This window comes from Polypterus senegalus, chromosome 4 (genome assembly GCF_016835505.1).
Source record: "Polypterus senegalus isolate Bchr_013 chromosome 4, ASM1683550v1, whole genome shotgun sequence".
Classification (NCBI taxonomy): Eukaryota; Metazoa; Chordata; class Cladistia; order Polypteriformes; family Polypteridae; genus Polypterus; species Polypterus senegalus.
The window spans coordinates 237,627,041-237,697,960 of NC_053157.1; the positions used below are offsets into that span (position 1 = coordinate 237,627,041).

Here is a 70,920-nt window from a genome sequence, read left to right on the forward strand (position 1 = left end):
CACTAGGCTCTCAAGGCTCGGCACCCACTTCTGTGTTGTCCTTAGTGTGTCACCTGAAACAGACAACAGGCTTAATAATCTGGACACCCCAAGTGACTATCATTACCAGGGTTATGTTTAATTCACATTTACATTAGGGTTAGTGTGCTTAAGTTTAAACATATTGAATGAAGGATTGGTTAAGTAATTATTTTTATGTCCACTGTTCTATACAACAGCGTTTCTCAACCTTTAAGTATTTGCGACCCGAGTTTTCATAACAGTTTTAATCGCGCCCCCTAACATTTTTTTTAAATGTAGATGCATATTTTATTATACCTACTTATCTTTTATCGACATTTATCTAACTCTATATTTATTGTTCTTAGTATCAGAATGTAGTTTAAGTTAATTTGTTTTGGTTTCAACAAATGTTTTTTTTTTAATATTTTTGATTCCTGTTTTCTTTTTTTCACATCTTCGCGCCCCCCTAGGGGGCCCGCCCCACAGGCTGAGAACCACAGCGATACAATGAATGGTAGGATACGTACTGACATTTCCATACACTTCGAGTGAATTATTTAAAACTCACTTTAAATCCCCTCACAGATTTTATACTAACAAGTTATAAATTGGGCATCTGCTTTGTGCAGGGAAAAAGCAATTTCTTCCACCACGGCGCCGGGTCATTCATAAACTAGCTTTTCTGACACAGCCTCTCTTTAGAAATACTCGTACTTGTCACGTTTCCTTTCTTTTCTTTTCTTCTCTGATGTTCACTGATTTCCGTCATTAAAGTAACAGTCAGATCGCCCTGCAGAGCGGTTACTTCTACACGGTCTTCGTTTGGACTGTGCAATCAAATGCCGTGACGTGCTGATTGGTCAATAAAGCCGCACGAGCAGATGGAGTGCCGCCGATTTCCCGCACTCCATTCTCGCGCCTTCTCACTAACGAGTCACCTGTGCGCGCCGCCGCTGGCGATTTAAACTCACGAGCGCCCTTTCTCATTTATGTCGTGTTCCTGTTTAGTGCATTCACAGCATGGCGCGTTTGAATTGTTGGTTTCTTTTCTGGCTGGTCGTGTGCGTATCGGGCGCTTTTTCTAAATTTGCTCGATCAGGGGATGTGACTAAGAAATGCGACGACGCCGACAAGACGATGACGCTGTCAATTGCTGGCTCTCCGCTTGTTTTTCTCCAGAGTGAGTGCGGCATGTTCTCGATCACTGAGACTTTTCCGTATCTAGGTTTTCAAGTACTCGTCGTTCACATTTCTTTATTTCTCAGAAACTGTAGGCGGACTGGTACAGGTGACAAAAGATCTCCCTGGAGTCGTTTTCCGTGTAAAGTCTGGCCGCACCACACTAAAGGTGCCTTTGTTTTCATCTTACGGTTATGCCTCTGAGCAGGTGAGTAGCGGTAGCGCATTAGCCGTTTTGGTGGCAGTTTTAATTAAGCTGTGTATCTTGTCCTGCGGTTTAGAGCATCTCCTGTTCTCTTTAGGACTCCCATTATGTCTTGACCATTGCTGTTGGATCGCGATCAAATGTGAAAACCTTCACGTGCCCTAAGCCAGGTAAGCTTATCTTCTGGGTTGTCCCCCTAAGTATCTCTCCCATCTAAATGTGCTTTATGACCATCGCAGCTCGCCGATCTGGGAGTGTTGCTGAGATGTGCAGTCTCAAACAGTGAGAAGCTTCCCTGTGGAGGGTCTTCATCCATCACTCAAGCTGACTGTGAAGCCAACAACTGTTGCTATGATTCAAGTAGCAGTACCAGTCCATGCTACTATGCCAATGATGGTGAGTGGTTGGGTGGGTGTGAGTGAGCAAAGGTGGCTGCAGCTGGATAATCCATGCTTGTTTGCTTTGGCCAGTGACTGTGCAGTGCACCCTGGATGGCCAGTTTGTGGTGGTGGTGTCTGAGAATGTGACCCTTCCTTCCCTGGATCTTGGGTCCATCAAGTTGGTGGACAGCAGTTCCCCCAGCTGCAGCCCTGTGACCAGCCTGTCCAGCTTTGTCATGTACCAGTTTCCAGTCAGTGCCTGTGGTAGCACAGTTCAGGTGAGACTCCGGGAAGAATGTCTAGCAGTAGAGTGGGCTCTCCTGTTTCAGTTTGTATTTAACCAGATAAGATCAGGTGAGTGTCTCAAATGTTAGAGCAGCTATTCTAAATGGGGTGAGGATTGGTTTGTGTGTAGTGTAATTTTTGCATCACCTTAAAGTCTGCAGCAAAATATTGTTCTATCACCCTTGCTTATTTGGTGGCCAGCACTAATTCTAATGTCACTATTTCAGCTGGCTGGAGGCAATGTGACCTACCAGAACACCATGTCTGCTGCCATCACTGTGAGGACTGGTCCAGAGGGCTCCATCACCAGGGACAGTGTCTACAAGTAAGGCTTCTGAACCGGTTTCCTCTAACCCTAAATGTGCTCTACCTGCTATGATGTGGTGCTTCTCTCTTCAGGTTAATGTTCCGGTGCACCTACTCAGGAAGTCAGGATGTGCAAGTGGAGGCTGAGGTGTATACTGTGGCGCCACCTCTTCCCGTAGTAGAGCAAGGGCCATTTGACCTGGAATTGGTCATTGCTACAGGTACTGTAGGAGGGTGGGTCCCTGATGGTTGGATCTGCCGATCATTTTCAGAAAGGCTTCATCACAAAAGCCTTGTGGAATTGTTGCTTGGAGGATCATCTGGTTAAGGTTAGATATTACTTTAATTGCACGCACACTCTCTCATCTGCATGGCCAGATCCCTCCTATGGCTCCTACTATGTGGATGCTGACTACCCTGTGAGCAAAACTCTGCGGGATCCTGTGGCTGTGGAAGTGCACATCGTAAACAGGACTGACCCTAACCTTGTTCTGACTCTTGGGGACTGCTGGGTCACCCCAGGACCTTCTGCTTCCAGCCAGCCCCAGTGGAGCCTTCTGGTGAATGGGTAGGTGACCACCGTGTGGGGTGTAGGGGATGTCTGTTCAGTGCTAACTGGATGTTTTGCTTTGCCCAGATGTCCAAACATGGGGGATAACTATTTGACCAGTTTGGTGACTGTGGACAGCACATCTGGAGTGGCCTACCCAAGTCATTACAAGAGATTTGTGTTTGAGATGTTTGCTTTTGTGGATCCTGTCGCTCGGCAAGCTTTGGCTGAAAAGGTGGGCTTTGTGGGCGAGGGGGGGACCTGCATCTGTTTGGTCTTGAGGTGTGTTTGGCTTGTGCTGGGGGTTTTGGGTTTTTGACTTGTCGGACCATGGACATGCAATACACAACTGTGGGCAAGTGGGATTCTTGCTAGCAACCAAGTATGGTTTTGCCAATGGTGACTTTCCTCCTACACTCTCTGTAGATCTTCATCTACTGTATTGCTGCTGCCTGCTATCCCTCTGCCACAGACCCCTGTATTCGGAGCTGCCCTACAAGAAGTGAGTAGGCTGTGATCACTTTGTTCTAATAAGGCATTTCAAACCATACCCACTACATTTATTTAAATGCAATACATGTTTGAATAAGACCAGCCAAGCTGGAGGTGTCAAAGTACTTTGGTTTTCCCATTTGTAGTCGCTGTTAATGTATGGACATTCTGGCTACTTTGTGGGTGGTTTTGATTTTAATCCTACCTCTTCTGCTTTCAGGATCTGGCAGAGCTGCTGACAAGGTGGCAAAAATGGCTCCCTCCAGGAAAAATGTGCTCCTTCACAGTGGTCCTGTAATCTTGGAGGCTGACCAGGTGCAGAAATACAGGCTGGAGCAGGAAGGTAACGATCGTGCTCTATCCTGAATTGGGCTACATGACTCGTGTCCACAACCTGCTCAATGTGGAGAGTAAATATCCTTTTGCTTGTCTTCTCCTCCCACAGCCTCTCTCCCCACTGGATACCTGGTGCTAGGAGCCGCAGCTACCCTTGTAATGGTGATGCTCATTTTGGCTGTACTTGCTGTAAAAAGGATGAACTGGCAAAAGTGTATTTGAAATGTTAATAAAATTTTGATTACAAGACTGGTGTTGACTATTTTGGGCAATTGGCTCTAATAGAACCCAACCTAGAGTGAGCTGCCTTTTTTGACTTGTAGTTTTGGGTCTCCTGACCAACTCCAAAAAAGGTGGTGTGGATGGATGAGACCCTATCCTTCCTAGGAAATGTGCCAGTCTCAATAGAAAAATCAGTGGGGCGTTTTCCAAAAAAAAAAAAACTGATCTCATCCTAATATTGAAATTCTCTAATCTTTTTGGTGCAAGATTCTGTTGGGTAATTCTGAGGGTGGCTTTTGTAGATCTACCATAGCTAACATTTTTGACGTGTGGTGTTTATATATATATATATATATATATATATATATATAATCTCCAGACCCTTTCACTTCTGTCACGTGCTTGGGGTGAACCTGCTCTCCTCTGTAAAAAGCACAGGGCACCAGTGGTGCATCTGGTATTCTATGGCGAATGCCAATCGAGCTGCATGCTGCTGGGCAGTGAGCTCAGGGCCCATTGGAGGACATGGGGCCCTTGGGTCACCCTCATGAAGTCTTTCTGGTTGTTTGGTCAGAGACATTCACCCCAGTCACCTGCTGGATGTCATTTTGTAGGGCTCTGGCAGTGCTCATCCTGTTCCTCCTTGCCCAAAGGAGCAGATACCGGTCCTGCTGATTTGGTTATGGACCTTCTATGGCCCTCTCCAGCTCTCCTAGAGTAACTGCTTGTCTCCTAGAATCTCCTCCATGCCCTTGAGACTGTGCAGGGAGATACCACAAACCTCCTGGCAATGACACGTATTGATGTGCCATCCTGGAGAAGTTGGACTACCTGTGCAACCTCAGTAGGGTCCAGGTATCGCCTCCTGGTACCAGTAGTGACACTGACTGTAGCTAAATGCAAAACTAGTGAAGAAACAGTCAGAAAAGATGAGGAGGTAAAAATGTCAGTGGCCTCCACCTGTTAAACCCTTCATTCCTGTTTTGGGGGTCATCTCATTGTTGCCCCTCTAGTGCATCTGTTGTTAATTTCATGAACACCACAGCAGCTGAAACTGATTAACAACCCCCTCTGCGACTTAACTGACCAGATTAATATCCCATACGTTTCATTGACTTTATGCTATACTCTGATTAAAGTGTTTCTTTAATTCTTTTGAGCTATATATATATATATATATATATATATATGGCAGTTTGGTACTATTCAATCAACTTCTACCGTTTTTCCCTGTAATGGAGTAAAGCTTTCCTTTACATGTCCTGCTTGGTTTTTGAATTAGAATTTGTTCCTTGCTCTTTGGTTCCATTAACCCAAGGTTCAATCCTAGTGAAGTTCCATGGGAGCATCTGGTCTCTATGGTTTAATAGTTTGTTTGTTTTTTTGTTTGTTTTATTAACCCCATTGCCTTCTCTACCTCCACCCTTTTTCCAAATTTGTATTTTCCCACTAATCTTTTTGGATGTTAGCATAATGTGTGGCCATTCTTAGGTTTTTAATTTTATTTTAAACCCCTCCCCAGGTATGTATTGAATTTCATGCAGTTCCTGCTACTGTGGGGTGTGTGTGTGTGGTTGATTTATTTATTTTTCCTTTCGGGGGACGTTGTCCCATTGGTTGTGATTAGTTAATCACTGCACTTGGCTGGGTGTTTACACTGCCTGGCCAAAAAAAGTTGCCACCTGGATTTAACTGGGTGTGTTTGTGTGTGTCCTGCGGTGGGTTGGCACCCTGCCCAGGATTGGTTCCTGCCTTGTGCCCTGTGTTGGCTGGGATTGGCTCCAGCAGACCCCCGTGACTCTGTATTCGGTTTCAGCGGGTTAGAACATGGATGGATGAAATGGGTACGAGCCTCCTATTGGATAATTACTGCATGGGTGATTATCTTTCAGCTGGCGACCAGTTATTAAGCACCAACTGGTGTAATGAGTTGCTTCTCATTTCTTCAACTATGTCGAAAGACACATCTCGTTGTCATGGAAAAGTGTCTGTTTGAGAAGGGTCAAATCATTGGCATGCATCAAGTAGAGACAACATCCAAGGAGATTGCAGAAACTACTAAAATTGGGTTAAGAACTGTCCAATGCATTATTAAAAACTGGAAGGATAGTGGGGGACCCATCGTCTTCGAGGATGAAATATGGCCGTTAAACAAAATCCTGAATGATCAGTTATCACTTAAACGTTTGGTGAAATCAAATCGATGAAAAACCACAGAACTCTGGTCTATGTTTAATGGTGAAAGTAAGAGTATTTCCACAAGCACAATGCGAAGGGAACTCAAGGGATTGAGACTGAACAGCTGTGTAGCCGTAAGAAAACCACTAATCGGTGAGGCAAACTGGGGGTTGGGGGGGATGCTTTAATAAGATTGGACTCTGGAGCTCGGGAAGAAGGTCATGTGGTCTGAGTCCAGGTTTACCCTGTTCTAGAGTGATGGGTGCATCGGAGTAAGAAGAGGCAGATGAAGTGATGCACCCATCATGCTTAGTGCCTACTGTACAAGCCTGTGGAGGCAGTGCTATGATCTGGGGTTGCTGCAGTTGGTCATGTCTAGGTTCAGCAACAGTATGTGCTCCAAGAATGACCTACCTGAATATACTGAATGACCAAGTTATTCCATTAATGGATTTTTTTTTTTTTCCTTCCCTGATGGCACAGGCATATTCCAAGAATCCTGTCCTGACAATGCCAGGATTCATCAGGCTCAAATTGTGAAAGAGTGGTTCAGGGAGCATGAGCCATCATTTTCACAGATGGATTGGCCACCACAGAGTCCAGATCTTAACCCCATTGAGAATCTTTGGGATGTGCTGGAGAAGGCTTTGCGCAGTGGTCAGACTCTACCATCAATGCAAGATCTTGGTGAAAAATTAATGCAACACTAGATGGAACTAAATCTTTTTGAAACAATGCCACGGTGAATGCTTGCTGTAATCAAAGTTAAAGGCGGTCCAATGAAATATTAGAGTGGGTGACCTTTTTTTTTTTTTGGTAGCGATATTTTATTGGCTAGGCAGTGCATATGCCCCAAGCACTTGCTTTTGGTGTATGGCTATCTGCAGTAGATTTTAATCTACACTAATAAAAGGCAAAGCACTCACTGACTCATCACTAATTCTCCAAGTTCCCGTGTAGGTAGAAGGCTGAAATTTGGCAGGCTCATTCCTTACAGCTTCCTTACAAAAGTTGGGCAGGTTTCATTTTGAAATTCTACGCGTAATGGTCATAACTGGAAGGTATATTTCTCCATATACTGTAATGGAGTTAAGCTTGAAAGCCGTGGGGGGCAGAGTTTCGTGTGACATCATCACGCCTCCCACGTAATCACGTGAACTGACTGTCAATGCAGTAGGTAGAAAACCAGGAAGAGCTCAAAAAAGCGCTGAAGAAAACATGCATTATATAATTTAGAAGGCAGCCAAACAAGAAGCGAGTGACATATACATCCATATTCAGGAGTGCTGCTACTTCGGAAACAAATCACGGTGTAACCCTAAAGTTTAAATTAAGTTCATAGACAGGCTGCCGCTGGCGTTTGTCATGCCCACGGGTAATGCGGGATACAAGTTTAATGAGAGGACGCAGGATATAAAAGAGAGTTTTGATCACTTTATAACTAAGTTAAAATTGCAGGTGAAGGGCTGTGCTTATGCAAATTCCGAGAGACTGTGTTTGTGGGGGATTGACAGTTAAGGCGGGTTGGAGAGTCACGTCATCATCTCCCCTCCCATTCACCTCATTTTGCTCTGAGCTGAGCTCCGCGGCTAACACAGTGTTACGACTTTGTGACGCTGCCACCAAATTCTCACCGAAAAATCCACAAGTTAATACACACGCTGTCTCTAGAGTTTCTCCACACTGAATCCTCCAGGCACTACTTACAAAAGGTTACATTGACAATCGTGTTACGTTATTTTTAAAATGTTTCCCTTTCTTAGCACAAGCACAGCTGAGAAGCTTCGATGCATATGCTCCATAACGCGTTAAAAAATCACGCATTTAATCACACTTTGAAATACTAGCAAAGGGGAACTTCTCTCAATGCATGATTTCCTGGTACACCGATTACATTGATCAGCACTTCCCGATTCATTTCACCCTCGCACCCAATGGGTTTGAGAAGAAGTATGAAAAAATATGAGGTTAACACAGAAAAACAGATCACCAATTGAATCTTTATGAATAATCGATTCGCTATCAATAATTATTTTGGTAAAGCCATACTCAGTGTAATCCTCCTTCCATTTTATAATTTTTCTGCGACTAGCCATGATTAAGAACGGTAAAAAAGTAAGAGCGAAGCGAGGGTGACTTATTCAGGCAGGCAGGCGATGGCTCAATAGCTCGAATTTGGATATAAGTAGGTTCTATTTAGTCGCCAGAAATATCTTTGGTAGGAATGGAAGTTCAATTTAGTCTTTAAATTTCTATGGTAAAGAAAAAGTTATGCAATGATGACTAAATCTAACTAGATTTTATATATTCAAGTTTTGACTTTATATATAGATATGACAACAACACTCATATCAATGACAAAACAATAACATTAACAATCATGTTACGTTATTTTTTAAATTTTTCCTTTTCTTTTTCATAACTTCTTTTACACACTACTTCTCCGCTACAAAGCGCGGGTATTCTGCTAGTGTTTAATAAACCATAAGGTTTTCAGAAGGTGCAAGCTTGATAATGTGTATGTATTTCCAGCTTTGTGTCCATTTAATGTGGGACCTAGTTCAGTTGCTCTGTTTGCAGCATAGGGTTGATGGCATATCAGACACTGGGAACGTTCTGTGGTGTGGCTGACCCCACCCTTGAGGCCCTAACCACATAGTTAATGCAGTCCCGATTCCAGTGGACCCTAATTACTCTCCACTCCTACAATTTTTAAAAACAGGCCTGGAGGTGGAGATCATCTCATGGGGAGAGGCAGCAGGGTGGATGGTGTGTACTCTTCATTGATTTGGGGAGTGCGAGTAATGACCATTTGAGTTCCTCACAGTGCAGGTAATGCAGTTCTGCTCATACTGTGAATTTAATATAGTAGGGCTGAACAGTGGTGGCCTACTGTATACATGTGGGCTTTTGGATGGGATAGGCTGCAGAGCAGTGCAGCATAAGCAAGGAAGGAGAATTGAGGACTTTCGGATAGTCTTCATCCAATGGAGGTGGCCAAGCATGACACGGATGATTGTTCTTTAGTTTTTTTTTTTTTATCCCACTCTTTAGAACATTACAAAACTCAAGACGAGCACAGCCTAACAAAGCTCATAAGTCCTATTCACGTATTTCTTCCAAATAGTCTAGTTTTGAAATTCCTTACTGTCTACCACATGACTTGGTAGCTTATTCCAAGTGTCTATGGTTCTTTGTGTAAAGAAAAACTTCCTAATGTTTGTGCAAATTTTACCCTTAAGTTTCCAACTGTGTCTCCGTGTTCTTGATGAACTCATTTTAAAGTCACCATCTCGATCCACTGGACTATTCCCTTCATAATTTTAAACTTCAGTCATGTCTCCTCTTCATCTTCTTTTGTTTAAACTCTATAGGCTCAGCTCTTTTACTCTTTCCTCATAATTCAACCCCTGGAATCAGCCTAGTCGCTCTTCTCTGGACATTTTCTTGTGCTGCTATGTCCTTTTCGTACCCTGGAGACCAAAACTGCACAAAGAACTCCAGAAGAAGTCTCACCAGTGTGTTATAAAGACTTCAGCAGAACCGTCTGTGACTTGTACTGCACACATCAAGGCGCTATATAACCTGACATTCTGTTAGCTGTCTTAATGACTTCTGAACACTGTCGGGAAGTCGACAGCTTAAATTCCATTACGATTCCTAAATCCTTCTCATGAGGCTCTTCTGGCAGTGTGTGGAAAAAAATCTCACTCTTAATGCAACATTGCATTCTACAAGACTGAGGGGATATTTTTCGTACGTGTTTTATTTGTTTAGCCGGATGTAATTGTTGTCAATTTGGCCTGATCCTGGATCTGTCAGTATTTCTAAACTCTTGTTGGATGTGTTGTCATAGCAGCACATCCAAATCCTCAAACCTGCTCGATGTAAACAAGGATCAGCTCACACACTTAATCAGAGTCCGTGCATGGAATTAATTCAGTCGTGGCTTCACTGTTCATGAATGAGCGACCAATTGACATCGGTGTGCAAATTATACGAAGAGAATTTCATACAGATTGGGTTTGCGCCATTAGCAACATCTTTTATTGCTCCTGGAGGAAATTAATTTTGATAGATGCCGCTTTACCCGAGAGGGGGACGTTGTACCTCAAAGATTTATTAGCACCTCATATTTGAAGTCAAACTAGGCAAAGTCGGGCTGTCACAACCACACAGACAGTATGCATTGCTTTGAGGTTTTTTTGCAAGCGGCACTTTTTTTATATACTGTAGGCGATATGGAAAATCAATCTAAAAGTGCAGTTTGCCAGGCAATTCATAAAGTCAGTTTGGCTCTGAAATATTTCCTTCGGGTTTTCATAGAGTTTCCTGGACACCTGCGTGTTCAGACATTAAAAGAGGCGTTTCATGCCATTGCAGGTACAAAGACAAAAACACCCACAGCTCCGTAAAGAATCTCACAACCAGGCTAACATTCGCATTACCCAGGATTTCAAATGTGATTGGGGCACATGGGACTGATCAGAGTGGATTTTGATCAAACATTATTTGGAAAATGTACATCTCCTCCTGATGAATAATCAGACACAATGTCTTCATCAAATATTTGACCTTCGTCAATATCTCGTTGGTCAGACACAATTTTTAGGAATGTGACATTCACTGCAGTCGACCCAAAAAAAAAGAGGGCGATACGGAACATACCTATGGTACACATCGAGGACAAATATATGCAATGACCACCCTTCACCTGAAATGAAGTGACCACTGCATCCTACCACTGGTTCTGAGGAGGAGCTTCCCCCTGGAATGCCCTCAGAAACCGGACGATGGGCATTTTACTGGAGAGCCAACTCTTCTTCAGGTGTTAGCTCTGGACTGTGTGGACCTCCCCATGTTGTTTACTTGTCTGCCTTCTTATTAGCTTTAAAATTAATGTTTTTTTTTTTATATTATATATGATTCTTTATGTCAACAATTCTTTAAATAGTTATATACCAGTATTTAACAGTTTGAAGTATATTCTTGTACTTCACTTTAACCTGTGCTCACGTTCAATCTGGAATTATGACATATTAAATAATAATTAATCTGACACATAGGAAATGAAACACTGCATTCAGTAAGTACAATGCACACTGCTTGGCGTTTAATTTGTCGGCCACTTTTTGCCAGCCGTCTTTTCTAGTTTGGGCTGCTTTTGCAGTGTTACCCCTTGTGCATATTAAATCTTGAAATTCTTCATATCTTTCGAGTAAAAGGTCCTGCTCCGCGAGTGTGGAAACAATGCACCCGTTCTTTCATCATATTGTTACAGCCATCAAAGACTTGCAGATCCTGTTGTCTAGACTCAATATATATGGACTTTTCAATCAGTGCGGGTGTGCGCATTCATCTCAGATGATTAGATCCAGCTCAACTACTCTACTACATGGCTGCGTTTGAAAAACCAACTTATCCCGGATGAGCTTCACCGGCATCAACTCATCCAAGATGAGGCATCTGATCTCGGGTGATTTAAGCAACGAACAGAAAATACCCCCAGAATCTAATGATTATTTGTAGCAGCACTACTTAAAATGCCCTACATCTCCCAGTGGTATAACTCTATTGGATAGCTTTGGAAGGGGCAGGGGCAGCTGGGAAGAAGATTCAGCAGGCAGGGCATTTTACAAAGGAATGTAAAGCGTGGCTGGGGAACCGTGATCATCCATCTGTTTTAATATGCCTTATACACACAATTGGATCCCGACCCGACCCTGCTTGACCATCTGAGTTTGTACTCATTAGATATTCCTTCATCTGGGGTGTAGTGCTCCGAGTCACCTCAAACCCTATACCGTCTCCAGAACCTGGTAGGACAAAACTTTACATTGATTTCAGAAAAGGGGTTTTCATTGACACATCCATCATCAAATGCCCTTGCTTTATTAGACTGTCGTGGATCTTGTTGTTAGTGTTTGGTGTTGGGGACATGGGGTGGGTCATTGTGTGTGTGGTTTATGTGATATTGTGAATTCTTTTCCATTATTAACCTATTTCATCATTTATCTGTTCATTGTGCCATTTCTCAGTGTCTCTATGACAGGGTGTGCACTCCTGGGGTCCCCCACAATAAAATAAACAAATAGATAGATAGATAGATAGATAGATAGATAGATAGATAGATAGATAGATAGATAGATAGATAGATAGATAGATAGATAGATAGATAGATAGATAGGAACGATCTCTTTAGTCTGTCAGTGGAGCAGGACAGTGACAAAAGTCTGTCACTGAAGTTACTCCTCTGTCTGGAGATGACACAGTTCAGTGGATTCTTCATGATTGACAGGAGTTTGCTTAGTGCCCGTCGCTCTGCCACAGATGTTAAACTGTCCAACTTTACTCCTACAATGGAGCCTGCCTTCTTAACAAGTTTGTCCAGGCGTGAGGCGTCTTTCATCTTTATTCTGCCACCCCAGCACACCACCGCATAGAAGAGGGCACTCGCCACAACCGTCTGGTAGAACATCTGCAGCATCTTACTGCAGATGTTGAAGGATGCCAACCTTCTCAGAAAGTATATGACCATCTTCCAACATTGTGAATCTTCACATTCCCACAACTGCTACAAACTTCTGCCAGATTCTTACTTATTGTACCATGACACTTAAAGCTCTTTTTTGTTAATAAACGCTTACAGCAACTGTTTCACACATTGATAGGCATGTCTGCCTCCTCCCTTGCAACTGGTCTATCTTGATCATGAACTGCCTGATCTCTCATTAGGATTTGGTGACCATGGATGGGGGCAGAAGGCTATTAATTTTTCAAACCCCCCACCACCCAATATCTTTACATGCTGTTAACATGACCAGTATGTTTAAAACTGCTCTGTACGCTCTGACTGTTCTTTTGTTCCACAGAAATCCGACCCTGTCCATCATACTTTCTTGACTTTTTCTCACTGCATTCACAAACACAGCAGTGCAACTTTTCTCCTCTCTTTTTGCTTTTTCTTTCATTCCTTTTTACTCCTTTGCACTTCTACTGCCAGAAATTAGACAACTGCTTTTACTATTGCAGCACTTAAAATGAGTGGTTTTGGATTCCCGTACACAAGTAGTGAGCCCCAGTGGTTGGGATATGTTGGACCCATGAAACTGTAACAGGCCAGGAGTAGTTGGGCACTGGCCTACATTGGCAAAGGTGACTTCTGTGAACAAGAACCAGGAGAATCTGGGGGTTCCTCAGGACTCACGTGGGGACCTCTGGTCTAGAAAACAGGAACAAAAATAATAATAATAATAATAATAATAATAATAATAATAATGTAAATGTTAGCTTCAGGCTTAACTTTGTTCTTGCACAGCACATCCACACAAGTTAAAGTAGTTTGCTGTCTGCTATAGAGAACTGGAAAACAGTAAGAACTCAAAAAATGACATCAGTTGGCAATGACAAAGGGGAAAGAATACACTAAATTAAGTCAAGTTAGTGAACTTCAGTGCTGCACCTGAACAATACTAGTAATCTCAAGAAAACAAAAGACATTCTCTCTTTATTTCGAAATTGAAAAGTGTTAATTTTAAAGATTTAGAGCGGATGATGAGTTTCTTGTCGCTATTCTTTGCTGTATACAGTATCAATGCTTTTGACGGTCAGCCTTTACTTCCATCCACATGTTGACTCCAGTCAAGTCCATCTCTGGAACTCTTAACACGAAGAATGAAAGCTCTTAAGTTCCTGGAAACGGGATACCTAACACGGCAGTGCGACATCCCTCAGTCTGCATAGAGCGTCATTTGTCCATTGTTTTTCAATCGCCACATCACGTTAATCTTTATGATGTAGTGGCTATAAAACTACGTATGCAAAATTAAAACCATTTTGAATTTAAAACTTAGCCTCATAATCCCCCAATAACGTTGAAATAAAAAGAAACAAACCAGGGAGTCTTCCTTCTTCCAAACACCAGTAAAATAACTCTGTATAAATTTACAAGATTTTCAAAAGAATTACAAAGCCCCTCTTTGGAAATACTCGTAGTTCTCACATCTCTCATCTCTTTTCTTCCTTAATGTTTACCGAATTCCCTCATTAAATTATCAGACAGATCTCCCCGCATAGCGGTCACTTCTACACGGTCTTCCTTTTGACGTATCAGTCTGATGTTGTGACGTGCTGATTGATCAATAAAGCCGCACGAGCAGAAGGAGTGCCTCCGATTTCCCGCGCTCCATTCTCGCGCCTTCTCACTAACGAGTCATCTGAGCGCGCCGCCAACGATGATTTAAACCCGCGCGCGCTCTCTACTTTATGTCTTGTTCCTATTTGGCGCATTTTCATCATGGCGCGGTTGGATTGCTGGTGTCTTTTCTGCCTGGTCGTTTGGATGCAGGGTGCTCGTTTTGCCTTTGCTCGGTCAGAGGACGTGACTAAGAAATGCGACGACAACACGATGACTTTGTTATTTGCTGGTTCTCCACTTGTTTTTCTCCAGAGTGAGTGCGGAGATCCCTCGACCACTGGGACTTCAAACGTAACTTTGTGCAAATGTTGTCTTCTGACTTAAACTTTTGTATTTTTCAGAGACAAGAGGTGGACTTGTTAAGGTGACCAAAGATCTCCCAGGAATTCTCCTCCATGTAATGTCTGGCCGCACCACGCTAAAGATCCCCTTTTCTTCATCGTACGCTCACATGTCTGAACAGGTGAGTAGCACCGGCGCTTTAGCCGTTGGTAGCAATTTTAAATTGAGCTGTGTATCTTGTGGTGGTGTCTGACCCTCTCCTGTTCTCTATAGGGCTCCCAGTATGTTGTGACAATTGCTGTTGGATCTCGATCAAATGTGAAAACCTTCACCTGTCCTAAGCCAGGTATGATTTCTTTTCTGGGTTGGCACCCTGAGTGTCTACTCCAATCTTCTCAATGGGCTATTTGACCATCGCAGCTCGCCGATCTGGGAGTGTTGTGGAGAGATGCACAGTGGCAGATAGTGAGAAACTCCCTTGTGGAGGGTCTTCATCCATCACTCAAGCAGACTGTGAAGCCAACAACTGTTGCTATGATTTGAGCAGCAGCACCAGTCCATGCTACTATGCTAATGATGGTGAGTGGTTGGGGTTGGAGTGCGTGAACAAAGGTGGCTGCTACTGGATATTCATGCTTGTGTTTGCTTTGGTCAGTGACTGTGCAGTGCACCCTGGATGGCCAGTTTGTGGTGGTTGTGTCTATGAATGTGACCCTTCCTCCCCTGGATCTGGGGTCCCTCCAGCTGGTGGACAGCAGTTCTGTTGGCTGCAGCCCTGTGACCAGCCTGTCCAGCTTTGTCATGTACCAATTTCCAGTCCGTGCCTGTGGTAGCACAGTTCAGGTGAGACTCCATCTGGAGGTGTAGCAATGTTGGCTAGAAGATGAACCTTAAGCCACTAGTTGAAAATTGGGTTGCATTTAGCATTTTCCTTTGGCTTAAGATGTAACGGGTAAAGGTTTTTAATGGGGTTGATTCCTGGTCGAGAATCCACTCCTTGTAATATCACCAAAATGGAGTGCTAGTAGTGTGGAAAGCTGATGTCCCGCCCCTATAAACAATGTAGTTGTTGGCTGTGATTTTTATATTGTTGCTTTTTCAGCTGGCTGGTGGCAATGTGACCTACCAGAACACCATGTCTGCTGCCATCACTGTGCGGAGTGGTCCTGAGGGCTCCATCACCAGGGACAGTGTCTACAAGTAAGGCTTCTGAACCTGCTTCCTCTAACCCTAAATGTGCTGTACATGCTATAATGTGGTGTTTCTCTCCTCAGGTTATTCTTCCAGTGCACCTACTCGGGAAGCCAGGATGTGCAAGTGGAGGCTGAGGTGTATACTGTGGCGCCACCTCTTCCAGTAGTAGAGCAAGGGCCATTTGACCTGGAATTGGTTATTGCAACAGGTACTGCTGGGGTCCCCTTTGTGTGGTGTCTCCATGTCTTTGAAACTATGAAGTGCCTCTTAATTGAATCTGTAGCTTAGTTGGAAATCTCCTGACCATGATGTTCATGCCACCTCCTTTTCCATGGCCAGATGCCTCCTATGGCTCTTGGAATTGGTCATTGCTACAGGTACTGTAGGAGGGGTGGGTCCCTGATGGTTGGATCTGCTGATCATTTTCAGAAAGGCTTTATCACAAAAGCCTTGTGGAATTGGGGGCTTGGAGGAATCCATGTGGTTCAGGTTCAATATTACTTTTAATGCGCTCTCTCTCCTCTGCATGGCCAGATCCCTCCTATGGCTCCTACTATGTGGATGCTGACTACCCAGTGACCAAAACTCTGAGGGACCCTGTGGCTGTGGAAGTGCACATCATGAACAGGACTGACCCTAACCTTGTTCTGACTCTTGGGGACTGCTGGGTCACCCCAGGACCTTCTGCTACCAGCCAGCCCCAGTGGAGCCTTCTGGTGAATGGGTAGGTGCCCCTTGTGTGAGGGTGTGAAGGAGATGTTGGCTGTTCAGTGCTAACTGTGGAGGTCTGCTTGTCCCAGGTGTCCAAACACAGGAGACAACTATTTGACCAGCTTGGTGACTGTGGACAGCACATCTGGATTATCCTACCCAAGTCATTACAAGAGATTTGTGTTTGAGATGTTTGCTTTTGTGGATCCTGTCACTCAGCAAGCCTTGGCAGAAAAGGTGGGTTTCCTTGCTAAGTGGGAAATTAGTTTTGTGCTTCCTTGAGGTTAATATGGTTTTGTCTGAAATATATTCTCTGGTTTGGAGTATCTCAGAATCCAGTCATGAGAAAATAACTAGATGTTTGGGATTCCTAGATTTGTTTGAGTTCACCACTGTGTCCTTGCTGTCTATGTAGATCTTCATCTACTGTGTTGCTGCTGCCTGCTACCCCTCTGCAGCAGACCCCTGTACCCAGTCTTGTTCTGCTAGAAGTGAGTAGCTTTTGGCCTCTTTCGGTGGGTACTGGGGTGTCTTCCTATTTTAATACCTGTTAGTCTTCTTTAAAGCATTCAAGCATTGCTGGAGGTGTCCAGGCAGTTTACCATATTTGTGGTAACCATTGGTGTAGCCAGATTGCCCATACTTGTGGATGGTTAATGGATTTGATTTAATCCTACCCCTTCTGCTTTCAGGATCTGGCAGAGCTGCAGACAAGGTGGCACAGATTGCTCTTGCCAGGAAGAATGTGCTCATTCACAGTGGTCCTGTGATCTTTGAGGCTGACCAGGTGGAAACTTCCAGACTGGAGCAGGAAGGTAAAGATCCATCTTCCTCCTGGATGAGGCCGGGTTAGTACTTGTGTCAATGTTCTTTGGTGTTAAAACCTGATCTGGAGAATTTAGGAGTAAATGTCCTTTGCTTGCCTTCTCCTCCCACAGCCTCTCTTCCCACTGGATACCTGGTGCTAGGAGCTGCAGCTACGCTCGTGATGGTGATGCTCATTTTGGCTGTAATTGCTGTAAGAAGGATAAACTGGCAGAAAGTGAATCTGAAATGTTAATAAAAACTTGTTTTGATTACATGACTGGTTCTTGTAACTCATTTGGCTCTACTGGAACCTGATTTACATTGTGCTTTTACATACTGTAATTCTAGGTTTCCGATCCAGCCTTACTAAGATTCCCACATGTTGTAGGAATTAAAATAATCCACTCCCTCACCTATACATTTTAATGGTTTTGACCAAATTGAATTTTTCTCAAGGTAATGATTTGTGCAAGATGGTTTTGGATAATTCTGTGGAGATGGGTGGTTTTTGCAGATCTACAACAACATTCATTTTATTTATACAGGGCCAGTTTTGAGGTACTGGTCAACTTAACCTGAATTTCTTTGATTTGGGAGAGAAACTGAAGTATTTGGTGAAAACCTTGCCCTATATGAGGGCAATGTTTAACTGAGTGCTTGGTCAGTGATTTGAATCAGTGAGACTGAAAATAGATTCTGTAATCTAGGAGAGTTCATAGTTTACACAATGTTGCTCATAAGTGTACCATGTTCCAGACAATCTTAAAATCGTTTAACCAGTTTCTCAAATCACATTGTAATTAAAGTAGCACGTTAAATGCTTTGTTTTGTATTTGATCTTCTATGTGTGTGAATCACTACTTGCTTCTTAAACCGGCTCTCTTCCTCCAACTGGAGACAGAGTCCATTACATTCGTGATATTACAGCTCTCTGAATAACTAAAATACTGAGATGTATACGTGATGTCATTTTTATAATGATAGGAGTTAAAGCACGTTATTAAACATGTGTTTCACTTCGATGAAATAATTTATTGCAGCAGTACTCGGGGCGGCTCTAGGCTTGTGGTGGCACTGGGCAGAGGAAGAATCGGTGGCTCCTTCGCCCGCCCGTCAGTAAGGTAGCTTATCACGGTGGATGGCCACGTATGTTGCGGACACTGCACAGCAGCCTCGTGCTCATGACAAGCATTTAACTTTTGCTGAAATTTGTCGCTGTATTTTTAGCTGTGTTTTCTCTTTCTGTTTTATATTCAATATATTGTAATGAACCGGCAGTCAGCACTAACAGCATGGTGCATTATGGGTATTTCTTCAGAGTTTTTACTTTTTGTGTTATTTAAGCAAGGCAGTCGATTTATTTTGCATTAGAGATGTTATATGTGTTTATTAGTTTGGGTGAGTTTGGTTCATTTTCAGCCCAGTTATATGAAAGTGTAACAGTTACCATTATGGAGAAAGATGTGTTGATGAATGACTTTGGCTATGGCGTTACATGTATTAAGCTTTGTTTTTGACACTCTGCTCTATTAAAGGGGTTATAAAGGACAGAGCTGTGTCTTGCTAGATATTCCATCTATGCAATTATTTACGGAGACACTCAGGGTCGTGCGGTGTATGGGACACGAGTGTTCGCCTACTTAATTAGCTAGGTGTAGGTGCTAGCACTCCAATAGCTTAGGGGAAGTTAGTAGCAAAGTTCAGCTCCGGGAAGTTTTAATAACTCAACTACCAGTTATTACAATATATTGGCGTAGCCGCCACTGCAATTCTTGCTTTTCTTTCCCCAAGTAACCGATCGCCATACAATCAGCTCTGTAATAGACGTTAAGCCATCTGTAAGCTTAGCGCCGATTCTTCAAAACGTTTAAAGAACATTGAAATATCTTCTTAGCACATGTTTGTTTATTCTCTCCTTAACGACACTCCCAGTGAAGAATATAGATTATTTAAAAGAAGTTAAAGTTTTATGTGTATAATTTAACAAACATATTTTGCTGAATTTCACCTTAAAAATGATATTGTCATCATATGTAAATACGCGCTTAATAAAGTGGCTCAGGTTGTGAGATATTATAACTGTAGTGCAAGTTTACAGTGAGTTGATTGTACTTATAAGTCCTAACAGTTCTACAAGGAGCAATTGATGGAGTGCATTTAAAGTTCTTGGGATTAAACTGTTTTGAACTGCGAGGTCTGTACAGGAAAGGCTTTAAGACGTTTGGGCAGCATGTCCATGAAACTGTATACCGATAATTCTCTTTCCGATCAGCTGCTGCTGTGATTCACACTCGGATACAGTGATATAAATACTCCGAGTCGTGCAGTGAGAGAAATATGGAAAAAGATGATCCGCTGTGGCAACTCCTAACGGGAGCAGCTGAAAGAAGAAGGTGCAGTGAGTAACAACGCTAAAGCAGTTATGGCATTTAGAATACTATGGCTGTTCCCTCTACCATTATATTGTTAGAAGTTAATTACAATCAGATGCGTTACACTAATAAAAATATGCGGTTAGTTTCAGTGTATTTATAAAGCCGCGTCAGGAAAATAAGGAGTAATCACACAAGAACAGTAGCACTGCTTTGACGCTGGGTGCCGCCAGTCTGTAAAACCGAGTGGAGAACTTGCGTACGACAAGGTATGAGATGCGTGGCTTTATGCCAAGTGTAGGTTTTAAACATCGCGATTTGAACGTGGAAAAGTTCTTACGTAACATTTCTGTGTATACGCACTGTTTATACATGAGGCCCCAGGCTAATACCATCCCTACAGTGAAGCATGGTGGTGGCCACATCATGCTGTGGGGATGAAACTGGGGGACTAGTCAGGATAAAGGCAAAGATGACTGCAGCAATGGACAGAGACATCCTGGATGAAAACCTGCTCCAGAGCCCTCTTGACCTCAGACTGGGGCGACGGTTCATCTTTCAGCCGGACAACGACCCTAAGCACACAGCCAAGAAATCAAAGGAGTGGCTTCAGGACAACTCTGTGAATGTCCTTGAGTGGCCCAGACTTGAATCCGATTGAACATCTCTGGAGAAATCTTAAAATGGCTGTGCACCGATGCTTCCCATCCAACCTGATGGAGCTTGAGAGGTGCTGCCAAGAGGAATGGGCGAAACTGGCCAAGGATAGGTGTGCCAAGCTTGTGGCATCATATTCAAAAAGACTTGAGGCTGGAATTGCTACCAAAGGTGCATCGACAAAGTATTGAGCAAAGGCTGGGAATACTTATGTACATGTGCTTTCTCAGTTATGTTATTTTTTAATAAATTTACAAAAACCTCAATCTTTTTTCACGTTGCCTTTATGGGGCGTTGTGTGTAGAACTGTGAGGAAAAAAATTAATTTAATCCATTTTGAAAATAAGGCTGTAACATAACATGTGGAAAAAGTGATGTGCTGTGAATACTTTCCAGATGCACTGTAAATCAACGAGTTAGTGGACTTTAGCAGTCTATAGAAGCAACACTAGCAATATTCAAAAATAAAAGGGTATTCTCTCTTTTGTAAGTGAAATGAGTTAATCTAAATATTTAGAGAGGAGGATGCAGATTTCTTTTGTCGCTAGGCTTTGTTGTAAAGCATCATTGCTAGTGAAGAGAAAATGAAGTCCCGTGAAGCTTTGAGGTTTTCTTACTGTTTGTGCGGATCAAGATTCGAAGCTTTGAACTCACCGCCCCGGTATGAACAGCGACATCTGGTGGTTATCTGAGGTCAAGAGTGCAAGTGAAGCGAGAATGGCTCATTTCACGTTTACCGACTGAGCGCCCATCTTGCGGCACCGTAGCGCACGCCCCTTTTTTCTGACAGCCAATAGCGTGCCGTCTGACGGAGATGGCACTATGTGAAGGGTTCATAGCTGGGGTGCCTTCAGCCCGAGTCTCTGACCCTTTTTTCCCCTTTTCCATTTGATTGAAGTACATACAAAATGATACGTCAGACAGACCAACTTCTTTATTATCCATGATGTTCAAAACACCCGTGTTCCTTATTCCTCGCCACATTCGATGCATTGCATCTAAACGCTCATTGGTTTTCAACGCTTGCACGCAATGAGCTCCGCCCCTCCGACCAAAGAGACCATCAGAACCGTTTGATTTCATCCTAACCAGTCACACAGTAGTTGGTCTCAGTCACTGGGGATGTCACATTAGATGCTCGACTTCCTTCAACTAGGTAAGATTATGTAAATGAAGGTTACAACTAAAACAGCCGTCTAATATGACATGAGCTGGACGCGCTTTGGGGGCTGAAGAACCATTAAAAACAACACGGGTGCGTTTCACGTATAAATCGTTATCTACTAAGCATGAGGAATGTTTGAGTTTTAGGAGTGATTCTCAAAAAACTTTGCGATGTAAAATTAAACAGAGGACTTCTCTGTTGGCCTCTTCCGCGCAGCACCCAGGGCGGATCTGTTAATGAAACAAATGAAAGTTAAGCTTTGGATTATCAAGCAATTTTAAACAAGAGTCCCCACATTGCTTTATAATTTTGGGTATCTACTATATGAGATTTTTTTTAATTATTAATAAATAATAATAATAATAACAGAGTGTAATTTAGCACTGCGCAGTGGGTAGCGCTGCCTCCTCGCAGTTAGGAGACCGGGGTCCTCCCTGCGTGGAGTTTGCATGTTCTCCCCATGGGTTTCCTCCGGGTACTCCGGTTTCCTCCCACAGCTCCAAACACATGCAGGTTAGGTGCATTGGCGATTCTAAATTGCCCTAGTGTGTGCTTGGTGTGTGTGTGTGTGTGCCCTGCGGTGGGCTGGCCCCCTGCCCGGGGTTTGTTTCCTGCCTTGCGCCCTGTGTTGGCTGGGATTGGCTCTAGCAGACCCCCGTGACCCTGTAGCTAGGATATAGCAGGTTGGATAATGGATGGGTGGATGGATGGATGTAATTCAGCACAGCAGTTTTAATCAAAGTCTGAGAAGTAGCGTTTACATAAAAAAAAAAAAAAATCGTAGTAGTCTGTTTTCAAACAAACACAATGAAGATGATATCAACGGTCATTCAGACTTCATTTCTGGTTTCATAGCCCCCCATAACAGTTCAAACATCAGGACCCCAATAATGCAGATCCCCCACTGCCAGCGTCCACGTCACAAAAACATGTCGGTTAAAGAGGCATCGGTCCCACATAATTAGTTTCTCAAATAATAATTATATTATTACACCAAACATGTGCAAATGATGTAAAATAATAAGAAAATGGTATGAGCAGCCGTTTGGTTGAGCTTATTTTTAGACCCGAGATCTAATAATGAAAACTGAGGGGTACTTAACTCATGCTGTTTGGGTCATTTCTACCACTTGGTTTAAATGTGTTACACACCAAGCAGTCACTAGGTGGCAGTGTGAGTTCAAGAAAAGACCCTCGTCAGGCAGCATCTGAACAGAAACTGAAATCTCCGCTGACGTGTGCGGTTATCTTTCCAACGTTTTCAAAGGTAAGTTGATTTTTCTGATATGGTTTGGCGTCAGAGGGTTTACTGAACAAAATTCTTACACTAAGTAGCAAGAAATAAGTATAACGAACTTTCTTTTTAAACATGCTCTACCTCGGCCTACAGACAACGGCTGAAAGAAACAAACCCTATCATTAAGCAAGTTAAACTTTGGACCCCAGAGACTGAGAGCCCCCTGCAGGACTGTTTTGCTCAGAGAGACTGGGAAGTGTTTAGGAGTTGCAGCCCCTCTAGAGGACTCTTCTATCAGCATACAGGACTATACTGAGTATGTGACATTAGCACCTGTATAGACAACATCGTGCCCACAATACCAGTCAGGAAGTTCTCCAACCAGAAGCCCTGGATAAACAGTCAGGTACGCCACATGCTGCGTGCCCGCTCTCTTGCATTTAGATCAGGCACGGAGACGGAGTACAAAGCTGCAAAGTATGGATTAAGAAAAGCCATCACAGCAGCCAAGCGGCAGTACAGAGAGAAGCAGGAGGGCCTACAGCACATCACAGACTACAGGACCACCACCAGCACAATCAGCTCCACTGACAGTCTGCCAGATGATCCCAACACTTTCTACATCCAGCAACAGCACAGAGTGGAGGCACACACACACACCTGGACCACCCAACCCAACGGTCTCTTCAGGTCAGGTACAAAAAGCACTAAGGAAGATCAACTCCCATAAGGCAGCAGGACAGACAACATCCCTGGGTGGGCTCTCAGAGCATGTGCCAACGAGCTGTCTAATGTTCTCTGCTCCATCTTCAATCTTTCCCTCAGTCAGCACATTGTTCCATCCTGCTTTAAGGCTATGATCATGGTCCCCCTTGCTAAAAAAAGCCCACCCACCTGCCTGAATGATTTCAGGCCGGTAGCACTCACTCCAATCATCATGAAGTGTTTTGAGAGAGTGGTGCTGGCTCACATTCAGAGCAGCATACCAGACAATCTGGACCCCTTGCAGTATGCCTACCGGCCCAACAGGTTCACCTCAGATGCCATCTCGGCTGCATTACATTATTCCCTCTCCAATCTGGAGAACAAAGACACCTATATCCGAATGCTATTTGTTGACTCCACTGTTATCCCCCATAAACTCACCCATCATGTACTTGGCCTGCAACCCACCCTCTGTGACTGGCTCGTTGACTTTCTGACTGGCAGGCCCCAGTCTGTCAGGACTGGTAATAGGACTTCAGCCACCATCATCACAAACACGGGCACTCCACAGGGATGCGTCCTCAGCCCCGTCCTCAACACCCTGTTCACCTATGACTGTGTCGCCTCCCCCAAAGACAACGTCATCCTAAAGTTCGCAGATGACACCGCAGTGATTGGACGCATCACTGGTGGGGATGAGGTGGCCTACAGGAAGGAGGTGGACGGTCTGGCGTCATGGTGTGAGGGCAACAACCTCACCCTCAATACAGACAAGACGATGGAGATGATAGTGGACATGAGGAAGGGAAACCTCACTGTCCACTGTTCATCCGAGGGCTTGAAGTTGAGAGAGTGAGCAGCATGAAATACCTGGGTGTCTACATCAGTGAGGACCTCACTTGGACCACCACACCGCTGGTCAAGATGGCTCAACAGCGGCTGTACTTTCCGAGGAGGCTGACGAAGTTTGGTATGTCGATTATGATCCTTGACAACTTTTACAGCTGCATTGTTGCGAGTATCTTGACAAGCTGCATCACTGTACTGCGAAGGACCGCAAACACCTGCAGAGAGTGGTAAAGACTGCGGAGAAGATCACCAGGACCCCACTGCCCTCTCTGCCGAGTCCGCAGGAGAACTGCCTTGATCCTCAGGGACCCTAAACCCAACACAAACTGTTCACACTTCTACCCTCAGGCAGGAGGTATAGGAGTTTGAAATGCAGGACTTCCAGGCTAAAGAACTTTCCCCAAGGCCATTAGCCTTCTTAATAACTGACATGGAGTTTATAACTGTGGTGCACCTCAGTCTATCGACCTCACACAACTGTGTTTGACTTGTCCATCACACACCTACCTGCACAATACACTTTATACTGCCTCTGTTACTTACTATTTATGTTTCTTTATACTTTGGTTTTGTCATTTGGTGTGGACAACAATGAAAGAATTTCATTGTACAGCGAAAAGTGTTTCCTTTCTGTAAAACATGAACTTGAAATGGTTCAGGTGTCAATACACAGTGGAAAAAAAAAATTCACTAACACTGATTTTTTCAAATGTTTGTATTTTCATGAAGAATCCAATGTTTTATAATCATATACTGTAATCCACACGAATACACCATACACGAACCGGCCACTTTATTAGGTACACCTTGCTATTACCCGGTTGGACCCCCTTTTGCCTTCAGAACTGCCGTAATTCTTCATGGCTTTGATCCATCAAGGTGCTGCAAACACTCCTGAGGGATTTTCCTCTATATTGACATCATTTAGTGCTGTGGATTAGTCAGCTGCACAGCCACGATGCGAATCTCACGGTCAAACTCACCCTAAAGGTGGTCTATTGGATTGAGATCTGGCGAGTATGGAGGCCACTTGAGTGCAGTGAACTCGTGGTTATATTCAACAAACCACTTTGAGAGGATTGGAGTGTTGTGACACTGCAGGAAGGAGCCGTCAGTCCTAAAAGGATGGAAAGGGTCTGCAACACTCAGGTAAGCTGTGGCATTTAAAACTGTGTCGTTGGTACCAAGGGGTTCAACGATTACCAAGAAAATATCCCCCCACCCCAAACTGTTGATACAAGTAATGGGTCCCTGCTTTCATGTTGTTTTTGGGTAAGAGGAAGAAAGGAAAACCAAACTGCAAGAACACTGATGTTAAAAATGACTAAGTGTAGAGGGGGCACACCCAAAATAAAAGATATTCTAATCAATAAACCAATACTAACCAGTTACTCCAGTGAAAGTTAACCAGCAGGTTATAATCAACATGCAGCATTATGAGCAGCAGGTGGAAGCACCAAACTGAAGGAGTGAGAACGGGAACAGCAAAGCAAGACAACAAATTGCAGGTCCTACAAGTGATGACAAGCAAAGCTATGGCAATAAATGTAATGTTCATGGATATCAGACTTGCATCAAAGTGTTGATTGGGGGATAGAAGCACAAACCCCCCCTAAACAAGGTTTAAAACTCTTTTCATCTTGCAGAAATCACAGCCTGCGGAAGCCTCTTCTCCTGCAGCTTTGAAAATTAGACATCGTAAAGGGTGACCTGTTGGTTTGAGTAAACGATTATGGCACCAGTCTAGTTAAATGGGTCGTACCAAATGATCAGAAAGATTGGGATGATGGGTAGGAGATGTGCAGATCACCAAGCAAAACCCATTTCATTAAACAGAAAGCCAAAGATGAAAAGTTCCTGCTTGGACACCATGTCCATGCAGGATTCTGTTCATTTAATTGAACAATCTCAAAAAACTGCAAATATTTCTTAACATGCACACATACCGGTCCCGGTACATAACGACGATTGGACGACGTCACAATCATGTCACAGCCATGTGTGAATGCCCCTCTGTCATGCACCTCGACACACTACACATCAAATGAAAATTCAGAGTCTCGTCTTTCCGATGATATAAACCATTTTGACACACAACAACCACAGCACTGACACTAAATCCTTTTTTACAGAGAAGTAAATACTTTTAAGAGTTGACTTTTCCTACCTTTGAAGGCTCTCTGCAAGTCAAACATCAATATTTCCGAGCAGTATTGATCTCATTCTGTCCGTAAGGCTCCAGGGAATATAATCCAATAAAACGATTAGGTCCAAAACACACGATAGATCCTCAAAGGGACAAAAACCTCGAGAAAACGTTTAACTTGAGACTAGCTCAGACATTTTTTTTTCATCTCTACTGGTCATATCAGACGTAATTTGTTTCTGTCGGAAATAACCATGCTAAAGAATGTTACACCGAAGTGTTAGCTTCTGATTGACACCTAAGTTGGCCAATTACGACGGGTCTGGGGGGTGACTGGCACCTCTTATAGCCAATGAGTGTCACAGACAGCTGAACGATGACACACACAACTCCAAACCCTGCTAGAATCTACCAGTTTGATTGGACGGTGTGAGTGACACTCCAAACTTACAGCCAATGAGCAGCTGAGCACGCCGATATGCAACTTGCCATGCTAACTTGTAAACAAAACCGATCGGAGCTGCGCGAAGCTGGCATTTGTGCCAGTCTGCAGACGTGGTGCGTGGTTGTTTATTTTGAATTCACCAAGTTTTTTTGCATTTTAAATATGGATAAAAGTACAGATAAACGTAAATACACTCTCGATTAAATAATAGACGAATGTACGAGGCCTGACAGTGATCAATCGGACCAGGTGACGTCTAATGGCAGAGAGCGACATGTGACATGCCCTTGTGCTTTCTGCCTGCTAACGATTGCTACAATCAGTGGCACGTGGAAAAACGCTGAGCTGTATTGTAACAGTTTGTGTAAAAAAAAAAAAAAATAGTTTGTGTGCATTAAAAAAATATATATTTTTGGCCCATAAGACTTGTATTGACTATTTTTACATAGAAATGTGTATTTTTTATTATGGAACCTGAATTTCCATAACTAATATAGTGACACTGTGTGTAAATATAGATTCCTTTAGGTGTAAGCTTTCAGTAGAGCCCTCATTGATATCTGTGGGTTGAAGCATTCAAAAGTTATGACACTTTTTCCATACGTTCCAAAATGTGGATGATGGTCCCTCTAAAAAGCACCTGGACATGCCCACATAAAAACTGGTGTTAAAATGTCATTTTAACAGGTATTCTTTTCAAATTTGAAACGTGAGTAGTCAACAAGTTATTCTGTTGGTACATAGTGTGTTTCTGTCCCCACCTACCTACTGCAGCTTTATTTTCACAAAAAAAATACTAAGTCGAGAACAAAAAAAAATTCATTTTTTCCTGTGAGTTCTAATGTGCGTAACTTTTGCTCAGTCACACCTACAGTGATTCTGACTTAAGAGCTTTTATTAAAATTTCAGATTCACTTTTTGCCAGTTCATCCTCCTCACAGCAACTAGAGACAACACCAGCAACATGGCAGCTGCAGCTCTCAGCACCAGGTATCCAGTGGGAGGTAGACTGACATTTACTCTCCAAGCCATACATTGAAGGAAGACAAAGGATCAGCCAGACCCAGAAGCAGAACTTCAGCCTACTCCAGTAGGAGAATCAAGATGGTTAACTTTCTGCTGCAGGCTGGATGTTTGCATGTGGTCAGCCTCCAAGATAAAGAAATCCGTGCCAACTTGTCTGCAGCTCTGCCAGATCTTGAAAGCAGAGAAAGAGTGGCATGTTTCAGATCAAATAAGCCATTAGGCTGTCAGTCATGAATTGAGTTGTTTAAATGGCGCACCCCATTTTAGGAAGCCCAGTTTACCCACACTTCAAGCTCAGTGCACGTTTTACAAAGCACTGCATTACCATTATAGACTGTGTCCCATTAGCCACCACAGCTAAGCCAAACCACAGGCTACTCACTTCTTGTAGGGCAGCTTTGAGTACATGGGTCTGAGGCGGAGGGATAGCAGGCAGCAGATGAAGATCTACAGAGAGCAAAGACAAGAAGCTTTCAAGACTATGGATTCTACCACAAACTGAAGATGTCCAAGAATATTTCATGTGTGATTACAAGAACCTCAAAAAGCAGCAGGGGCACAGAACTAAACACTTGGTAAGGAAACCCACCTTTTCAGCTAAGCCTTGCTGTGCTACAGGATCCAGAAAAGCAAACATCTCAAACACAAATCTCTTGTAATGATGACTTGGGTAGGCCACTCCAGAGGTGCTGTCCACAGTGACCAAGCTGGTCAAATAGTTGTCCCCAGTGTATGGGCACTTGGGAAAGCAGACCACCCAGTTAAACACTGACAAGCAATCCTCTACTCCCCCACTCTCAAACAAGTGGCACCTACCCATTCACCAGAAGGCTCCACTGGGGCTGGCTGGAAGCAGAAGGTCCTGGGGTGACCCAGCAGTCCCCAAGAGTCAGAACAAGGTTAGGGTCAGTCTTGTTCTGGCCATGGAAGGTTGGGTGAGAAATAAGAGAAAGGGAGCATTACTTTGCAGCAGTCACACCCCAACTACATTAGCTGATCACCAAAAAGTCCAATCTGCATTTAAGACTCTGCTTTCTAGTCACCCAGTGAATGATAACCACACAAACCCACAGGGACCCCATCCTTAACAGTACCTGTAGCAATGACCAATTCCAGGTCAAATGGCCCTTGCTCTACTACTGGAAGAGGTGGCGCCACAGTATACACCTCAGCCTCCACTTGCACATCCTGGCTTCCCGAGTAGGTGCACTGGAAGAATAACCTGAGGAGAGAAACACCACATCATAGCAGGTAGAGCACATTTAGGGTTAGAGGAAGCAGGTTCAGAAGCCTTACTTGTAGACACTGTCCCTGGTGATGGAGCCCTCTGGACCAGTCCTCACAGTGATGGCAGCAGACGTGGTGTTCTGGCAAGTCACATTGCCACCAGCCAGCTGGAATAGCAACATAAATCATTGTCTGACAATTATATGGAATTCAGTAAACCCCCTCTTACTAGCATCCTTCTCACAGGATAAAAAAAAAAAAAAATAAAACAAAATCCAGACAGAACAGCTTGATTCCTAGATAGTGGTTCCTACTTCTGCCAGCCCTTTGGCTTTTAATGGCATACTGGGCAATAATGGCCAAAGTTGCAGAGCAGTCTTACCTGAACTGTGTTGCCACAGGCAGCAACTGGAAACTGGTACATGACAAAGCTGGACAGGCTGGTCACAGGACTGCAGCTGGGGGAACTGCCGTCCACCAACTGGATGGACCCAAGATCCAGGGGAGGAAGGGTCACCTTCTCAGACACCACCACCACAAACTGGCAATCCAGGGTGCACTGGATGAAGACCCTCCACAAGGGAGCTTCTCACTGGCTGCAACTGCACATCTCTCAGCAACACTCCCAGATCGGCGAGCTGCAATGGTCAAAAAGCCCATTTAGAGGATGGGAGAGACACTCAAGGTGCCAACACAGAGTTAAGCACACCTGGTTTAGGGCATGTGAACATCTTCAAATTAGAGGGACATCCAAAGGCGATGCCCACAACAGCCAATAGGGGGGTGCTGGTACGTGTGGGTCTGATTCTCAACCCAACCCCCCATATGTAGAAGTCAGCTGTGAGAGGACAGAATGAAGGCATTTAATGTGGGTTGAAGGTGAGATGGCATTTACACATTAGGGCCTTTTAAAAATCAAAGGTCTGCTAGATGTGGCAATGTTGGCCAAAAGTGGCAGAAGTGTCACCTGAACTGTGCTGCCACAAGCACTGACTGGAAACCGGTACATGACAAAGCTGGACAGGCTGGTCACAGGGTTGCAACTGTTGTCCACCAACTGGATGGACCCAAGATCCAGGGGAGGAAGGATCACATTCTCAGACACCACCACCACCACAAACAGGCCATCCAGGGTGCAGTGCAGTGTCACTGGTCAAAGCAAACAAGCATGAATATCCAGTAGCAGCCACCTTTGCTCACACACCCCCCAAAAAATGCTCACCATCATTGGCATAGAAACATGGACTGGTGCTGCTGCTCGAATCATAGCAACAGTTGTTGGCTTCACAGTCTGCTTGAGTGATGGACGAAGACCCTCCAGGAGCTTCTCACTGGCTGCAACTGCACATCTCTCAGCAACACTCCCAGATCGGGGAGCTGTGATGGTGGAAAAAAAGCCAATTTAGAAGATGGGAAAGATACTCAGGGTGCCAATGCAGAAGTGAAGCATACCTGTCTTAGGGCACGTCAACATCTTCAAATTAGAGGGACATCCAATGGCAATGACCACAACATACTGGAAATGCTAAAGAGAAAGCAGAGGCTCAAACCTCAGCACAAGATACCACAGCTTGATTATAAACTGCAACGGGAAAGCGCCGGCACTACTCACCTCCTCTGCCACAACCATACTGGGAAGAAAAGTCACCGTTATTGTGGTACGGCCAGACTTCAAAGATCTCCCAGGCATTGTCCTCCGTGTGGTCACCTTCACCAGTCCACCAATCGTCTCTGAAAACCAGAAAGAAAAGTGGACGTCATTAACTGAAAGACACAGGCGCCGACTATGCTCAGTGGTCGAGGACAAGCCGCACTCACTCTGGAGAAAAACGGTCGGAGAGACTTCAAATGACAGCGTCATCGCCTTGTCCTCGTCGAATGTCTTAATCACATCGCCTAACACCGCAAACACAAACTGAGCGCCCGACACGCACAACCAGAAAAGACACCAGCAAAACAAACGCACCATGCTGTGAATGAATCAAACAGGAACACAACATGAATTGGGGAGCGCTCGGGGGTTTAAATTATCGGCGACGGCTCACGTGATTCGTTAGTGAGAAGGCGCGAGAATGGAGCGCGGGAAATCAACGGCACTGCTTCACCGCGTGCGGCTTTATTGAGTAATCAGCACGTCACGGCATCGGTGTGACCCGTTTAAACCAGGGGTCCTCAATCACGGTCCTGGAGAGCCGCAGTGGCTGCAGGTTTTTGCTCCAACCCAATTGCTTAATAAAAAGCACTTATTGCTAAAGTAACACTTCTGCTTCACTTTAGTGATTTTGAGCCCTTATTGCTTAATTTTGTCTTAAACAGCTATTTTAATTGCTCCTTATTATAAATAACATGCAAATGACAAGAAAGAGCAGCATTTCTCCATTTAGCTTATTTACATTTACACCTGTGTGTATTTATCTGCACTATTGGGTTTAATTAAATACTTGGAAGAAAAATGAAGAGAAAAAAATGAAGGACTGAGAATTACTCGTCCATTTTAGCATTCAAATCATTTGCATGAGAGAAAGGGAAAGAAAATCTCGGATATGAGAATGACCTGACATAGCAGAGTTCATTTAATTTCATATCTTGTCAGTGCTTTATTGGCAAGAATTGCTTTCTAATTAAGCAACCAGGTCAGAACAAATACCTGCAGCCACTGCGGCTCTCCAGGACTGGGATTGAGGACCCCTGGTTTAAACTATGGGTGTCAGGTGCAGATTTTCTTTCTAACCCTTTTCCTAATCAGTGTCCAGTTTTCACTGCTAATTAACTTCTTTTCACTCTATTTTAATAGCCCTGTTTTTAAGGATTAAGTCTTCTGGATTGATTCTTTTCTTCATTAAATGACAGCCAAACAGAAATGAGACATGAAACGAGCCAATACATGACCAGCTAAATTGGGGCTTCAACCAGTTGCTTAATGAGAAGCTGATTCTTGGCGTTAATTAAACCCGTTATTCAATTCCATGGCTTGTTGCTGCTCTCTTATTGCCACAGCAGACATTTCCAAAACTGTTGATATTACGTTTTTTTTTTTTTCCTAAGAACTGATCATCCTAAAATGATCCTAAAATGATCAACCTTACTGAGACCTTCATCTTTGTTTTCAGATTTTGTTTGACGGGTACACGTCATGTCCAGCTTGTTTTATGTCTCATTACTGTCCGGATGCTAATTAAGGAAAGAAAAACAACTAAGGGGCCTGAGTCAAGCTAATTAAAGCCTAGGCTAAAGAAGTTAATTAGCATCAAAAACTGGTCACTAATTAAGAAGATGTTTAGGATGAAAACCTGCAGCAACTGTGGCCCTCCAGGACTAGAGTTTGACACCCCGGAATACCACTTAGAAGTGACCGCTCTGTGGGGCGATCGGTCTGTTAATTTATTTAGGTTATCCCAAAGCCGTCTTTTCTTACACAGCCTTTCTTTAGAAATACTCGCAGTTGTCACGTTTCTCGTCTTCCCTGATGTTTACTGATTCCCACATTAAATTAAGAGAAGGTGGGCCAGGATGAGGGTCTTTACAAAAATACGACATGTTTCTTATAGCATTTATATGACCTGCTTTTATTGTTTTTATAATTGAAATTCACCGATGACATAAAGGGGAGAAGAGGTTGTATTGTGTCGTATACTTTTTCAAGAACTTTTATTTATTTATTTATTTTTAATGTCTGCTTGCTGGAAAAAAACAGATTTCTTTCTACACCCGCTGAAACACCATTTAGTCAATATTGCACTGTACATTGCTATTATAATGGTGAAATGTATTTATTTATTTATTTATAAAACAGTTCTGTCTTTTTAGCTTCAGTTTTAAGCACTTGCTCTTGGCACTGATATAGAAGGGGCTCTGAAGCTATAGGGATCTGCATGGCAATCGGAAGTTTGCCGGTTCGAATCCCGTAAATGCCAGTAGGGACTCTGCTCTTGAGCGAGGCCCTTAGCCTGCAATTGCTGAGCGCTTTGAGTAGTGAGAGAAGCGCTCTATAAATACCAAGAATTATTATTATTAAGGGACGTTGGAGTATCAGACTAACTTTGTGTGAATTATCAGCTTTAATCAACATGCAGTTTTCAAGAAGGTTTAGTGTAGGAATCAGATCAGGAATCCCACCTGACAAGGATCGACGGAGCAGACGAGATCAGCTCACAGCGGTAAAACGTGCACTGCTGGTAGTTTCTGGAACACGAGAATCAGCTTTGCATACTCGGAGTTGGTGTTTTAAAAATTAACTTTACGCCGATGTCGCATTACACCATGCTTTGTCGAGGCGTATGTCAGGCGCTAGCGGCTAATCTCATCGCTGCACAATGTCAGATCACACAACTTAAAATCTGAGCCCATTTCACGTTTACCGACTGAGGAGCACCGTGGCGCTCGCTACTTAATTCTGACAACTAATAGCGTGCCACATGACGGAGATGGCGCTGTGTGAAGGGTTCATAGCTGGGGGTGCATTCAGCCCGAGTCTCTGACCCTTTTTCCATTGTATTTTAGTCCATAAAAATAATTCATCAGACAGACCAACTTCTCTGTTGTCCATGATGTTCAAAACACGCGTGTTCATTTTTCCTCGACACATTCAATGCGTTGCATCTCGGCCTCAACGCTCATTGGTTGTCAATTCCTGCATGAAATGAGCCCCGCCCCTCCGACCCAAGGTACCATCAGACCCGTTTGATTCCATCCTTGCCAGTCACACAGTATTGGTTTTAGTCACTGGGGATGTCACATTAGATGCTCGACTTCATTCAAATAGCTAAGAAGGTTCACACTACAGGGGCACGGGGGGTCTGCTGGAGTGAGTCAGCACAGGGTCCAAGGAAGGAACAAATGCCAGGCAAGGTTCAGCAATGCACCAAATGAAGGTTACAACTGAAAAAGCCATCTAATTTGACATGAGCTGTACGTGCTTTGGGGTGAAGAACCTTTAAAAACAACACAGACGTGTTTCGCGGATCATTCATTATCTACTAAGCATGAGGAATGTTTGAGTTTTATGAGTGACATTCAAAGCAATTTTTTATATGACATCAGACCAGGCGACATTTTTCATATCTTCTCTTGTCCAGTTTTGGTGAGCCCCGTGTGTGAATTATAGCCTTAGCTGACAGGAGTGTGACAGGAGCTGCTGTAGCCCACCTTCTTCAAGGTTTGACGTGTTTTGTGTTCAGAGCTGCTCTTCTGCACACCTCAGTTCTAACAAGTGCTTATTCGAGTGCCTGTCGCCTTTCTATCAGCTTTGAACCAGTCTGGCTATTCTCCTCTGGCATCAACAAGGCATTGAACTGCCCACTCACTAGATACTTTCCCCATTTTCGGACCATTCTCTGTAAACCCTACAGATGGTTGTGAGTGAAAATCTCAGCAGATCAGCAGTTTCTGAAGTACTCAGAGCAACAAGCAGGCTACATTCAAAGTCACTTCAGTCACCTTTCTTCTCCAGTCTGATGCTCGGTGTGAACTTCAGCAGGTGGTCTTGACAAGGTCTGAAATGAATTGAGGTGCTGCCATGTGATTGGTTGGTTGATTAGAGATTTGTGTTAAGAAGCAGTTTCACTAGTAAATAAATGTGAGGTGGGCATAACGGACTCTGGGGGCAGCCGAACCACAAAAACAGAACAGGAGTTGCGTTTTTTCAAAATCAATCGTTCTTAGAAGATGATGAATGAGTCCGCTTTACAATCCCATTGTTATCTGACATTTCACAAATGAGTTTAAAGAACTTCTTTGATGGGCTCCTCCCCAGCAGAAAATCAGACAGTGGATAACAGGAGCATCGACCTCATGTGTTTGAATTGTCAAACAGTGCATCCGGAAACTATTCACAGCGCATCCCTTTTTCCACATTTTGTTATGTTACCGCCTTATTCCAAAATGACTTCAATTCATTTTTTTTCCTCAGAATTCTACACACAACACCCCATAATGACAACATAAATAAAGTTTACTTGAGGCTTTTGCAATTTTATTAAAAATAAAAAAAAATTGAGAAAGCACATGTCCATAAGTATCTACAGATTTTGCCATGAGGCTCCAAATTGAGCTCAGTTGCATCCTGTTTCCCCTGATCATCCTTGAGATGTTTCTGCAGCTTCATTGGAGTCCACCTGTGGTAAATTCAGATGATTGGACATGATTTGGAAAGGCACACACCTGTCTATAGAAGGTCCCACAGTTGACAGTTCATGTCAGAGCACAAACCAAGCATGAAGTCAAAGGAATTGTCTGTAGACCTCCGAGACAGGATTGTCTCGATGCACAAATCTGGGGAAGGTTACAGAAAAATGTCTGCTGCTATGAAGGTCCCAATGACTACAGTGGCCTCCATCATCCATAAGTGGAAGAAGTTCGAAACCACCAGGACTCTTCCTAGAGCTGGCCGGCCATCTAAACTGAGCAATCAGGGAGAAGGGCCTTAGTCAGGAAGGTGACCAAGAACAAGATGGTAACTCTGTCAGAGCTCCAGAGGTCCTCTGTGGAGAGAGGAGAACCTTCCAGAAGGACAACCATCTCTGCAGCAATTCGCCAATCAGGCCTGTATGGTAGAGTGGCCAGACGGAAGCCACTCCTTAGTAAAAGGCACATGGCAGCCCGCCTGGAGTTTGCCAAAAGGCACCTGAAGGACTCTCAGACCATGAGAAACAAAATTCTCTGGTCTGATGAGACAAAGATTGAACTCTTTGGTGTGAATGCCAGGCGTCACGTTTGGAAGAAACCAGGCACCGCTCATCACCAGGCCAATACCAACCCTACAGTGAAGCATGGTGGTGGCAGCATCATGCTGTGGGGATGGAACTGGGGGACTAGTCAGGATAAAGGTAAAGATGACTTCAGCAATGGACAGAGACATCCTGGATGAAAACCTGCTCCAGAGCGCTCTTGACCTCAGACTGGGGCGACGGTTCATCTTTCAGCAGGACAACGACCCTAAGCACACAGCCAAGATATCAAAGGAGTGGCTTCAGGACAACTCTGTGAATGTCCTTGAGTGGCCCAGACTTGAATCCAATTGAACATCTCTGGAGAGATCTTAAAATGGCTGTGCACTGACGCTTCCCATCCAGCCTGATGGAGCTTGAGAGGTGCTGCAAAGAGGAATGGGCCAAACTGGCCAAGGATAGGTGTGCCAAGCTTGTGGCATCATATTCAAAAAGACTTGAGGCTGGAATTGCTGCCAAAGGTGCATCGACAAAGTATTGAGCAAAGGTTGTGAATGCTTATGTACATGGGATGTCTCAGTTGTTTTATTTTTAATAAATTTGCAAAAACCTCAAGTAAACTTTTTTCATGTTGTCATTATGGGGTGTTGTGTGTAGAATTCTGAGGAAAAAAATGAATTTAATCAATTTTGGAATAAGGCTGTAACATAACAAAATGTGGAGAAAGTGATGAGCTGTGAATACTTTCCGGATGCACTGTATGTGATGTATTTTCATACCAGACATGTGCAAATGCTGAAAGAAAGACTTGAGCTCCTGGTGTGAGGTGTCCATCCCCTGGTCTTTGATTGACTACTCCTGCTCCCGTGTCATGATCCTCCCTATCCCCTTTGAGAGCCCAGTGCACGTGTCTGCTGTTTCACTTTGTAATACGCATGGATGACTCAACTGAAACTCCAATCTTTGAGTGAACATAACACCGGGGGTACCAGCACCCCCCACCACACACACACTTGACCAGCGGCATTAACAGGGGCACAGGCGTTTTAACTCTTGTGATGGGTCAAACTGGCGCTAAATTTGTGCTTCATTGGACTTGTAAAGTTTGAAAGGATAAAAAAATAAAATGTGAAGATCCACCCACGTGTGTATAGAGGTTTTTGGGACCCTCTTTTTATGAGCCATTGACTGGTGTGTAAGCAATGAATGATTTAAACTTATCTGATGCTAATGGTATGGGCGTCACGGTGGCGCAGTGGTAGCGCTGCTGCCTCGCAGTTAGGAGATCTGGGTTCGCTTCCCGGGTCCTCCCTGCGTGAAGTTTGCATGTTCTCCCCGTGTCTGCGTGGGTTTCCTCTGGGCACTCCGGTTTCCTCCCACAATCCAAAGACATGCAGGTTAGGTGGATTAGCGATTCTAAATTGTGTGCTTGGTGTGTGGGTGTATTTGTGTGTGTCCTGTGGTGGGTTGGCACCCTGCCCAGGATTGGTTCCTGCCTTGTGCCCTGTGTTGGCTGGGATTGGCTCCAGCAGACCCCCGTGACCCTGTATTCGGATTTAGTGGGTTAGAAAATGGATGGATGGATGATGCTAATGGTGGGTGGCACGGCGCAGTGGGTAGCACTTCTGCTTCACAGTTTTGCTTCCCGATTCCTCCCACAGTCAAAAGACATGCAGGTCGGGTGCATTGGCGATCCTAAATTGTCCCTATTGTGTGCTTGGTGTGTGTGTGCCCTGTGGTGGGCTGGCACCCTGCCCGGGGTTTGTTTCCTGCCTTGCACCCTGTGTTGGCTTGGATTGGCTCCAGCAGACCCCCTGTGACCCTGAAGTTAGGATTTATCAGGTTGGATAATGGATGGATGATGGCAAAGGAAACAAATGTATTGTCTTTAAAGTGGTGTGACACCAACCAACTGAGGAGGGCACAACAGCAGGTGTCCCACTCCATTTTGAATCATCTGGACAAGCTGTGTGACCCAGACCGGTACTCACACCAGCAGAGATGTGACCAGACCACAGCTTACACCAGATGTTGTTCTGCACATGGTCAGGTCTGATCTCATTGAGTTAATATGGCACAGAGTGACTCGAAGTCTAAGAGAACTGTGCAACACAGCCACTGAAGGACAGGGAGTCTCATCTGTCACCATCTTAGTGACTTGGCAGGTGTTGGTGACCATGCGCCAAGCTGAAATGAGAAGGTTTGCTGAATAGACTGAAGAGCTGAGAGAAGAAGGTCCATTTGTAACAGCTGCAATGCTGGAGGTCTTTCTCACAGGTTTCCATATAACAGATTTGTATATCATGAGATGTGATCCTCTGGTGGGAACGACAGGTAGAGATGCGCATCAGCAGAGCACTGCTAAGAAAACAAAGTAACTGAAGGATAGGTACCTAGGCAAGCATAGAGTTGGTGTAGTGCTGGACTTAATTCTCTTGACATCTTGCGAACTTCAAAGGCAGCCCAGTGTTTTCATTTAAAGATGGCACACCTCCACTATGCTATGAAAAACTGATGTCCTCTGCAAGGAGTAAAATTGGTCCAGATCAAATTATGCAATTATGAAAAGGTGAACACATCACACATGCAGTTCGACTGGCAACCGTCTCCCCACCGTTTTGGAATGCAGGGCAGGTGCTGCCAAAAAAGAATGTTTTGTGAATTCTCTATGTAATAATTTATAGCGTAATCAAAATTGCATAATTAGATCTGGAACACCCTATACACCTTATGGTGGAATAAATCAGTCCATGATAAGAGCTGTCTAAAGGGATGTGGTGTGATAAATGATACCAAGAAGAGTGGTCAGATATGGGGAAGACCACACTGAAAATGGCAGGAACACTGATGAGAAAAAAAATTACTAATTTAGACACACCCCAACAGGATTCTATTGGATTAACTAATCCAAACCAGTTACTCCAGTGAAATTTAACCAGTGGGTTATCACCAATGTGCAGCATTAAGAGCAGCAGGAGCAACTGAGCAGAAGGTGGAAGCGCCAAATTAAATGAGAAAAAGACTGGAAAGGCAAAGCATGACAGCAAATTTCATATCCTCTAAGTGATTAGGAGCAAAACAACTAAATTAAATGTAACTGTCATGGAATCAGATACAGGAGTTGGGATAAAATGTAGATTGGGGTATAATGGGGTGGAAGCATAAGGGACAAATATGTACAGAGGTTTTTTTTTTTTGACTATAACTCAGCGTTCAACGCAGTTGTCCCGTGGAAACGGTCTAATAAACTTGTCTCCCTCGGACTGACATCATCCCTCTGTAGCTGGGTGCTGAATTTCCTCAGACAGACAGACCCCAGTCAGAGTGGGAAACCAAGCAGCAGACACAAGAACAATCAGCACTGACTGCTCAAATCCCTGTTTACCTAGGACTGTGTGGCATCTCCGGACAGCAGCAGCAGCATCATCAGTACGTTTGCTGCCGACACTACAGTCATAGGGTTTATTACAGGGAGGGACGGACGGCGGCGGAATATAAGACAAATGTGTCAAGAAGACAACCTCTCCCTGAATACAGATAAAACCAAGGAGATGATTATACACCCAAGAGTTAAGACTGCAGCACACTCCCAATTACATCGGTGAGGCGGAGAGAGGAAAAATCTTCAAGTCAGGTGCTCGCTGATGTGGATTCCAAGGAATTTTGATCTTACGATACACCAGCGGTTCTCTAACTTTCGTAACCAACCCCTTTTTCTAGCTGGAATAATTCTGCGCCCCCTACATAATACAAGATAGATGAGAGTAACCCGTGATACAACTAAACAAAAGGGATGATACTCGTGCGGTGTCGCGGTATCCTATTTTTACTTCCATAAGATTTCCATGTGTTCCACTAACTTCGATGAAATGTTTGCAATTTTTGTTTTTAAAGTGCTGCAATTTAAAAGGCATTGTGTGTTTGTGGTAGTAATTCTAATCCCAACAACAAATCGTTTTACATAAAAAAATGTAATAGGTTTTAATTAATAAAAATCTCCTAAACGAGGACACCGATAAAGTCAATCTGCACGAGATGAACATTTTGGTCCGACAATTATACCGCTGTTAGTTGTATCATGAAAATAATCAAATACGTAATCAATTGAACTGAAAATTGGCTACGCTGCCAGTGTGGTGCAGTCGCGCCGCATCATCATCTGATCTGCTGTTACCCGGATGCTCGCGACAGATTCCGCTACGTCTCGAACTTTCCGGATTGAAAATACGCTACTATAAAAGCAGCAGCAGCGCCGCCCGTCATAGAAACAAACTTCAGATAGAAAAGTAGCTCAGAGTGTCTCGATATCTCGAATATCAATTTAAACCTGGACAGGTTGTGTACTTTAAAGCATTCAGGCACCCATCAGTCATTAGACCTGTGCCTTAGAAATGATTTTAATTATAATGCATTTATTGTGATGCTTGCAAATTTAATTTCCAAATTAAAAATGTAAAAAAAATTGAGGTCTTGTTTTAAATTTATTCGACGACCCCATTGTACAGCTTCGGCACCCCCAGTTTGAGAACAGCTGCAATACACAACTCGTTAACCCAGCAAACAAAAGGCTGTTTTCTGAGGAAGTTGAAGAAATTTGGCCTGCCAACCAAGATCCAGTTTCTACAGGGGTACAATAGAGAACTGCTAACTGTAAAAGGTTTAAAAATCAACCTAAAATTACTTCACAAGGTAACAAGCAATTTAATTGATCTTTCAAATTAGAGTTAACCTTTTCAAAAACTTTAAAAGCAAAAATTTAGCTCAAACCAAATTTCTTTAAAAACCTCAAATATTTCATCCATTGTATTGACTGTAGTGTCACTTAAATTCTTATTTGGACTCCACTAAATAAGTGTTCTTCATATGGTGTTGAGTTAGGCTGAAATGGTTTAATAAAACCACAATGGTTTTGCTTTAAGCAATGGAAGCAAAATTTAAAATGTGGTACATTTTGTACAGGGTTTGAAACATTTCCCCAGAACAAAGTTCCAATTGTCACTATAAAGTAAAACCTTTATATGTGAGCAAGAGTTATAATCATTGAAATTACATTTCAAAGAAATAGTTTCAGCACATAAACCTGGACATGCCATGGACATTAAAGCAGTCACTCCCCATAGCTTCAGCACTCCAGTTTGAGAACCATTGCAATACACAACTCATTAACCCAGCTGTTTTCACACACACACACACACACACACACACACACACACAGAGAGAGACTGTTCTATGGTACAGTAACTGCGCCTTGCAGGAGAAGGCATTCCAGTGTGCAATTAAAACTGCACACACATCTCAGGAGCAAGCTTCTCCCAACTACAGGATATCTACACTAGTAGGGTTATCAGACAGCACCCAACAAAGCAATCCTCAACACACCCTTCAGGAGTGTGAAATCACACACCATAAGACTAACAAATTCTCCCCTCCCCCAGTAATCGGACTCAATGCTAAGTTGTCAAACCAAAGCCTGATTAATGGTACTGACTGCTGCAGTAGGTCATCAGGTACTGTGCACCTTATTTTGTAAGTCTTTAACTTCATATAAAGACAAAAGTGTAAACCATTTTAACAAAGAATTACTACATGGTTATAACTGTGTAGATCAAACATCTTGTATCAATGTTAAAACTCATTTAATATTCAAAGATTGCAGCCTATTGAAGCCTTTTACCAAGTAGTCTTGAAAATTAGGCCTCAAAAGAGTGCCCACTATAACCTGTGGGGTCAAGTACAGGATTGTGGCACCAGTCCAGTTAAATGGGTCATGCTAAATGCCCAGAAAGACGGGGTGGGTTGCTGGGTAGAAAGATTTGTAGGTCACCATGCAGAACCCATTTCTTAAAAACCAAAGCCAAAGAGTGCAGCACCTACTTGACCACCACAATAAATGCTGGGATTTTTTTTTTTTTTTTTTAATATATAAATGAACAAAGTCAAAAACTGCAAATAAGTAGAGAGCATTTATTAGGTTTTCAGATTCACATTGTTCCCATTCAACCTCCTCACAGCAACTACAGATATAGCAAGTACAACCATCAAAATGGCAGCTGCAGCTCCCAGCACCAGGTATCCAGTGGGTAAAGGGGCTGTGGGAGGAAAAGGATATTAATTCTTCACTGTATTGCTTGGAGAGTAAAAGACCCAAGGATCAGCCAAACACAAGCAGGACTCTAGACTACTCCAGGAGGAGAATCAAGATGGTTACCTTCCTGCTCCAGATTGGATGTGGTCACCTGGTCAGCCTCAATAACGACAGGACCACTGTGAAGGAGCACATTCTTCCTGGATAAAGAAATGTGTGCCAACTTGTCTGCAGCTCTGCCAGTTCCTGAAAGTGGCAAAGTTCAGAACAAACAAGCCATTAGACAAAGTCCTAATGAGACAGCCTAATGGCCTACCCTATTTTAGGAAGCCCAGTTTACCCACGCCTCTAGCTTGGTGCACATTTGACTGCATTACCAGTATAGACTGTGTCCCATTAGCCACCAGAGCCAAGCTAAAACACAGGCTACTCACTTCTTGCAGGGCAGATCTGAGTACAGGGGTCTGAGGCAGAGGGATAGCAGGCAGCAGCAACACAATAGATGAAGATCTACAGAGAGCAAAGACAAGATGCTTTGTCAGGACTACGGATTCTACCACAGAAACTGAAGTCCAAGAATATTTCATGTGTGACCACAAGAGCTTCAAAAGCAGCAGAGGCACAGAAGAGTTGGCAAGGAAACTCACCTTTTCAGCCAAGGCTTTCTGAGCAACAGGATCCACAAATGCAAACATCTCAAACACAAATCTCTTATAATGACTTGGGTAGGCCACTCCAGATGTGCTGTCCACAGTCACCAAGCTGGTCAAATAGTTGTCCCCTGTGTATGGACACCTGGGGAAAGCAGACCACCAGTTAAAACTGACAAGCCAATTGCAACTCCTCTCCACCCTCACAGGGGGTCACCTACCCATTCACCAGAAGGCTCCACTGGGGCTGGCTGGAAGCAGAAGGACCTGGGGTGACCCAGCAGTCCCCAAGAGTCAGAACAAGGTTAGGGTCAGTCCTGTTCATGATGTGCACTTCCACAGCGACAGGATCCCTCAGAGTTTTGGTCACTGGGTAGTCAGCATCCACATAGTAGGAGCCATAGGAAGAATCTGAACATGGAAAAGAGGGGACCATCGCATCAGTCAGACACTAACTTCATGACCCTCTCACCAAAGACTCCAACCCGAGTTTTAGAGTTTTGCATTCAAGTCACCCTGGGAATGAAGCCACAGAAACCCTCACCCCCTACAGTACCTGTAGCAATGACCAATTCCAGGTCAAATGGCCCTTGCTCCACTACGGGAAGAGGTGGCGCCACAGTATACACCTCAGCCTCCACTTGCACATCCTGGCTTCCCAAGTAGGTGCACTGGAAGAATAACCTGAGGAGAGAAACACCACATCATAGCAGGTAGAGCACATTTAGGGTTAGAGGAAGCAGGTTCAGAAGCCTTACTTGTAGACACTGTCCCTGGTGATGGAGCCCTCTGGACCACTCCTCACAGTGATGGCAGCAGACATGGTGTTCTGGTACATCACATTACCACCAGCCACCTGAAACAGGGACTTACTAATCACTGCCGACTTCTACACATCAGGGTTCAGACCCACATACCTCCTACTAGCACCCCCTATTCACAGGATTCAAAATTCAACTAGATGGAGGACAGCTTGATGGCATTTAATCCGAGTTGAAGGCGAGATGGAGTTTGCTACATCTACCTGACCTTTTGGCCAATGTCACCCTTAGGGTTGCTAAATACCAGAGTGGCAGAAGAGTCTCACCTGAACTGTGCTACCACAGGCACTGACTGGAAACTGGTACATGACAAAGCTGGACAGGCTGGTCACTGGGCTGCAGCTGGGGGAACTGCTGTCCACCAACTTGATGGACCCAAGATCCAGGGGAGGAAGGGTCACCTTCTCAGACACCACCACCACAAACTGGCCATCCAGGGTGCACTGCACAGTCACTGGCCAAAGCAAACACAAGCATGAATATCCAGTAGCAGATACCTTTGCTCACTCACACCCCCAACCACCCACTCACCATCATTGGCATAGTAGCATGGACTGTTGCTGCTGCTTGTATCATAACAACAATTGTTGGCTTCACAGTCTGCTTGAGTGATGGATGAAGACCCTCCACAAGGGAGCTTCTCTCCATCTGTAACTGCACATCTCTCAGCAACACTCACAGATCGGGGAGCTGCGATGATGGAAAATAAGCCCATTTAGAAGATGGAAGACACTCGGGACGAGAACCCAGAAGCGAAGCATACCTATCTTATGGCATGTGAACATCTTCACATTAGAGGACCGCCCAACGGCAATGACCACGACATACTGGGAACGCTAAAGAGAAAGGAGAGGCTCAAACCTCAGAACAAGATACCACAGCTGGATTATAAACTGCAACGGAAAAGCGCCGGCGCTACTCACCTGCTCAGCCACGTAACCATACCGGGAAGAAAAGGGCACCGTTAGTGTGGTGCGGCCAGACTTCACACGGAGGACGATTCCTGGAAGGTCTTTGGTCACCTTTAACTGTCCGCCAATCGTCTCTGAAAACCAGAAAGGAAAGTGGACGTCATTTACTGAAAGACGCAGGCGCCGACTATGCTCAGTGGTCGAGGACAATCCGCACTCACGGAGAAAAACGGTCGGAGAGCCTTCAAATGACAGCGTCATCGCCTTGTCCTCGTCACATGTCTTAATCACATCTCCTGACGCCGCAAACACAAACTGAGCGCCCGACACGCACAACCAGAAAAGACACCAGCAATCCAAACGCGCCATGCTGTGAATGCACCAAACAGGAACACGACATGAAAGCGGGAGCGCGCGGGGGTTTAAATTATCGGCGGCGGCTCACGTGATTCGTTAGTGTGACGGCGCGAAAATGGAGCGCGGGAAAACAACGGCACTCCTTCAGCACGTGCGGCTTTATTGAGCAATCAGCACGTCACGGCATCGGAGTGATCCGTTTAAACGAATACCGCGTTGAAGTGACCGCTCTGTGGGGCTTTCTTTGTGTTAATTTATTTAGGTCATTCCCAAGCCATCTTTTCTTACACAGCCTCTCTTTAGAAATACTCGCAGTTGTCACGTTTCTAGTCTTCTCTTCTTCCTTCAAGTTTAGTGATTCCCGCATTTAATTAAGTGAAGGTGGGCAAAGTTTAGGGATTTTATAAAAAAATCGACTTGTTTCTTGTAACATTTGTGTGAGCTGATTTTTTTTTTTCTTTTAATTAACCGATGAAATGAAGTGGGAAACAAAATTCTTCCATATAGCTTCTGAAGAGTATTTTGTAATGTGCCCGTGAACTTTCTAATGAACTTTAATTCACTTACTTATAAAAATACTGTCTTTTTAGCACTTGGCACATGTTTAGAAGGGAACTGGGGTATCAGATAACTCTGTGTGAATTATCAGCTTTAATCAACATGCAATTTTCAGGAAGGGTTAGTGTAGGAATCAGGTCAGGAAGCCCACCTGACAAGGATCGACGGAGCAGACGAGATCAGCTCACAGCCGTAAAACGTGCACTGCTGTTAGTTTCTGGAACACGAGAATCGGCTTTGCATACTCTGAGTTGGTATTTTAAAAATTAACTTTACGCCGATGTCGCATTATGCGACGCTTTGTCGAGGCGTATGTCAGTCGCTAATCTCGTCGTTGCACAATGTCAGATCACACAACTGAAAATCCCAGCCTGACCGCCGATCCTGCAGCACCGTGGCGCTCGCCCCTTTTTCTGACAGCCAATAGCGTGCCGCCTGACGCTGATGGCGCTATGTGAAGGGTTCATAGGTTGGGTGCGTTCAGCCAGAGTCTCTGACCCTTTTTCCCCTTTTCCATTTGATTTAAGTAAATACAAAATGATACGTCAGACAGACCAACTTCTCTTTTGTCCATGATGTTCAAAACACGCGTGATCCCTATTCCTCGCCACCTTCGATGCGTTGCATCTAAACGCTCATTGGTTTTCAACTCTTGCACGCAATGAGCCCCGCCCTTCCGATCAAAGAGACCATCAGACCTGTTTGATTTCATCCTAGCCAGTCACACAGTAGTTGGTCTCAGTCATTGGGGATGTCACATTAGATGCTCGACTTCCTTAGGATTTCAGGTGGCAGCCTGCATTAACAGATAATTTGTATATAAAGCAGATATATTTCTGAGTTATGTAATTATGTCATTATGGTAAAGTTAAATTCTTTGGCAATCACAAGTAAAATTAGTTTTGTCACGTGTTTACTATTTTTACACAAGCACATTATTCATGCATAATACAGTAAAAATGTTAAATGTATGACAGGTAATCACCAGTAAATATACATTTTTAGCTGCACTTGATGCTGTTCCATGTCTAAAATTACATATTTGCTTTTAATAATTAACTCTGCAATATTTGCTATTCTTGTAGGTGTGAAATGAGGTGTAAATGCTGCAGATCTGCTTAAGCACTATTGACTTCTTCATAGCAGTTCGTGGTTAGGTTTGTGCAGTAGCAGAAGCAAATCACCCAGCATGTTTAAATGAGCCTGGCCCTTAGTCTGGTTATAATGGTTGGCAAACCAGCTTAAAATATAAAATGGCCAATTACAGGACAACATTAAGGTCCCTTGGATGCCCTGAGCTGAATTCATTAACCAAGAAGTAGTAGCAGGAAATATTAAAAAAAAAACCAAGAAGGCTGAAGTGAATTGTCTTCACCGTAATTAACTGAGGAAACAAAACAAAGTCTTGAAAATGAAAGAGAGGGGCTTTTGAGTGCAGGTGAGGAAGAAAGAGCATCGCAGTGTTGCCAGCCAAAAAATGGCCAAAACGTGTTCTCTCCGAAGGATTGAAGATTTCAAAGCAAGATGGCCAGCTCTCTTCAATGCCATTCAGGTACTGAAAAAATGTAAGTAATTTATCTTCTAAATTATTTTGAATTGTTGCATTTGTGTACACTGAAAAAAGTTTAACCTCCATTCAACTTAAAATAATTAAGGTAATGATTCACACTTAATATTTTCAATCTGAACCAATATAATTCTTTGTATCTTATTGAACCCACAATATTTAAGTTGATGCAAATCATTTAGAGTGATTGGTTGCGATTCACTTGTTTTATACTGAAGTAAATCTATTTTTTTAAGATGTTACAATTTAAAATGGTTTATTGGTCGTAACCTGTTTTTATGCTATTAGAAATATTATGAATGTAACACGTTCCAATGTTGTACGTTTTACATTTATTAAAAATCTAGTGCAAATACACAAGCATTTTGCAGTGTAAATCTTAAAAATGCAACAAATAATTATTAAATGTTTCTACATCTTTCTTGAAAGTATGTTTTATTCTGAGTTCTTATACTTAAAATTAACAGGGCTACTTACCAGAAATCCTCCATTATAAAAGTCTGCTGCTGAAAATGACCAGACCTGTACGGCCACGTCCACTCCACTCGGGAAAGTCTTCTTCTTTATTGGCAGTTGGAAAGCCGGCACACTGGAAAGTTCGACTGGAAGAAAATACAAACTCCAAACACACACAACACACAATATTAGGTTAACTGAAATAGGATCTTTATGTTTATTCCCTCCTACAGACCAAAGACATGCAGGTTAGGTGCATTGGCAATGTGTGTGCCCTGTGGTGGGTTGGCGCCTTGCCCGGGGTTTGTTTCCTGCCTTGCGCCCTGTGCTGGCTGGGATTGGCTCCAGCAAACCCCCGTAACCCTGTAGTTAGGATATAGCAGGTTTGATGATTGATGGATGGATGGTTTTTTATTCCCTCCACCATAACTTACTTTGGTACAAACTATTTATTTTTACTTTGTTTGAGATCTGAAACCTAATATTTCAGGCTACAACAGTAAACGACTAATCTTAAGTTGCTTGAAAGAGAAAATTGATGTTGAATGAACAACATCCATGTTATACTTTTTTCAGTGACAGTTTTAGAGCTTGTAAAGAATAAACACGTGTTTGTTATCATTTCAGAATTGTTTGTAATTAGTTCCACAGCAAAGAATTCTGAACAATCCATCTGGTTGGAAAGTTTGATAAATTCACCTCAAGGCTGATAAGCATTTTTCGTAATAAAGGAGGCGCTGTAGAAAAAGAAATCCAGATGATGCTAGATATCTCACTCGGGGTAAGAAAAATAAAATAAGTAAATTCTTGCAGCGATATATACTAAATGACGTGGTTTGCTTGCTTTCTCACAACGCCTCTTAATACTGTTTTTAACAGGAAAATACTCTCCAACAAGTGAAGAGAGCTTGTCCTCTGCTGCTTGATAAAGTGCCTTGGTGAAAATCAGGAGGATCTTCTCAAAGAGGATGTGGTAAGTGGATCCGTTTTCATTTTTTTCCTCTTCTGTTTGCGGACTGCGGTGGGCTGCACCGGGGTTTGTTTCCTGCCTTGCACCCTTGTGTTGGCTCCAGCAGACCCTGTGACCTTATAGGACAGTGGTGGTGAACCTATGGCACGTGTGCCAAACGGGGCACTCAGAGCCCTCTCAGTGGGCACACGCGCCGTCGTCCGAGCACAGAGTTCGTTACTATAAAGCCAGAGGAATGCGGGGCCGGGCTGCTCCTCTCACCGCTCCCCCTCTTCACGCGCGCCGGAGGACTTTTCTCACATCACCCGCCCCTCTGCCCAGCAGCCCAATGGGAGCGCTTCCTTCCTCTCCTGTCTGGGGTAAGGCGGGCGGCACACATGCTGCTTGAGGGTGCGGCACGGACTGCGGCCTTTTGAGCTTGTGATTCTCGTGGTGGGGTTGGAGGGGATGTGGTATAGCGGGTCCACAGCTCAAAATTGAAAAGGCCAGTTTTAACAGATAATTGCCGCACTCACGGCTTAAAGGGGGTTATGGTAGAGTGGCCGGAGCGGTTTTCCGGGAGCTTTGTGATGCGGGCAGTCCTCGCTTAAGCGCACAGGTGAGGAGTCATCCGCATCTGTAATTATTGCCGGAGTTGCTAATCGCCACACCTGATCCACGACCCCGTAATATATAATGGAAGCTTTGGGGGCGGAGCTTAATAGGGAAGACCTGCGTGAAACACTTGAGAGGATCGAAGGGATGACAAAGGACAGCACAGTTAGTTATGAAAATGAAATCCTTAAAGTGTGGAATTCTCTGCCAAATAATCTTAAGTCAATGAAGGCACTTGAGATTGCTTTCCTGACTTTGTTTGGAACATCTTATGCTTGTGCGCAGCTGTTTTCAGCTTTGAATTAAATCAAATTTGACACCAGAAACAGACTAACAGATGACCTGAGTGCTGCATGTGTTGCTCTCAAGCTTACAAAGTATGAGCCAAGGTTCGACAAATGATCAGCATGCACACAACAGCAAAAAGCACATTAATTGTTCAAATGCATACCGAATGCAAACTTTTACCTTTCAACAAAAAGTTGTTTGTATCATTGAAAGCTCCGTTATTATGTTTTTCTTTTAAGACAAAAGATGTTAATGTATGAGTGGCTTTTCTAAACTAAAAGCTCAGTAGATAGATAGACAGACAGAGCATCAGTATTGGCAGTTCAGTCCAATTTATCATCCCGCTCCACTCCCAGGTATTTATAGGTCTGCACCCTCTGCACACACTCACCTCTGATGATCACGGGGTCCATGAGGGGCCTGGGCCTCCTAAAATCCACCACCAGCTCCTTGGTTATGCTGGTGTTCAGTTTTAGGTGGTATTCAGGTTAAATTGCCATGTTGGCACTTTGCGATAAATAAGTGGGTTTTGGATTGCAGTTTGGGCACTTGGTTTCTAAATGGTTCGCCATCACTGTTATAGGATATAGCGGGTTGGTTAATGGATGGACGGATGGATGTTTGCAGAGATACAGCCTGTTTCTCAATATTGTATAGACTGAGTGGAGTTTAAAAAAGGCTCTAATTTATATGATGACAACTCTAAGAAACTAATAAATAAAATACTACATACTACTATACATACTATATATACACTCACCCTGGTTGATGCAGAGAAGCTTGTCCAGGCTGGATTACTGTAATGCGCTCCTCATCGGGATTCCCGGTAAGAGTATCCAGAGACTCCAGTATATTCAGAACAGCGCTGCCAGGATCCTGATGAGGGCGGTCACATCACCCTCATCCTGAAAACTCTTCATTGGCTCCCTGTCGATCTCAGAATAGAGTACAAGGTCTCCCTTCTCACCCATCAGTGCATTTATGGACATGCCCCTCTTGACCCACAGGAAGTTCTCACTCCTTATACTTCCTCACGTAACCTCCGCTCTGTACACATCAACACCCACCAAGTGCCCAGAACTAAGCTGAGCAGCATGGTGACAGGACTTCTTCATCTGTGGCACCGAAGCTTTGGAATGCCCTCCCTGATTACCTAAGAGCTCCACAGTCGACTGATGTCTTTAAACGAAACCTAAAAACTCATCTCTTTAGAAAGACTTTTTGTTATTTTTACAGACTCTTATTTTTGACTCTGTAGCACTTTGAGATATAAAGTGCAATACAAATAAAATGTATTATTATTATTATTAGTAACACAATATTCTTTCACTCAGTAGTTTATATTACTTTAATTTTTCTTTGCTTTGACAGTATTTTGCCCTGTTGCGTGTCAAAAATAATTCATATGGACGCTGATGCATAAAACATTGAAAACCCAAGAAATGGCCAAGGCAAAGCTAGAAAAGCAAATGATCTCATTTGATGGGAGATGCCCTCTACACTGGATGTCATCCATCTTGATTATAAAACATTAGTAATCTGAGATTTTATCATGAACACTTTGATATTGTTTGGTACTATCCAGAATTAAGTTTCTCTTAAATTGTATTATGATTTGCTTTGAAACCTGAGATTAGAATTCTTCTCAGCCAGCTCTACCAGTGTAGGACATAAGGAACAGTTCAAGGGTTTATTTCTCTGTGGAGTAACCCTTTGAAATGTTGATGTATTTGTTATTGTTATTAGTTATGGCTTTTTATTTTCTTTAGGATGTTGAAGCTGATAGTATTCAGTCTGACTGGAGTCAGTATGCTCTCAAACTATTGGTGGCAAAGCATGAAGGAGCTCCTCGTGCAGAACCAGCAGATGTTGGTGTGAGTTTTGAGGGAACTGAAGCTGGAAATAATGGTGGTAGCTTTGCAACAGCATGTGCCATGTTACTAGTGTTATATATTCACTGAATCTGAGTTACCCTAAAGAGCTCAGATATAGTCAGTCAGTCATTTCCTAACCCGCTATACCCTAACTACAGGGTCACTGGGGTCAATGCCAATGTCAATTTATTTATATAGCATACTAGCTTTTATCCGTGACTTCGTCTGCGCGGGACTCTGTTTTAATATACTTTTAATTCGGTTATATATATTGTGAACTTTGACCCGGACACAAACAGACGGACATCTTTGTTTTCACCCAACACACCGTTTATTTACACTACTATTCACAGATAATAAACTCAGTGCACTTCCCAGTGCCTTCTGCACCGATTCCCCCAAATGTCCAGGCCTCACAGTCCTTCGTGCCTTTCTCTCCAGGCCGCCTCCAGTCCTCTCTCCAGCTCTGTCCTCTTCCACCCGACATCCACTGCTCACTGAAGGGTGGCGGCCCCTTATATATGCTTCCCGGACGAGCACCAGGTGTTCCCGGCATTCTTCCCTTGGCCATGCCCCAGCGTGGCGGAAGTGCCTGCTGTCCTCCCGGCAGCTCTCCGGGTGTCCTCCAAAGTCTTCCCCCCGGCACTTCCTGGTGTGGCGGAAGTGCCGGGCTCCCGGGATAATCAGGCACTGGGGCGCTGCCTGGCGGTGGCCACGGGTCCCTAAAGGGCTGGGCTTCCAAGCCCACCTACCCGAGGCCCCCAACATAACCAGGACGGACGCCCCCTCGTGGTCTGGAGGAGGCACAAGCCCTCCTCTGGTCCTCCTGGGCATCCAAGCCGGGCTCCAGCCCTGGCCGGGGACCACAATATATATAATATATATGTAATATATATGTACAGTATATATATATATATATATATATATATATATATATTGTGGTCCCCTGGTTGTATTGGGGGCCACGGGTAGAGGGCTTGGAAGCCCAACTCTGTAGGGGCCCGTGGCCACTGCAAAGCGACGCCCAGGTGCCTGAGGAACCCTGGAGCCCAGCACTTCCGCCACACCAGGAAGTGCTGGGGGGAAGAAAACAGGAGACACACGGACAGCTTCCGGGTGCACAGCTGGCACTTCCGCCACACATTTAATGGGCCGCCTCCCTCCAGTCATCGGCGAATGTCGGGTGGAAGAGGACAGAGCTAGAGAGAGGACTGGAGGCGGCCTGGAGAGAAAGGCACGAAGGACTGTGTGGCCTGGACATTGGGGGAATCGGTGCTGGAGGCACTGGGAAGTGCACTGAGTTAAAATATTGTAAATAAACAATGTGTGGTGGATACAACGATGACCGTCTGTGTGTGTCCGGGTCCTAGTCCACTATATATATATATATATATATATATATATATATATATATATATATATATATATATATATATATATATATATATATATATATATATATATATATATATACGTATATACATATATATATATATATATACATATAAAGTACAGGCCAAAAGTTTGGACACACCTCCTCCTTCAATGTGTTTTCTTGATTTTCATGACCATTTACATTGGTAGATTCTCACTGAAGGCATCAAAACTATGAATGAACACATGTGGAGTTATGTACTTAACAAACAAAGGTGAAATAACTGAAAACATGTTTTATATTCTAGTTTCTTCAAAATAGCCACCCTGTGCTCTGATTACTGCTTTGCACACTCTTGGCATTCTCTCGATGAGCTTCAACAGGTAGTCACCTGAAATGGTTTTCACTTCACAGGTGTGCCTTATCAGGGTTATTTAGTGGAATTTCTTGCTTTATCACTGGGGTTGGGACCAGCAGTTGTGTTGTGCAGAAGTCAGGTTAGTTGGACGATCATTTATTTTACAACAGGACAAGGACCCCAAACACACCTCCAGGCTGTGTAAGGGCTATTTGACCAAGAAGGAGAGTGATGGAGTGCTGGAAATGGTCATGAAAATAAAGAAAGCACATTGAATAAAGAGGTGTGTCCATACTTTTGGCCTGAACTATATATATATATATATATATATATATATATATATATATATGAAGTTATAGTTATTGCCCGTGACTTTCTTCGCGTGGAACTTCTGACACCGTGGGAGTATAAATATTTAATTGTTTTTAGAGGATTTCCTTATAAACAATATTTTTGTTTCTTTATTGGGCGGCACTAATATCACCAGGCTCGTGGCCGAACTTATGCGAGAGCAAGCTACGTAAAAATGACCATGGGAGAAACAATCTTCCCTTAAATCTATGCCATCGTATTTCAAAGTTTGGCCCTGAGACTTACTGTATTTATCGTCATGGCGAAGCATACTTTAAGGGGAAATTGCAGTCTGTAAAAGTCAAGGGGGAGGTCATTGGATATTAGAGGAATGTGCGGCACGAACACTTTTTCTTCTTGAGCACACCCGGTGGAAATAATGGCTTCGATCACATTTTTATGCAGGGCTTTGACTTGCAGTCTAGTGCCGTTACACATGGTTTTAAATTCCGAAGGATCATTACGGGTCTGCCCTTCTGCAGAGTAAGCCTATGGTATGGAAGACCCGGTGGTTTAAGGGAATTTAAAAGCATTACAGACAGTGTCTATCGACTTGTAGACCATTTCTTCTCCGTCATAGGACTTCAGCAACATGTCATTAATGAACGCAGCTTGATCGGCTTTTGGAGTCAAAATGGCCCGTTCACAAAACCATTCTATAGGCTTATTCTGTATTTGAGCAATGCCTGGATAAATGTGATCTATCAGTTACCATTTATAGACCAAAGTGCAGTGCATCAGGTCGCTCTGCCAAATGATGCACGGCGGTCGCTCACTTTACCGTCAGGCAGAAACAAAAACATCCCCTTCCTCATTTCACGCATGCGCGCCGTGTTGTTCGCCCCTCTTCTCAGTGGCAAGAAACGTATTGGAGTGTCCCAATTCACCCCCTTAGGGATGGAATTTCAAAAAATCCTTTCTTAGCGGTTATACATGTCATTATAGGGATGCACTGTCAAAATCTCAGCCCTTTAGGTCCAGCGATTTGGTCTGTGCGTTGTCTGTCAGTCAGTCATGGAACTGTTTTATATACACTGCTTACAAAAATGAAAGGAACACTTTAAAGAAACACATTAGATACCTCAGATCTCAATATGAAGTTGGATATCTATACAAATAACGACAGGGCAATGTCTTAGGAACAAAAGGATGCCAAGTCTTTTAATGGAAATAAAAGTTTTCTGCCTACAGAGGGCTCAATTGTGTAGACACCCTAAAATCAGAGTGAAATGAAGATGTGGCAGGCTAGTCCATTTTTTCAAAAACTTAATTTCTGCTACTCAAAATGCTTTTCAGTATCTTGTGTGGCCCCCACCAGCTTGTATGCATGCTTGACAACGTCGGGGCATGCTCCTAATGAGACGACGGATGGTGTCTTGTGGCATTTCCTCCCAGATCTATATGAGGGCATCCCTGAGCTGTTGTACAGTCTGAGGAGCAACCTGGTGGCACCTAATAGACTGAAACATAATGTCCCACAGATGTTCTATTGGGTTTAAGTCAGGGGATCGTGAAGGCCATTCAATTGTTTCAATTCCTTCATCCTCCAGGTACTGCCTGCATACTCTTGCCACATGAGGCCGGGCATTGCCATGCATTAGGAGGAAACCAGGACCTACTGCACCAGCATAGGGTCTGACAATGGGTCCAAGGATTTCATCCTGATACCTAATGGCAGTCAAAATGCCGTTGTCTAGCCTGTAGAGGTCTGTGAGTCGCTCCATGGATATGCCTCCAAGACCATCACTGACCCACCACCAAACCAGTCATGCTAAACGATGTTACAGGCAGCATAATATTCTCCATGGCTTCTCCTGACCCTTTCACGTCTTTCACATATACTCAGGGTGAACCTGCTCTCATCTGTGAAAAGCACAGGACGCCAGTGGTGGACCTGCCAATTCTGGTATTCTATGGCGAATGCCAATCGAGCTGCATGCTGCTGGGCAGTGAGCTCAGGGTCCATTAGAGGACGTGGGGCCCTTGGGTCACCCTCATGAAGTCTTTCTGATTGTTTGGTCAGAGACATTCACACCAGTGGCCTGCTGGAGGTCATTTTGTAGGGCTCTGGCAGTGCTCATCCTGTTCCTCCTTGCCCAAAGGAGCAGATACTGGTCCTGCTGATGGGTTATGGACCTTCTATGGCCCTCTCCAGCTCTCCTAGAGTAACTGCTTGTCTCCTAGAATCTCCTCCATGCCCTTGAGACTGTGCAGGAGACACAGCAAACCTTCTGGCAATGACACGTATTGATGTGCCATCCTGGAGAAGTTGGACTACCTGTGCAACCTCTGTAGGGTCCAGGTATCGCCTCATGCTACCAGTAGTGACACTGACTCTAGCCAAATGCAAAACTAGTGAAGAAACAGTCAGAAAAGATGAGGAGGGAAAAATGTCAGTGGCCTCCACCTGTTAAACCATTCCTGTTTTGGGGGTCATCTCATTGTTGCCCCTCTAGTGCATCTGTTGTTAATTTCATTAACACCACAGCAGCTGAAACTGATTAACAACCCCTCTGCTACTTAACTGACCAGATTAATATCCCATAAGTTTCATTGACTTTATGCTATACTCTGATTAAAAGTGTTCCTTTAATTCTTTTGAGCAGTATATATATATATATATATATATATATATATATATATATATATATATATATATATATATATATATAGAGAGATAGAGAGAGAGAGAGAGAGAGAGAGAGAGAGAGAGATTTAAAACAACATAGGAATGCTGTGGACAAAGTGCTTTACAATAAGAGAATAATAAAAAAATAAATCACATCCATCCATCCATTATCCAACCCGCTATACACTAACTACAGGGTCATGGGGGTCTACTGGAGCCAATCTCAGCCAACACAGGGCGCAAGGCAGGAAACAAACCCCGGGCAGGGCGCCAGCCCACCGCAGAAAATATAACATAAATAGAAATAAAATATATGAACATAAATAAAATAAATAATAAATAGAAGTAATGTTACATAATCACAATGAGCAAACCATCAGTATAACTGAAGGTCACGAATGCAAGTTTTGAATTGTAGACGACTCCTTCATGTGACGAGGTAAAGAGTTCCACAGGCGAGGAGCAGCAGCTGCCCTCAGTTTGACACTTGGTATGAGGGACAACAAGAGACAACTGACCAGAAGATCTAAGCACTCTGGATGGCTGGTGTAAAGCACACAATTCAGATAGTGAACCAACGTAAAGATTTAAAAACTAGCAGCAAGATTTTCAAATCAATTCGAAAACTGACAGGCATCCAGTGTACAGAAGCTAAAAGAGGAGAAGCAGAATCAGACTTTCTTGCCCCAACCAGACAGCGAGAGGCCGCATTCTGGACCAACTGTAACCTGCATATCAGAGTTTTGCTAATCCCAGAATACAGTGAGTTGCGGTAATCGAGACGAGAGAAGATAAAAGCAGGAGTAGCTTTCTCAAGATTCCTAGAAGATCTACTGGAGCCAATCCCAGCCAACACAGGGCACAAGGCAGGAAACAAACCCGGGCAGGGTGCCAGCCCACCGTAGAGCTCAGTTATATTTTAGAAGTATTGCAAAAGTTGTTTTTGGAATTGAATGGTCTCAAACTTAGCTCAGATGTTCTTTCTTTAGAAATCAGGTTAATGTGCTAATGTTAATGCTTTATTTTTTACATCAACTTTATTTACTGCAATATTAGAAGAGCATATTGTTTGGTATGCATATATATGTGACCATATTTCGGTCAAAAAAAGCATTGTTTGCTGAATTTCCTTTTGCGTTTAGCTATCAATATAGAGGCCCAATTCTACATAAGAATTTGTTATTAAAGTTACAGCTTCACAGTTAAGCTTATTTTGTAAATGTAACATACTGTGACTGGCAAACATTTAGAAGAAAATTAATGAGCCCATAGAACGATTGTAGGCTTTTGTGAATAGAAAATAAAGATACATTATCCAACCTGCTATAGCCTAACTACGGGGTCACGGCGGTCTGCTGGAGCCAATCCTAGCCAACACAGGGTGCAAGGCAGGAAACAAACACTGGGCAGGGTGCCAGCCTACCACAGGGCACACACACTAGGGACAATTTGGGATCACCAATGCACCTAACCTGCATGTCTTTGGACTGTAGAAATGCGCGCAGACACGGGGAGAACATGCAAACTCCACGCAGGGAGGACCCAGGAAGAGAAGTGCGAACTCCTAACTAGCTGCGCCACCGTGCCACCCTTCAAAATGAACATCCATCCATCCATTGTCTAACCCGCTTAATCCGAACACAGGGTCACGGGGGTCTGCTGGAGCCAATCCCAGCCAACACAGGGCACAAGGCAGGAACCAATCCTGGGTAGGGTGCCAACCCACCGCAGAACACAAACACAAACACACCCACACACCAAGCACACATGGGCCAATTTAGAATCGCCAATCCACCTAACCAGCATGTCTTTGGACAGTGGGAGGAAACCAGAGCGCCCGGAGGAAACCCACGCAGACACGGGGAGAACATGCAAACTCCACGCAGGGAGGACCCGGGAAGCAAACCCAGGTCTCCTAACTGCGAAGCAGCAGCGCTACCCACTGCGCCACCGTGCCATCCTTCAAAATGAACAATATTGTAATAATGTTTTTTACATTAAAAATGCAAAAACTGTTCTCGTGAGTTTTTGTGTTTTCTCCACACTTATGACTTATGTTTAAACAGTTAAGAATATTAAGTTAGGATTACTAAAAGAAATTATGGCAATCGATTGCGTAAACCTTTTTAAGTTTGATCAAATTAAAATCTTGTTTTTTTAATACATAAACCCCTTGTGAAAGGTTAAATTATGAACAATAGTTGTTTCAACTTAAAAAAAAGTAAATCTGTTGTAGAAGAAAATGTTAGTTAACCCAAAAAATTTGTATCACATTATAATTTTCACTCAACTCAAAAAGCAACGTTAAATTTACATTAAATACATAATTTAATGTGAATTTCCCCTTGGGATTAATAAAGTATCTATCTATCTATCTATCTATCTATCTATCTATCTATCTATCTATCTATCTATCTATCTATCTATTATATAGTGCCTTTCATCCATCTATCTATCTATCTATCAATCTATCTATCTATCTATCTATCTATCTATCTATCTATCTATCTATCTATCAATACCATTGTAGGATTTACTTAAAAGTAGTGTTAGTTGAAAGAACTTAAAAAGGTGAATGCAATTGATTGCAGAATTTTTTCAAGTTTATCCAACAAGTTATTTTTTTTCAGTGTTCAACTAGCTAAGATTATTTAAAGGAAAGTTCAGTCAGTCATTATTCAACCTGCTATATCCTAACACAGGGTCACGGGGGTCTGCTGGAGCCAATCCCAGTCAGCACAGGGCGCAAGGCAGGAACAAAAACCCCGGGCAGGGTGCCAGCCCACCGCAGGGAACACACACACACCCACACACCAAGCACCAAGCACACACTACGGACAATTTAGGATCACCAATGCACCAAATGAAGTTTACAACTGAAATGTGACATGAGCTGGACACGCTTTGGGGGCCGAAGAACCATTAAAAACAACCCGGGTGTGTTTCACGGATCATTCGTTATCTACTAAGCATGAGGAATGTTTCAGTTTTAGGAGTGATTCTCAAAGCACTTCTTACAAAGGACGTCTCTGTTGGCCTCTTCCGTGCAGCACCCAGGGTGGATCTGTTAATGAAACTAATAAAGCATAAGCTGTGGATTGTCAAGCAATGTTAAGAAAGAGGCCCTACATTGCTTAAAAACTTTGGGCGTCTACTGTATGAGATATTTTAAAATGGAATATAATAATAATAGAGTGTAATTCAGAACAGCATTTTGTATCAAAGTCTGAGAAGTAACGGTTACATTAAAAAAAAAAAATTGTGGTGGTCTGTTGTCAGACAAACACAATGAAGATGATATGAGCGGTCACTCAGACATTATTGCTGGTTTCACAACAGACCACCACAATTTTTTTTTTAATGTAACCGCTACTCCCTAACTGACCCGCATAACAGTTAAAACATCAGGGCCCCAAGAATGTAGACCCGCCACTGCCAGCTACACGTTACAAAAACATGTCGGTGAAAGAAGCATCGGTCCCACATAATTTGTCTCTGAAATAAATATTATATTATTACACCAAACATGCGCAAATGATGTAAAACAATAAGAAAATGGTATGTGCAGCCGTTGGGTCGAGCTTATTTTGAGACCCGATATCTTAAAAATGAAAAATGAGGGGTACTTAACTCACCCTGTTTGGGTCATGTCGACCATTTTGATTTAAATGTGTTATTCACTAAGCAGTCACTAGGTGGCAGTGTGAGTTCATGAAAACACCCTCGTCAGGCAGCATCTGAACAGAAACTGAAATCTCCGCTGACTTGTGCGATTATCTTCACAACGTTTTCAAAGGTAAGTTGATTTATTTGATGTAGCCCGGCATCAGAGGGTTTACTGAACAAAATTATTTCACTAAGCAACCCGGACCCCAGCGGTGTGCACGGAGCTGAAATGAACAGAGTTGGAGTGTTGAATAGACACAGACAAGCTGGCATAACCAGAAGGGCGGACGTTGCCAGGTTTGAGCTGAAGATTCAGGTTTCAGTCCTGGAAGCTCTTCATGGTTTCAAGTATTATTATTATTATTATTATTATTATTATTATTATTTCGGCTGCTTCCGTTAGGGGTTACCACAGCGGATCATCTTCTTCCATATCTTTCTGTCCTCTGCATCTTGTTCTGTTACACCCATCACCTGCATGTCCTCTCTCGTTATTATTATTATTATCATTATTATAACAATACGGACACCATAAATTGTTTAAGGCTAAATTTATTCTGATATTACTAGGAATTTAGATCCATAATTTTTTTTTTTTTTAAATTTTACTGCTTTTTTCTTTTTTAATTCTCCATTTATTCATGAAATGATTTACTATTAAGCACACTAAAACAGCTGTCCTTTAGAAGCCAGCGTCTCTTCAATGATTTCTGTGATGCTTGTTCTTTAGATAGATATATACAGTGGTGTGAAAAACTATTTGCCCCCTTCCTGATTTCTTATTCTTTTTTTCACACAAAATGTTTCTGATCATCAAACACATTTAACCATTAGTCAAATATAACACAAGTAAACACAAAATGCAGTTTTTAAATGATGGTTTTTATTATTTAGGGAGAAAAAAAAAAATCCAACCCTATATGGCCCTGTGTGAAAAAGAAAATTGCCCCCTGAACTTAATAACTGGTTGGGCCACCCTTAGCAGCAATAACTACAATCAAGCGTTTGCGATAACTTGCAATGAGTCTTTTACAGCGCTCTGGAGGAATTTTGGCCCACTCATCTTTGCAGAATTGTTGTAATTCAGCTTTATTTGAGGGTTTTCTAGCATGAACCGCCTTTTTAAGGTCATGCCATAGCATCTCAATTGGATTCAGGTCAGGACTTTGACTAGGCCACTCCAAAGTCTTCATTTTGTTTTTCTTCAGCCATTCAGAGGTGGATTTGCTGGTGTGTTTTGGGTCATTGTCCTGTTGCAGCACCCAAGATCGCTTCAGCTTGAGTTGACGAACAGATGGCCGGACATTCTCCTTCAGGATTTTTTGGTAGACAGTAGAATTCATGGTTCCATCTCTCACAGCAAGCCTTCCAGGTCCTGAAGCAGCAAAACAACCCCAGACCATCACACTACCACCACCATATTTTACTGTTGGTATGATGTTCTTTTCTGAAATGCTGTGTTCCTTTTACGCCAGATGTAATGGGACATTTGCCTTCCAAAAGTCCAACGTTTGTCTCATCAGTCCACAAGGTATTTTCCCAAAAGTCTTGGCAATCATTGAGATGTTTCTTAGCAAAATTGAGACGAGCCCAAATGTTCTTTTTGCTTAACAGTGGTTTGTGTCTTGGAAATCTGCCATGCAGGCCGTTTTTGCAGGCCAGTCTCTTTCTTATGGTGGAGTCGTGAACACTGACCTTAATTGAGGCAAGTGAGGCCTGCAGTTCTTTAGACGTTGTCCTGGGGTCTTTTGTGACCTCTCGGATGAGTCGTCTCTGCGCCCTTGGGGTAATTTTGGTCGGCCGGCCATTCCTGGGAAGGTTCACCACTGTTCCATGTTTTTGCCATTTGTGGATAATGGCTCTCACTGTGGTTCGCTGGAGTCCCAAAGCTTTAGAAATGGCTTTATAACCTTTACCAGACTGATAGATCTCAATGACTTCTGTTCTCATTTGTTCCTGAATTTCTTTGGATCTTGGCATGATGTCTAGCTTTTGAGGTGCTTTTGGTCTACTTCTCTGTGTCAGGCAGCTCCTATTGAAGTGATTTCTTGATTGAAACAGGTGTGGCAGTAATCAGGCCTGGGGTGGCTATGGAAATTGAACTCAGGTGTGATACACCACAGTTAGGTGATTTTTGAACAAGGGGGCAATTACTTTTCACACAGGGCCATGTAGGTTTGGATTTTTTCTCCCTAAATAATAAAAACCATCATTTAAAAACTGCATTTTGTGTTTACTTGTGTTATATTTGACTAATGGTTAAATGTGTTTGATGATCAGAAACATTTTGTGTGACAAACATGCAAAAGAATAAGAAATCAGGAAGGGGGCAAATAGTTTTTCACACCACTGTAGGTAGCTAGATAGATAGATAGATAGATAGATAGATAGATAGATAGATAGATAGATACTTTATTAATCCCAAAGGGAAATTCAAAATCTAATTTAATTGCCAATTAATCACAATTTAATCACCAGTATTCAGACAAAAATCAGGAGTGCAAGGAGATGCAAAAAACACAAAAACTTTTAATTTCTTATGAACGTAACCCTTACAACAGGGTCAGTTTAGTTCTTTTATCATTTTTCCTTCATTAAAGAGCATTAGTGTGTTTCTACCCGGGGATGGTACCCCAGAGTCCATCTCAGGATTAAGCAAGTTTATGTTTAACTGATGTCTTTATTCAAGGTTAATTATAACATTTGTGAGACAATTGGTTTCCTTTCTTTTGTTTTCCCAATTGGAACACTGGCAGGTGAAGTGACTTGCTCAGGGTTACACAGTGGGGTCAGTAGTGGAATTTGAACCCACAACCTCAGGGTTTGAAGCCCAAAGCCTTAATCGCTACGCCACACTGCTTGCTTTTAGATGATTTTCTTATATAATACGCTGTGGCTGTTCGTTTGTCTCTCCAGGATTTTAAATCACCTGTAGCTCGCAAACCGTTTGAACTATTGACCTGAAATTTGGTATACATCTACTACATTACTTCTACTCTCCACTTTAGGGTGACGATTGACCTCCAAAGTTATTTCTTTTTTTTTTTTTTTTAATCTTATTAAATAAGCATGGCGGCGGCCGTGTGGCGCATGCGTATGGGCACCGTTCTCATTACCTCCCACCTTCACCGTCACTTCCCCTACCTCTTCATATCTTAAATCATTCTTGAGGCAGATTGAAAACTTAAGTGCCAGCTGAAGTGAAAAAATAAGGAAAACATACTAAGTAATCGCAATACAAACTCTGACTGAATCAGTTTTAACACGAAAACATGCCGACGGAAGAAGAGAAGAGGCGGACCGCTAGGGTGGAGAAGAGAAGAGCAGATCAGGAAGCAGCAAGCGCATCAACTTCTGAGCAACCGAATGGTAAACGTACAGAGAAACAAAGAGGAGGAAAGTGTATAATGTGCAGTGTGCCGTTACTGATGGATGGATTAAAAAGGACAACTAATTAAACAATGGGGACAATTAAAGGTACAAATGACTCACTGATTGGGAAACCGAATGCAAAAAAAAAACCTGAAGCCACAGGAGGGGAGACTACACTCTTAAAAATAACGGCGCTAGAGTGGATCGTCAGAGCAATGCCATAGGAGAAACATTTTTAGTTTCTGAAAGACCCATCCAAATTTAACATATTTATATCTATAATAGTCTCCATACAGTGAATGACGATGCATGTATGGTAAGACATGCAGGTTAGGTGAATTGGCGATCCTAAATTGGCCCTAATTTGTGACTGGTGTGTATGTGTGTGGTCACCCTGCAATGGCCTTGCGACCTCTGCTGGCTGTGATACGGTCCACAAGACCCACGTGACCCTGTTCAGGACTGACTAACAGAAGAGTGAAATATCAGTGGGTTGTCTATTTTAAAATGACTCTTGCTGCAAACGTTCCGGTTTTCTTATTCCGGTTGTGTCCTGCTAGGTAGCCCACCAGACATTAAAGATTTTTTTTTTTAAACAAAGAAACGGTGATTTATCAAGTAATGGCTCTATGAGGATCCATCATTAAATACCAGGATTTTTAACAATGTGGGCCTGAAATTTGAGGAGCCCTGCGCTAGCGGACTCCTCCGCCTGCCATTAAGTATAAATCAGTACAGTGCAGTTGCAGCCCTTCGACAGCCCTGCTTTCCTTGATGAGCCAATCAAATTTCTCACAAACGATGACGTTTGCTGTCTTTGTATGAAAGACGTCAGTCATGTTGCTTGAAACGCCTTGTTTGTAGCGTCATTCTGGGTACGCCTATTTCAAGGCGTAGCCCGCACGGGCTTCCAACTAAGATATCCTAACGGCATTGGTTAAGAATAGAGTGGGGGCGGTGCCAGTAACTGCAGTCAGTGACTGTGGAAGCAGCCGCAGAGAGACGCTTTTCTTAGGGGCCTATCGTGGAAATCATGTGACACAATCTTGCCATCCGATTGGATCAACCGTGGAGCTTCTGAGTCGCAGGGTTGTCGGTGAGGCGCTCGTCTGTTGCTTTGGAGGCAAAAGCGAGAAGGGAGGACTGGAGAGCAGAGCAGAGAGGAACTGCGAGACAGAAAGGAGGCGGTGAGCAATGGGATGATCGAGGGGGAATCTCAGGTGGGCGAGGAAAGTTGAGTGGGGTTGACGGGGTCGGAAAAACGAGGAATAAAAAGACAGCGGAGGGCGGGATTACCGCGAGAAGACAATAATAAGGGTGAGGCGGCGGGTTTAGAAATGTTTACAGGAGAGAAAAATCAATGGGGTTTATATTTTCGGTAGCAAATACTCGGGTAATTTGCTTTACAAGGAAGGTCTGCATGCATAAAATTAGTCTGAAGTTATGTGGTGGGTCACTTCCACAGGACATTTGGTGATTTTTCTGAGTATGTGGATGGATTCAATGCTAACTTGGGAGGTTCAGATTGCCAAAATGGTAGAACGTCTCTTTAGCGTTGTTTATCCCAGGAGAAACGAATCAAAAACGTCGTGTTGTTTTCCAGCGATAAAATGTCACTACGTGTAACATAAACTTGTAAATACCAAAACGTTGACATAATATAGTCGGAGAGATATGCCAAGTGTCCACTGCTGTGTCCGTATTCGAGTAACGCATAACGACGAAGAGGTGCGTCACGAGCAACGTGTAGCACTTTATCAACCCAGAACTTTCTCTGCCGTTACATTATGCAGGCAACACATTTGAGGAGGGCATAGCAGCATCCCGTGAGAGTCAAACGATACATAGATAGATAGAATGAATGTGTTGTGACTTTACTATACACTCCCCAGCCACTTTATTAGGCACACCTTGCTAGTACCCGTTTGGACCCCCTTTTGCCTTCAGAACTGCCGTAATTCTTTGTGGCATACTGTAGATTCAACAATGTGCTGTAAACATTCCTCAGCGATTCTGGTCCATATTGACGGGAAGGCAGCATCACACAGTTGCCTCAGGTTTGTCGGCTGCCCCACTCCATAATGTGAATCTCCCGGTGCACCACCCAAAAGTGCTCTACTGGACTGAAATCTGGTGAGTGTGGAGACCATCCAAGTCAGGTGAACTCCTTGTCATGTTCAAGAAACCAGATGGAGATGATCTGAGCATTGTGACGTGGCACATTTTCCTGCTGGAAGTAGCCATCAGGAAATGGTGGTCATGAAGAGATGGTCATGGTCATCAGCAGTATTCAGGTAGGCTGTGGCAGTTAAACGATGCCCTGTTTGTACTAAGGGGTCCAAAGTGTGCCAAGAAAATAATCACACCACCACCAGCAGCATGAACTGTTGATACAAGGCGGGATAGATCCATGCTTTCATGTTGTTGACCTGACAATCAGAATGTTGCAGGAGAAACTGAGATTCATCAGACCAGACCACATTTTTCTAATCTTCTGTTGTCCAATTTTGAGCCCCATTTGAGAATTGTGGCCTGTTGGAATGAGAAACACATTACATTTTATTCCTACATATGTTCATGTGCCATCTGTTGGAATGTGAAGTGCAATGCAAATGTCTCTGTTGTATGACATTTGATATGGGATTTGTGAAAGCAATGTTTTTGATGCGTCATCTGTTGGAATGAGAAACGCATTGCGTTTTATTAGTACAAATCTTTGTGAGGTGCCATCTGTTGGAATGTGAAGTGCAATGCAAATGTCTCTGTTGTATGACATTTGGTATGGTATTTGTGAATGCAGTCCTAATGTTTGTGAGATGCCATTTGTTGGATTGATACATGCATCATAGATGCCTCTGTTATATGCCATTTGGTGTGGGATTTCTAAAAGCAATGTTTTTGATGCGTCATCTGTTGGAATGAGAAGTGCAATGCAAATGTCTTTGTTATATGACATTTTGTATGGGATTTGTGAAAGCAGTACTAATGTTTTTATGCACCATCTGTTGGAATGAGAAACGCAATGTGTTTTATTACTATAAATGTTTGTGAGGTGTCTGTTGTATGACATTTGGTATAGGATTTGTGAATGCAGTCCTAATGTTTGTGAGGTGCCATCTGTTGGAATGAAAAGTGGATCACATTTTATTACTACAAATGTGAGGGGGAAAAAAAGGAAAATTCTAGCATAGAAATACTCCTGTTCTAACTACATGTTATTAATATAGCATTGAGATGCTTTAAACTGTCCATAAATCTCATTTAAACTCCTCATAACCGGCGTTAGACAGCTACTGAGGGTGCGCACTCGCAGTCAGTGTGTCTGTTTGCCTCTTTACATTATATTTACATTGAATTATATGGCTGACACCTTTATCCAAAGCCACTTAACCACATTTATGATACAATTGCTTTCATATCTTTTTATTTTTTTAATTTTTTTTTTCCCCAGTTGAAGCACAGGCAGGTGTCACACTGGTGTCAGTAGTGGGATTGGAGCTCTGAACCTCAGGGTTAGAAGTCCAAAGCCTTAACCACTACGTCACACTGCCTGCCTGCTCCTCTTCTGTCCTATAATATTTTTGTTTACTGGTTGTTATTTTCTTACCCTTTTTTGTTTTGTAGCGTATCTCATCAGCTTGTTCTGTGTGTTCCTTTCTCCATGTCGTCGTCATCGGTGTGTTCAAATCAGCAGCCATGCGAACTTCTCACGTCTCTTAGCCAGCATTTCTCTCCTGGCAGGGGTTCCGAGTTGTGTGGTTTGGTCTAATTTGGCATCCTTTTATTTGTAGGAACGTTTCTGTTGTTTATTACGTTTATTATTCTTTCGTGTTTATTTTGATTGCATCCCTTGTGCTTTGTGGCTGGTTCCTCCAGGGGGTGGGGCCACCTGCCAATCACTACCAAGACCTGCCCGCCACACTTCTGATTGGAGTGCCTGGCACCAGCGAGTCGAGTGTCGTTTGTGGTTTTTGCTGTGATTTATTGCCTGTTCGAGATTTCTGGATTATGTTTATTTGACAGCCTGGAGATCGGAGTAAGTACATTCTATGAAATATATAATATATATTTTTTTATTTTGAGCTTGTACTCCGTTTTTTGGATTCTCTATTGGGTTGCCTCGCCTGTTCGGATGATTTTATTTATTTTTTTTTTTTGTGCTCTTAGGAGCTTCATAAAGATTGAGCCTTTGTTTAACTCTTTCAGGGCGGATGTCGACTTCTGTCAACAGGAGGGCTTGAGGGAGATTGTGTTCTGTAAGCGGTGACCAAACCTGCCGCTTTATATTTTAGTCGGACTCCCTTTGCTGGAGAGAGGAAGCCATCTTGGTTGGCTTGTCCGTGATTCCCTGCGCTCACGTGAGTAGTGAAGAGCAAACAGCTGGCAAAAATGGCATTGGACATCCGACGTGAGATCGATGCAAATACCCCGGCAACGTACTCCGTGGGCGGCGTTTGGCATATCCTCTCTGAATCGGAATCTGACATGTCGGGCTCTGATTTCGATGTAAGTGACCTGGAGGTCGAGATCAAAAATGAAAGCGAGGGTCCAGCCTCCTTTGATTGCTCTCCAGTTGTTTGTTGTGCTGACGCGCCTATGGCAGTGTGTACCTCGGTGGGCCTCCACTTACGACAGGGACAAACCAGAATGTGTTGCAATGTGACCGTGATCACCCCTGCCACACATTCCTGCCAGCAGTTGATGCCACCCGTGAGCAGCTCGAGCCAAAGAGACCGTTTTTTTTATTTTTTTTTTTATGTTGCTTTTCTGCGTGCAGCCATTGCATTGTGTGCTTTTCAGAAAACTGTGTTTGTTGGGGGAATATTCAACATAAATCCTTTATTTTATAAAAAAAATCATTCAAGGCCCTGTTGTATCTAGTCAAGGTTTGGACGGTAACTAAAGGGAAAGTATTTGTAGGCATTAGGGACTGCCCACTTTGTTATGCGCAGACTGGAAAAGCAGGATCATTCCAGTTGGCACAGCTTGGGAGATTTGGGGGCTTCAGGTAATACGGATATCCCATCTAACGACAGCCAGAAGCTGGCGATACGTCTGTGTTTACTTTGAGGCATTTAATTGTACCGCGTTGATGTCTGAGAGTATGCTATCAAGAGGGGTTACACGTGGATTGGGACGTCCACTGTGGAAGACGAATGTTCTCTTCGTTCCCTTGTACTAATTCATGTCTGAGAAGTAAGCTTTACGAAACCATACATTATGTAAAAGCATGCTTTGCTGAGCAAAACAGAAAAATATTTGTGCAAAGGACTTAATGTCTGAGCATTCCACACCTGAGTCTGCCTTATCACGTTGTCCCTTAGCTTACATCTGAACGCCATAACAAACGGGGCCAAGAAATCAAGTTTTGCAAGGGACGTTGAAGAGGCTCAAGGATTGTGTATAATCAACGTGTTGACTGTTATATTTCATAATGATATTAAATCGCATATTCTAGGGGTGTAAAAACTTTGCCCTACCCAACAGACGGGGTTCAGAAGAGCCCTGACGCTGTCAGAAAAGCAGACAATCAAATATACATGAAACTCTTCTCACTGTGACGCTGCAAAATAAAGCTGCTTTACAATTCCACCTGCTGTCTGGTCTAAATTCTTCGTCCACACTACGTGAGAGATGTGTGAACCACAACTAATGGCAGTTTCCAGAAGATGGGAGCCGTTAAAACATTTTGGGGTTGGATACTGCCTTCCACATAAATGGTGAGACCCCGAGACAAGTGGGCCTAACTTGCTAGGTACATATAAAGGTGCTTAACTTCCTGACAGTAGAAACAATGCAAGAAGACATTTCTGGATGATGATGTTTATTTCTCTAATTGTATATTTTACTTTCACTACACAGAATACAGGGAAAGTATTGGAATCGTCCAAAACTTCCATTTTGAGATTTTGATGAATCTCAACATTTTAGACCTCCCTGAGTCCAGTTTACTTTCTTGTACGGACGTATTGTAACTGTCCAAAAATTTGACCTTGAGATTTTGATTCCCTTTCTCTTAAGAAAAGTATTGTAATCCCATTTTGAGATTTTTGACAAATATCGACATTCTAGACCTCCCTAAGTCAGATTTACTTTCTTGTAGGTAAAGTATTGGAATCGTCCAAAAATTCAACCTCGAGATTTTGAAGAATATCGACAATTTAGAACCTCCCTGAGTTTGGGTTACTTTCTCATAGGGAAAGTATTGTAATCATTCAAAAATTCGATTTTGACAAATCTTGATGTTTTAGACCTCTTTGAGTCCAATTTACTTTCTTGTAGTGAAAGTATTGGAATCGTCCAAAAATTTGACCTCAAGATTTTGAAGAATGTCGGCAATTTAAACTTCCGAGTCCGGTTTACTTTCTTGTAGGGAAAGTATTAAAAATCATCCATAAATTCGACTTTGAGATTTTAACGAATATAGAAATTTTAGACCACCCTGAGTCTGATTTACCTTCTCAATGGTGAAGTATTATATTCATCCAAAACTCTGTTTTCTAGATTTTGATGAATCTCAACGTTTTAGACCTCCCTGAGTCCAATTTACTTTCTTGTGGGGACGTATTGTAACTGTCCAAAAATTTGACCTTGAGATTTTGATTCCCTTTCTCTTAAGGATAGTATTGTAATCCCATTTCGTGATTTTTGACGAATATCAAAATTTTAGATCCCCCCAAGAGTAAAGAGTTTACTTTATCATAGGTAAGGTATTGTAATCGTTCAAAAATTCGATTTTAATGAATCTTGATGTTTTAGACCTCCTTGAGTCCAATTTACTTTCTTTTAGGGAAAGTATTGTAATCGTCCAAAAATTCGACCTCAAGATTTTGAAGAATATCGACAATTTAGACTTCCGAGTCGGGTTTACTTTATCATAGGTAAGGTATTGAAATCGTCTATAAATGAGATTTTGGCAAATCTTGATGTTTTAGACCTCTGAGTCCAGTTTACTTTCTTGTACGGACGTATTGTAACTGTCCAAAAATTTGACCTTGAGATTTTGATTCCCTTTCTCTTAAGAAAAGTATTGTAATCCCATTTTGAGATTTTTGACAAATATCGACATTCTAGACCTCCCTAAGTCAGATTTACTTTCTTGTAGGTAAAGTATTGTAATCGTCCAAAAATTCGACCTCAAGATTTTGAAGAATATCAACAATTTAGACTTCCGAGTCTGGTTTACTTTCTCATAGGGAAAGTACTGGAATTGTCCAAAGATTCGATTTCGAGATTTTGATGAATATCAATGTTTTAGACCCTCCCCCCTGATTGAAAACAAGTCGGCCCCTACCCCTGAGAGAGAGAGAGAGCCTGGCCAACAGAGTAAAACTTAAGACTTGTAAACATACCTAAATTGACGAGTTTAATAGGCCAATAGAGATGAATGGAGAAGAAAAAGAAATGCAGAGATAATTGCTTCCTCTGTGCCTTAAGCTCTTATTCTAAAATATTACTGATTAGATCCTGCCAGGTTTTGAAAAAAAAATCTGTACAGATCTTCTAACTGAATATTTGATTTTTTCCAATTTCAAATAAAATAAAACCTCAGTTACCCACTGACTTAACAGAGGAGAGTTAGGATTCTTCCAGTTTAGCAAAATAAGTCTGTCTGCCAAAAGTGTAGTGAATGCAATCACAGTTTGTTTGTCTTTCTCCACTTTAAACCCCTCAGGAAGAACATCAAACACAGCTGTTAATGGGTTAGGAGGGATTGGGACACCAAGGCTGTCTGAAAGACACTTAAAAGTGTTGGTCCAGAATGATGTTAATTTGGTGCAGGTCCAGAACATGTGAAGCTGTAGCTCGATTGCAGCGTTCGCAGGTTGTATCTCACCCTGGAAACATTTTGGTCAGTTTTAGACGAGACAGATGTGCTTGGTATATAATTTTGAGTTGTATAATTGTATGCTTTGCGCATATGAAGCTCGAGTGAATTCTCTGCATTGCTACATTCCACTCCTTTTCTGATATATTGATTAAGAGATCTTTTTCCCAGTGTCCTCTTGGATATTTTAAAGAGAGGGACTGTAAAATAATTTTATATATTGCAGAGATGGTGTCTATGTCCTGTAAATTGAGCAATGTTTTTTCCAGCATGGACGAGGGTGCAAGATGAGGAAAATCTGGAAGGTTCTCTTTAACAAAGTTCCTAATTTGAAGATAGTGAAAGAAATGTGTGGCTGGAAAGTTAAATTTGGAATGTAGTTGTTCATA

General features: G+C 43.1%; 5 protein-coding genes across 6 annotated transcripts in view; 3 read left to right on the plus strand and 2 right to left on the minus strand.

The window, feature by feature from the left end:
- Positions 1-1,371: 1,371 nt before the first annotated feature.
- On the plus strand, positions 1,372-3,985 carry LOC120528298 (zona pellucida sperm-binding protein 4-like). The gene is made up of 11 exons (XM_039752448.1): positions 1,372-1,390; positions 1,485-1,557; positions 1,627-1,783; positions 1,858-2,045; positions 2,280-2,377; positions 2,452-2,579; positions 2,737-2,926; positions 2,996-3,143; positions 3,335-3,410; positions 3,621-3,743; positions 3,846-3,985. Exons 4-11 carry the CDS (start codon positions 2,004-2,006, stop codon positions 3,956-3,958), a joined length of 918 nt encoding a protein of 305 aa, XP_039608382.1. The 5' UTR covers positions 1,372-1,390; positions 1,485-1,557; positions 1,627-1,783; positions 1,858-2,003; the 3' UTR covers positions 3,959-3,985.
- Positions 3,986-14,348: 10,363 nt separating this feature from the next.
- Positions 14,349-17,601, plus strand: LOC120528238 (zona pellucida sperm-binding protein 4-like). Of its 2 annotated transcripts, none has more exons than XM_039752356.1 (12): positions 14,349-14,586; positions 14,675-14,796; positions 14,889-14,961; positions 15,036-15,194; positions 15,271-15,458; positions 15,718-15,815; positions 15,890-16,017; positions 16,344-16,533; positions 16,610-16,757; positions 16,936-17,011; positions 17,213-17,368; positions 17,459-17,601. In XM_039752356.1, the coding sequence occupies exons 1-12, from the start codon at positions 14,433-14,435 to the stop codon at positions 17,578-17,580; spliced, it is 1,614 nt and encodes a 537-aa protein (XP_039608290.1). In that variant the 5' UTR covers positions 14,349-14,432; the 3' UTR covers positions 17,581-17,601. The 2 variants fall into 2 exon arrangements, with proteins under 2 accessions (XP_039608290.1, XP_039608291.1); XM_039752357.1 differs by having other exon boundaries at positions 14,350-14,586; positions 17,213-17,335.
- An 11,140-nt stretch (positions 17,602-28,741) lies between these two features.
- LOC120528926 (zona pellucida sperm-binding protein 1-like) lies at positions 28,742-29,710 on the minus strand. The gene is made up of 4 exons (XM_039753003.1): positions 29,539-29,710; positions 29,226-29,323; positions 29,024-29,151; positions 28,742-28,791 (listed from the first exon to the last, which is right to left on the minus strand). The coding sequence occupies exons 1-4, from the start codon at positions 29,578-29,580 to the stop codon at positions 28,742-28,744; spliced, it is 318 nt and encodes a 105-aa protein (XP_039608937.1). The 5' UTR covers positions 29,581-29,710.
- A 12,061-nt stretch (positions 29,711-41,771) lies between these two features.
- On the minus strand, positions 41,772-44,697 carry LOC120528273 (zona pellucida sperm-binding protein 4-like). The gene is made up of 12 exons (XM_039752403.1): positions 44,510-44,697; positions 44,301-44,422; positions 44,141-44,213; positions 43,909-44,067; positions 43,644-43,831; positions 43,315-43,412; positions 43,113-43,240; positions 42,778-42,967; positions 42,554-42,701; positions 42,341-42,416; positions 42,030-42,152; positions 41,772-41,910 (listed from the first exon to the last, which is right to left on the minus strand). The coding sequence occupies exons 1-12, from the start codon at positions 44,655-44,657 to the stop codon at positions 41,789-41,791; spliced, it is 1,575 nt and encodes a 524-aa protein (XP_039608337.1). The 5' UTR covers positions 44,658-44,697; the 3' UTR covers positions 41,772-41,788.
- Positions 44,698-63,770: 19,073 nt separating this feature from the next.
- Positions 63,771-70,920, plus strand: part of LOC120528300 (gastrula zinc finger protein XlCGF49.1-like) — a 20,214-nt gene continuing 13,064 nt past the window's right edge. Inside the window, exon 1 of the mRNA XM_039752450.1 lies at positions 63,771-63,890. The gene's annotated coding sequence lies outside the window, so the exon portion shown is untranslated. The remainder of the gene's footprint in view (positions 63,891-70,920) is intronic.

Coding starts and splice junctions, on each gene's coding strand:
- LOC120528298 (XM_039752448.1), top strand. CDS start 2,004: ATGTACCAGTTTCCAGTCAGTGCCTGTGGTAGCACAGTTCAG. Junction 2,927..2,995: donor TGGAGCCTTCTGGTGAATGG/GTAGGTGACCAC, acceptor TGCTTTGCCCAG/ATGTCCAAACATGGGGGATA. Junction 3,144..3,334: donor GGCAAGCTTTGGCTGAAAAG/GTGGGCTTTGTG, acceptor CACTCTCTGTAG/ATCTTCATCTACTGTATTGC.
- LOC120528238 (XM_039752356.1), top strand. CDS start 14,433: ATGGCGCGGTTGGATTGCTGGTGTCTTTTCTGCCTGGTCGTTTGGATG. Junction 15,459..15,717: donor CCTGTGGTAGCACAGTTCAG/GTGAGACTCCAT, acceptor TTGCTTTTTCAG/CTGGCTGGTGGCAATGTGAC. Junction 16,018..16,343: donor GGAATTGGTTATTGCAACAG/GTACTGCTGGGG, acceptor CTGCATGGCCAG/ATCCCTCCTATGGCTCCTAC.
- LOC120528926 (XM_039753003.1), bottom strand. CDS start 29,580: ATGTACCAGTTTCCAGTTGCTGCCTGTGGCAACACAGTTCAG. Junction 29,324..29,538: donor CCTGTGGCAACACAGTTCAG/GTAAGACTGCTC, acceptor TTGCTATTCCAG/CTGGCTGGTGGCAATGTGAC. Junction 29,152..29,225: donor ACCAGGGACAGTGTCTACAA/GTAAGGCTTCTG, acceptor TTCTCTCCTCAG/GTTATTCTTCCAGTGCACCT.
- LOC120528273 (XM_039752403.1), bottom strand. CDS start 44,657: ATGGCGCGTTTGGATTGCTGGTGTCTTTTCTGGTTGTGCGTGTCGGGC. Junction 42,417..42,553: donor AGAAAGCCTTGGCTGAAAAG/GTGAGTTTCCTT, acceptor TGCTCTCTGTAG/ATCTTCATCTATTGTGTTGC. Junction 42,153..42,340: donor TCAGATCTGCCCTGCAAGAA/GTGAGTAGCCTG, acceptor TGCCACTTTCAG/GAACTGGCAGAGCTGCAGAC.